Below are 72089 nucleotides of genomic sequence, written 5' to 3' on the forward strand. Positions count from 1 at the left end.
TGACCAACAGAAAATAATGAGCACCGAATCGAATAGAACATACACAATTGCACATTGGGTTAGTATAACGGCTTCGACAATGTAAATGACCGGGTGCAGCTTGTTGTACAGGTCGACGTCCAACGGATAAAGCAAAATGTTCAAGACGCTGTTCCTGTAAGTCACCGTGTCGCCCTCTGGATTTGTCACCGTATAATCAGTGATGAACAACGGATTGATCAACCAAATTATAAGTATTGAAAAGCACACTGTTGCGTATATGTTTGTAATTGTCACCGATTTTTTTTTGTAATATATCACGGTGTCCGTTCTGTAACGGCGGTAAGACAAGAAATCGTTGCGCATTATGTCGAAACATTTCCAAATCACGTGGGATTTCTGACTGACTCGGATGACGTTTAGAAAAGTATTAAAACCACCCACTAATAGCATCGAACAGTTTAGCCATTGGTTAAAGTCGTTGGTCCATCCAAAGAGACCGGTCACGCAGAAAATCAAAAATGTACCGTCGAATATTGTGGCTAAAATATAAGCCAACTGATAAATATTGTACCCGCCCAACGTAATTGAACCATCAGTTTCAGTTGGATTCAGCACTTGATATAGTCCAGTTATCTTTAACAATCTAACGTTGGTGATAAAAGATTTGTCTTCGCCTTTGTGGTTGGCCATTTTTTGGCGAAATCTAAAAAAAACAAAATATACAATTTTCGTATAGACGTTAATAAGCAAACAGATTAAAAACTATTCCATTGTAATTTTTAATGGCTGTAGCTCTATTGAAACATCTAACGTTTATTGTCGTTAAACATATTATACACTTAAGTCAATGTCCGAAATAATACAGTAATTAATTTGACAGAAATGCGGTTTTGTTGTGATAAAAACATCAAATTTTATATTGTTACTAATATATTAGTATTTTACGGATTTTATGACATGTGTTCTGTGTAAAGTTTACAGCCAGAGTAGGGCATTAAATAAAATGTTATTCGACTAAAAAAGATAATACTTGAACAAATATTATTTGAAAATTTTTCGCATGCAATTTTACAATTTTTTTTGTTTTAATGTATACGGCATTTGGATAAGTTGAGTATTTCATTACATTTTCCACAACTATTTAAATAAAAGACAAATGTTAAAAACCAAGAATGATTTCTACATTAATATAGACAAATTTTTTAAAATTATATTTTATAAGTTAGATACTTACTTTACTACTTTATCAGAACACTTTACATGCACTAGAATTGGAGAGATTTCCAAAATTGATCACTTTGAATTTCAACTTTTGTATGGATATGCAACGAGCAACGATGTTATAATGTGGTTGACAAGCATAGAATGAAGAAAGGTTGAATGATTGGCATAACCGACAATACGAGTAGGAGCAAGAAAGGTAATTAAGTGTTCGTGATGAATAAGAAATGTGGTATAAAAAAAAAAAAAATTTGAAAAGTGCATTGTTAAATTATGAGTTTTAAACTGGTAGGCGTGGTGGGATCATATTTTAGCATCGGACAAGCGGTTCTCACGTTTATGATGATTATAGTTTGTAAAATTGGTTCTAAAGGTCACATAAAAAATTCACGTTTGTGAAAACGCAATATAAGATTAATTATTAAAGGAAAATTACTAAATAAATAGTTTAAGTAGCCCGGTAAATCGATGAACTAGAAACCAAAAATCATTACACACCTGGGTATTATAAGTTTAGCTAAGGTCGTGACTAACGTTATATACAATTTTGCATGTGAATTTGAAGGTCTTGTAATATTATTATAATATAAACCATGTTGTATTATATTCTTCCTAACACACTAAATTATGCACAAACAAAAATTAATAACAAATTATTGGGCGTATTATATTTTATGATTAACTTTATTTTCATTATACAGATACCACTTAAACCCCGCGCACAATGTTTGTTAAGGTCTTTTTCGTGTATTTTCATGACTTCGCCGAATGTCATCGACAGTTCAACCACATTTCACATTAGAAATGAGATTAGTAACTACAGATCTATATCTAAAATTTCAATAGTTCCAAAATATTTTCAAAATTGTTAAATTATTATATAACTGAGCCACAGTCCAATTGCGCCTATATTTTAAAATTAAATTAAATTTTGTGATCTTAATTTTTTTATATATAAAATTCAAAATATAAACTATTGTTCTCCAGTCGACGATCTTTGAGTTTATCAAAACCGTTTTCAAGTCCAACTGTACGCACCTCTTTAGACAGTGGCGTCTTACTTTCATACTCGAAGAAGCAGAATTCAAGAACTCAAATCTGGTTTATAACATCATTGTTTACTATTTCAGCAAAATTTTCCCATTTTGGTTACTCTAAATATGTGATGTAAGTCATTGAAGGACTCTCACGGAAGCCGAACTAGGTACCTATTAGGTATAATTTGGCGACCTTGCATCAAAATCTTTTAAAATCTAGTTGTCTGTAAAGCTTAACCAATATCCAAGACTGACGTCTGCCAATTACCTCCAATAAATAGAAAAATGTAATATATTGCAAAATTATTTCAATACAAAAAGCATCGTCTGCCAGTCCAGAAATGCAAAAAAAAAACTGTTTTTTTTTATTAAAACTATGTTTTTAACTGTTATTTACAATAATTTAAAAATCATATTTTACACATGTCAAAACAAAACCGTTTGTTTCAAACACTTTGCAATTCCGTCTGCCGCGGGCTTGACCCAAATCAGGAAATGTCATGTAATCGATTAATCCTTGAAGAAAAAAATAAACAAATTGTCTCGTCGTACCAATAATTCGTTATTGTATTGTTGTCACAAAATTATTGTTGAGGACCGCTTGCGTGGAAGAACACTTCAATCTGTTGACGGTTTTCCGCGGGCAAAAAACCGTTTCGAATAAAAAACGACAGTTGAGCGTTTATTTTTTCACGCGAACAACGTAGTGATGACGTGGTTCGACCAGAACGTTTTGTACTATACTTGCAAAGCATTTGGGTTGTTACCTTTATCGGGTAATCAGGAAATATTTATCTTTTGCCTATTCGGCCGCGGTGTGGGCGATGTTGATGATTAATAATTTTCAAATAAACTCGGTGGTGTACCAAAAGAGTCAAACCAACTCGATACAATTAAAACTATGGTTGAAGGTCGGTCGTTAGTCGCTAGCTAGTCATTTTTTTTTTTTAAATTCATAATATTTATTTTGGTTATTTCGTTTTTACAGTTGGTACATTTCGAATTGTGTGTAAAAAATTTCGCTTCAATCGCCACTCTGTTGGTTTCGGCGTACAGGAATTGGTCGTTTTTTGAACTTCTAGATAAATTCGAAAAGTTTGACCAGTTCTTCCACGGAACACATGTTTCGTCGTCGCACAACCAACGAATTCAAATTTATTACATCACGTGTATTGCTTTCATGGGCGTTTATCAGTATTTGTATATCTTAAACCTAAGTGGCAGCCATATTCTTTGGCCGCTCCAATGCTCTTTGACAATGTTGGCCGCAGTTTATTACGTTGTGTTCGTGAGGATGACGAGGGAACGCTACGAAATGGTCAACGACATGCTTAAAAATTGTAAGTGAAGCCTTTTACCTTGCAGTAGGTTCAACACGTGGAACATTCGAACACTTTAAACATAAAAAATATTTAAGTGGTTGACGTTGTTTGTTACCAAAATTTCCGGTGACTTTTGAAAATTTTTAACTTTAATCTTACATTTGACAATGAAGGACTAGAGTGTTGGAAATGGTCTTAAAATGTTAGCCGTGGTCCGATTAATAGGTTTCCAAGCAAAAAGAAGATAGTTGTTTATTTTTCACCATTTTTTTTTTATAAAAGTTTAATGTAGTGTTAATAACACTACACTACACCTTTCCTCCTATCCCAAACTTGAAACTTCAATAATTTCGAAAATAGCTACCCAAAACTTGTTTTCGACCAGTAAAAATGTTTAATATATTATTCTCAATCGAAATAAATAATAAAATGTATGTTTACCATTTGGAGGTAAAAAAAAGTGTGAGCAATTGAGATAAAATTCAATTATTAATTAAACCCAATTAGATATTGATTGGTTCACGATAAAATGATCACATTGTACATAATATACAACATATATAATAGCTTGTGGATATTTTTTAGTGTATATCAAATATAACACTAAAATCAAATTGATTTTATCGTTTCGTTTTTAACTAATTTATTGATAAACGACAATATATTTTAAAATAAAACATGTTCTTCCAATAGATTTGGACAACACCGGAACGAATGCTGAATTTTTATATCCAAGGAAGCTGATCGCCTATTTAACAAGCTGCGATACTTGGCGAAGGAGGTGCAGTCCTATTACGCTACTCAAATTTTTTTTTTAGTCGTAGAAACCGCTACAATATTAATAACCAATGTGACGACAGTGTCATTTCATATCGTCTACTTGAACAAACATCCCATTCAATTTCACTTCACGATAGTCACCTATTGCTTGTTTCGGCTGATATTTTTAGTATTTGTCGTCAAAGAGACTCACGACACTGCGGAAATAGTAAGTAGTTTGCTGACACTATCTTAATCAAGTGTTTTCATTTATATTAAACGTATTAACAAGAACATAAGTTTGGTGCTTTTTCTCGATATGGTGAAATTAATATTCTAAGACTTTTTGGAATCGATTCAAAATCAGGCGATACGGATAATAGTTATATTATAGCTTATATAGTTTAACGTCGGCGAAGCCAGTGATTTATATGTATTCATGTTTACTTAGTATAAAATAAAACTCTGAAAAGAGAATATAAAGTAATAATATTGTGTCTCGATAATTAATAATTAATATCAAAAGCCTACTACAAAGGAAACCCTCCAAACAAATTGTCAAAGTCACGCAAATTCGCTGTATTGAATATTTACTCTATCAAATTAAAAAAAAATATATATCTTATATTTAACTGTAGTATCCTAAAATGTTTTAATATGGTAAATATGTATGTTGAAGTATTTGATTTTTTGCAGACCAAACACACAGTTTTTACTGTTCACAACGCAGTGATGAAGTCAACCAACATAGTAATTTCAAAAGAAGTATGCAAGTATAATAAATTGTTTAATGTTCATTTAAACGGATTGTTTTAAAAAAATGTTCATTATTTAGCTGAACGTAATCATACTTAACTGCTGGAACCAACCAGTTGTATTTGACGTGCACGGGTTATTCGACATGGACTATCACCTTATTCATTCCGTAAGTGTTTTACATTGAAATTGTTATCTATATTTAGTTTTCCATTGTTATTATTAGGTTAAGCAGTATTTTTCGTTTTATCTTCGATGCAAAGCAGAGAAGGTATTGGGTTTACTATGATGTGGGCTTTTTTTGTGTCTGTATACACTGTAACCTTCTTAATACCCGACTAATTCCTTCGAGTAGCAACTCTATAAACCACAAATTTTATCTAGTTGGTACATGGGGTATGAACTCACAGAACTCATATGTATCCATAACATATACATATTTAAAAATTTCTGTAAACCTGTGACCTCCCCGTCCCCACTATGCCCCGACCTCACTGTACTGTTTTTCAAAATTTGTTTTGCAGTTCTTGTTCTATACGAGCTATAAAGTCAATGCATCAACACTCTATTAAAAATACTATATTATTTTACAGTAATTTATATTATTACTTTTAACACTAGCACTTAATGACAATCAATATCACTTTTTGGATTTTGTATTTGAGCTAATTGTTGGGAGAGAAGAACATAATTAGATAGCAAGTTCGTGACTTTAATGCGAAAATTCTGTTACAATATTATATTAATGATAAGCACGCTAAAGTTAATATAAAATGTGTTATATTTATTTCAGATTCTTACAGCAGTTTCTACTTATGTAGTTATTTGTGTACAAATACAATTAGCTATTATTGAACATATCACTAAAACGAATTTGCAATAAGTGCATCATAAATAAGCTAAAACAAATCTCTTATATTCTTAAATATTTTAACAGAACCCATGTAGCTCTCAAGGTTAATCAACGAATAAATTTAATAAACTGTTCAACTATAATTAAAATTTTCAAATATATACAACTCATAGATAATATAGATGACCAACGAAAAGCATCTAATTTTTAATAATATAAATAATAATTGTCAGTACCTAGATAGAATCACTACTTTTGTAAGCATTACATTTGTACTTATATTTTTTTATTTTTTTATAAACTACTTTAAACAATTTATGTTATAATTACATGCTTGGTTAATTATTTACAAATACCAGTTTGAGATTGCCTCATAGTTTCATAGTGAACATAAATAGATTTCTAATAACTTACTTTACATCATTTGACAATTTTGAGCATTTTCATGATGGTTTTAAGAGGTGGTATTTAATTTAGTTCAATATGTTTTGACCTTAACTGATAGTATGATTTAATCATATGGCATATTTGGGCATGAAGTTTTGAATGAGTGTTAAATATTGCCTCTTAAACAGTTTTGGATAGTGTTGAAATTGTTTTAAAATAATAGAAAATAATTTGAGTAATTATAATATTGTTCTGGTATGATAGAGTGTATACTAACACATGTCTAGATATTATTTATATACTATAACATTCATTTTCACTATGTGTACGCCACGGTTTTTGTTTAAAAATATGTTAACAACTCAAACTTAAGGTGTTAAGTTGTATGAATATGTACTGTAATACGTATAGATAAATGTTATTTGATTATTTGAAATTGTAAAAATAAGATTCACTAGCTAAAAAATAAAGGTTTTAGGAAGTGTATACTATTTGTAATTGAACCTGTTCAATTATAGTTTATAACCTGTATGCAGGATGACTATATATTCAAGAGTATTTGAATATATCACAAAAATATTTCTAAAAGTAGGTTTTGAAATAGTATATATTAATCAATATACTTAAAGTTTTATATTTTTTTTGTTGCTAAAAACAATCAACAAAGAAAAAATAATTTTTTTAAATTTTTGGCTAGCTACAATAACAGCCAGCACGAACAACAATAGGTAAGATGTTTAAATATTAATTTATCAATGGAATTGTAATCAACAGCAGATAGCAGTCATTCATTTGTTAACATACATATTATTTTTTAATAACAAATTTAATTTTTGTAACATGTTGAGTATGATGACAAAACTTTTTGTTCGAACATCAAAGACTGTAATATTTTTTTTAACATCATACTAGTATGCATACGGATTACAGATTTTTTTAAATGTAATAACTTTTTTCTTTAAATTACCCATTATGTATTATAGGTACTTGGCCGTTATTGTGACACGCAAATTATAAATAACATTTCAAACAATTGGATACAATTTAGCCAGAATTATGTAACAGCCTTGTTGTGTTTGTCAGCGTTATTAAACAACAATTTATAAGAAATATTTTTTTTTTTTTAGTACAGTTTTTCAGTTTTTTAAAAAGTTAATTTTTCACTTGCACTGACGTGCGTGCATACTAAAATAATACACGGCGAACGTGTTAAATACTGATTTGTAATTATTGGAAAAACATTTAAATACTATTATCATAATTTTGGACTGCTAAAATCACTTTCTCAATTAACTCACAAATATTAAATGACTATTCCCAAAAATAAATCCATACATTAAAACTTCTTAATGTGAACCACAAAGTTATTAAATTATTAAGAAATAATACTAAGTTCTGAATGTGTTAAAACTTTCATGAATTGGAATATCATATCGAAATTCATCCATATAATAAGTTTAAAAAATACCCGAATAAAAACAAAAGTACTATGTAATTATAAATTACATAATTACATAATTATTGACATTCTACAATATCTTTATCAATTTAGTATGTTTGTTTGATATTATTAAACCAAATAGTGATAACTGATAAGGATAAAATGTCAACCAATAAAAAAAGTACATTATTTCAGTATTATTGGTGGCATACTATGCTGCCCGTGTAATTGATTCTATTTCTTCATGTGAATCAATGTCTATTCTGATTTTATCTATCCTGTTGTATTATCTATGATAACTTTACTATGTGGGAACCTATGACCGAATGCCCAGTGTATGAAAAATTGCTTATACAAATTGCCCAACAGTGAATATTTTATCTCACAATAGCACCTACATAAGGGTCGATCAGCAGCGCGCTGAACGTTTACACGGTACCCGGCCGACCCACAATATTCAGATGTATGTAGTTAAGTAACTACTCATCCAAAATAAAAGTTAAAAATAAAAATTCAAATTTAAGAGTGTACCTGTTTTAATATACTCTAGCTCTTGATAAAAAAAAACATATCAGCCCATTATAAAATCCATAGTTGCTTTCAAAATAACTAATTTGGGAGTTGGTGAAAAACAAAAAAAATTGTAAAAAATTGAGATCACGTTTTATAAAAACATTATGCAAAAAAAAATAAATCAATTATTAATTAAACCCAGTGAGATATTGACTGGTTCATGATAAAATAATCACCCTGTATATAAATAATTTACATAAACAGCATTTTTAGTTTTAGGTGTAGCCAATTCTTGTAAACTTTATCCGTTCATTGATCATATATTTTATTTTGTCCAACTCTGCTTATACGTACCAATGATCTTATGTTCTTATTTTTTCTAAATCCCATACAATCTACAAGTGTAGATTTTGAAGTAATTTGGGTACCTACACAAACATGGAGTTTAATAGTACATTAAATGTGAGTTGGTGTATAGACCATTTATTTATGTAATATTATAATTTAACCATTTTTTAATTAGAAATCACGTAAGTATGGTAATTGAAATGGTATAAAATCGAGACTAGATAACGTTAAGAACTTTTTGTAAAAAAATACAAAATGCAATACACTAAAAATGAAATTACAGATATTTGTCATAGCTTAACATAAGATAATATACAGGTGGATCGGACAGTTTTGAGGAAATTCAGTTTTACGATTGAAATTGCTCGACGTTTTTATTCTAAGCTACACACAAAGAATATGGAAATTAAAAAAAAGATTAAATTATCCGGGAAATTATGGACCAATAATTTGGCAGCAGTTTTTTTAAAAAAAATTTTCTAATCGATCGTTATGTTTATGCCGGCTACAAATATGGTAAAAATGGTTGCTATCCGCTCGCCATCAATACAGAAGTTATGAATGTTTAGAATGGAAATGTGTTCAGTGTTTACCTGTATTGTAACACTGTTTGATCAGACCACGGTCGTCGTATACTGTACGAAATCGATCGCAAAAAGGTTCCTTTTTACAGTTGAATATTTAGCGTTATAGCGGTATTCGACCGTCTAAAGAGTTCAAGTGCAGTTGAATTTTCCAAACTGATAAAACCGATCAGACTTTGGCTAGAGCAGGACAATGCGTGCGGCCGTGTATCAGTCAATAGTCATAATATATTTTGTGTGTGCGTTGGGTTGTAGGCAACGCTTATCCGCCAGTATCTATAAGCTTTGTATCGCAATTGGCCGAGACAAACAATTCTGAAGATGATTTTTCGGCGTCGTTGTCCACCATCAGCCTACCGTAGCTCTTTCTATCCGATTTCTTGATGTCATTTGATTTAGACGTCGACGGTTGTGATGTGTCCAATAATTGTGATATATGATTATATATACTGGCGCATAAGCATTTTGATCATAGTCCAACACACACAAAATGTGTCATGACTATTGACTGATACACATCAGTGCGCATTTTTCTGCTGTAGCCAAAATCTAATCGGTTTTATCAGTCTGAAAATTTCAATTGCGCTTAAACTCTATAGACGTTCGAATACCGCTATAACGCTAAATATTCTATTGTAAAAAAGAACCTTTTTAACCTGTAATTTCATACAGTATATGCTCGTGACCTGCTTCTTTAATCAAACAATGATATAGTATAGGTTAGTAGTAATATAACAATTCTGTACTGATGGCGAGCGGATAGCAACAATTTTGCTTATTTGCAGTCGGCATAAACATTACGATCGATTAGAAAACAAACTGAAAAAAAATGCTGTACAAAAATTGGCCCGTAACTTCCTCAAAAATTTACCACTTGGGTATAAAATATATTACTATAGAAACATTTTACAATAAAGTTGTATACACTCTGAAACGAAATTTAATCGATTTTTTACAAGTAAACGGCAACTACGACAGGTCAACGCTTAAGTTTTCTCTATTCTATGAGTTCACACCGATTAAACAGAATTTACTGTACAAATCTGTTTCTCTGTTGCTGCAAAGTGGGTTCGACCTTACACGGTTGATGAGGCTATAATAATATTTTGTGGTTCTATTGAAAAACCGGACATTTTGACAGACGATCCAAAGTTAGTCGAGTTCGGCCAACGAATCAACGAAATAATCTATAACATTAAGACCATTGGTAAATAGCGAGACGCAAATGACACGGAGACAACGTCCTTGGTGATTGCCCAAATTTATGACTTTCGTGCGTTCTTGGAGATCTTCAATGGAACAACCAAAGTCACAAACAAAGTAACGGCCTTGATAAGTTGTACGGATAGAACGGATTCAGATTTGGATCTACTTAAAAAATTGCAATTTGATCCAGAAGAAACGGTAAACGGTATGAATCAATTACTTGTTGACTTTGCCATGGCCTTTTTGCAAGATCTCAAAGTAAACTGTTGGCAAAAATGGATTGATGGCGTCAACGGAGAATTTATAGGGTCATTAGGAAATATCAGTGAAGCCATAGAACCAGACAAAACTAAAGCGGCGGCACTTATGGCACTGCGTGTCAATGAATCAACTCCTGTTTGGCTAAACCCCATAAATTCGATTTATTCAACGTATTAAATTACATTTTACAGACGAATATCCAATATAATAATAACAGTAATCACACAAATATATAATAACTGATACAAAAATATAATTATAGATTATAACAACAACAAAGGTAATATAAATCACATAAATAGGAAATTATCAGTTAATTTATTGCCAAGAGACATTAAAATATTTATTGGATGGTTTGACGTGTAACTATGAAGGACATTAGATGTATAAAATAATTGGCTGTATGTAGCAAACGTGTTAATTTGCTTTTTGCTGTCACGCTGCTATCTTATAAGAGATTAGAGATGAGGGGTGAGAGTGGGGATGGGGATAGGGGGTGGGAATGGAGGAATCGGAATTATTTTACTCAGCCCTGGCAAACTAAATCTCGAGCAACGCCGGGTCCGGACAGCTTGTTATAATATAAAAGACATCGTAACATAATTTTTTGGGGTCGCCGATTCTGAATTCGCAAACATTTTGTCATTAAGAAAAAAGTCAAAAACTGAAATTTTTAAATGGAAATAGTCTTTCTACATAACATAGTAGGGTAGTCAATGAACTCGAATCTCTTAATAGAATATTGAAATTGGACCATCCTATGAAGTCGAAATTTTGTCTGGCTATTCGGTCTAAAATAAATAAAAATGGCGTTTAATCATAGAAAAAATAGTAGTGTAACGATTCTGTACGGCTAGTCGGCTAGGATAGACAAAGCGGCCGTCCATAACAATAGATGAATCCCAGCGAAAGTTACCCAAGTAATTTTAAAGTTTCCCTTATTAATTTAATATGTGGCCCGGACATTTTAACAGGGTGGTCACGCTGTTCAATAATCTAACTCTCAGTTGCAGGCTACAAATGTGTTCATTCTGACTATGGTGAAAGCAAGTAAAACCATGATCTCAATATATATATATGTATAAGTATATTGTACACTCTGACTTGGATTCCATTGGCAGGTAATCCGATAAAGTAGCGGAGTTGAGGGGACGCACACAATAAAACAAATAAAATTATAATAATTAGATAAGGCACAATAGAGGTACTGATGAGGGCAGATAAGGTAGGTATTAATTTAGTATGTAAAATATTAGAAAGTTATTTTAAGAAATCGACTCGACCTAGGTTTGGGATATAAATATGTTTGTACGTTTTGATATATATTGTTTTATTTCGTTATAACTTGATTTATAAACACTGTGTTATTGATTTAAAATTTGAATATACATTTTGCAACCGACAATTATAATTATTAAGCTGCATTCATAAAATGCAATAGCACACTATATTCGAACGGCAAAAATTGTTTAAAATCGGTCAAATAGAATTTGAAGTTCCTAACGGCTTCTCTTATGAAGTCGTCGGTAGACAGTTGGTCTTCGTTAACATTAAAACTGAGCCAGCCGATTTCGTTTGTATGTACACCGTTTAAAAGGTTTAGGATGTCATTGGCCTTTGCCTTCACTTTTGCTGAAATGGCTTTTATTTCGTCGATGCTGAGTGTTTTTGCAAACTCTAATTCCGCTAAAGTATTCACAAGGAAATCATCTTTAAACGCCGTCAACGTCAATGCGTCTAGGATAATGTTGACTATAAGATATTTGATTTCACTCCGAGTACGTTCATCAAATGTGAATAGCTGTTTTTCATAAACATAAAGTATGACCGATAGGTAACAATAAATTCTAGCATCGATAATCTCGACCAACAATTGCTGGTGTTCGAAGCGACCGTACGGTTTCAAAATCCAACTGCGATTTTCCACAAATACTTTGGTAGCGGCCACCTCGACTCCGTGCCGTCGTTTCGCCTCACTCCAGTCGACATTAACTTCTGTTATTGGTCTGAACAATATTTGTTCTCCGTCGTCCCAAAATCGTTTGAGGTATAAAAATTCTACCGTGACAAAATCACTGTTGTGTAAAACCCATTTGGCAATGAGTAGATCGTGCATCATGGTATTAAACATAGTAGGGGTTTTCGAAATTAAATCGGGCAATGGAATCGGAAGAAGGTATTTTTCAATCACACAATTTGCGATGAAATTCGAAACACCGTTTTGCAGTTCGTTATCTATTATTGGGTTTTTACGGAAAATAGTCTTATTGGCATTGTATTGGCGGATGGCAATGATTTTCAACAAATATATCCAAAGCCATTTTCCAGTTTGTAAATTTTCAGCACGTAATATTTCAAGAAGAATTTTGGCTTCCAATTCAAGACGTTTCATGGTTTTCTCATCATGAACGAATGGCTCTGCGTTATTTAACTTTTTTATTAAGTTCTCCATGTACAGTAAGTTTGATTTTGCCATAACACAAAAACTACATTGGAAGTCCTTAGCTCTTTTCTCTAATTTAGACCGGCTGATTAATTTTGGTTGATATTTTTTGATATCGCCAAATGACGGTGATGTCAGATTTTTCACGTCTGAATTTTCTATACAAATTGGATTTTTGTTGAATGATCTCAATATATTCACGGCACGTACATAGTACTCATTAGACGTTTGAAAGTAATATCGTAAAGGAAAAATCTAAAAAAAAAATATATATATTTAAAAAAAAACCCAAATTTGAGTTTTCGTTCAATAACTAATAATAATAACTGTTATTAAACTGTTTGAAAACAAAATTGTAACTTGGTCAGCCTCGAAACAATCTATGATTTATTCAACAATTATTTTGCTTAGAATAAAATAAACCCAATTCCAATGTGATTCTAGCTAGGTATTAAATATCTCAATTTAGATATTGAATTTACTGGGCTTAATTAATTATTTTATTTTATTTTGTATAGAGTTTTTATAGAAATGATCTCAGTTTTCCACTAATTTGTATGTTTCTAGTTTCTACCCTCTCCTAAACTAATTGTTATTTTATTAACTTTTGAAACCTAAATGGTAACGCGTACATTTCATTAACATTTTTAAATTGAGAACAACGTACTTGGTCGATAACCAGTTTTAGATACATTTTTTAAAATTTATTGAAGTTTCAAGTTTAGGGTAGGAGGAAAGGTTAAGTGTAGTATTATTTTTTTCTGCCCGCACTTCCCATCCCGTCTTAGGTAGGACATAGGTAGGAGGTTGAAACATAACAATTTGTGGAAAATTGAGATCACATTATATAAAAACAATATGAAAAAAAAATTAAATTATTTATCAAACCCAGTGAGATATAGAGTCGTCCACGATAAGAAAATCATCCTGTATTTCTGAAAATGTAATACTATGGCTACAAGCTAATAGAATCATCTCATTTGTACGAATAAGATATTTACGATTCTATGTTGTAATGGAATTTATCAAAATAACATAATATATTTGTACATCTATTTAGAAGCAGTTTTTAGTTACTATAAAATATTTTTACTAAAGGAACAAATTGTGTAAAATGTACTCCTTGTTGAACAACTGCTAAACAACCGCAAAATATTAGATGGAAATTATTTCACAGAAAAATCATAGTAAAAAATGCTTACCTGACTTTTAGCTGCCGATACGATTGTATTTAAATTTGACGTTACAGCGAAACAACATAACAGAAAAGGCCAAATATTGAAAATCATTGTTATTTTTTATATGCTTACGTGTACTACAAAAAAACAAGAATGTTCGGTATAATATGGTGTAACTACTACTAATTTATAATACTCGCAAGACGTTGGACGGTAGCTAAAGTATATTCTGTTAAATTATTGTAAAAAAACATAAGTAAATCATTTTTATTTCTCAATATTTGTATGAACAAATAATAGTTTTCGGTTCGTCAACGTGAATTGTTCGTACTCGAAAAATATTTTGTTTAAATAATATTTTGTACAAATATCTTCGCTTCGACATCTGGTAAATCAAATATTAAAAGCCATATTTTAAAGTTGGAAAATATGTTCATACATTGTTTGTTTTTCTAGATTTCGGAGGCAAACGAGTGAATTTTTTTAAAAAGTTTAACACAGTTTAATACGTCTCATATATGTCTACAAAATAAACGCGTTATTGTAAAAACAATACTATATCGGCAGTGTTGGACAAAACCGTTATCTAGATAAGAAGTTTTAGAAAAACGAATAAAATATGATTTCAAATTAAGTTATCTATATCGTATGGATAATTTTTTTATTCGAATCTATAAAATATTTTAACTTCGATGCAAAGAACAGATTCTATTGGTTTCACCATGATGTGGGCTTTTTCTTTGACTGTATACATTGTAGCTTTTTTAATACTGGACTAACTCCTTCGAGTAGCAAGTCTATAAATCACAAATTTTATCTGGATGGTAATTTTGGGGGGTAAAAATTAAAAAAATGTACTTAAAATTCACTTATGAATACTTATTCGGTATGCCCGCACACGCCAAATGTATCAAATTTAAATTATACTCTTTCCCATCCCCCTAGAAGGTGTACAAATTTTTTATTTTTTCAGCCGTAGTTTTAAGACCTTTAAGTTGAAAATTTGTCAATAGTTAGAACTCATATGTACTCATATAATATAAAACAAAAAAAAATTTTAAGACTACAGATTTACTCCAATTGCCGGAAAACTGTGTTTTTCACAGATTTCGTATATTTTAACATAATATACACCTTAAATCTTAAAAGTAATTTGTCAAATCATTACGAAATTGTTATGTACACCTATTCAGAATAATACTTTTAAGTTTTGATACTCAAGTACCATTTTTAGATCTTAATTTTTTTTTAGCTTCGATGAGGAGCTGAGAAGTTATTGTTTTTACAATGATGTATTTTTTTTTTTTTTTTTGTGTCTGGATCCACGATATCTCGTAAACCCCTAAACCGATTTCTTTGTGTAGCAACTCTATAGATCAGAAATCATACCTGGAAGGTACTTTATTGGGCCAAAAACTAAAAAAAGTCACCCCTCCCCAATCAACATCGAGAAAAACACCCGAAAAATTCACAAATTTTTCAACTTAAAATTACGATGCTCTATAATTTTTTTAAAAATAGTCGAAAATGTTCCAAATTTATATGAATTGTTCTTCGAACATAGTACTATCGTTGAACATTAACAAACCAAAAAAAATATCATAATCCCTTTCCCTTAGAAGAGATAGAATTTTTTTCTTTATCTCACTTTTTCAAGCAAAGTTTTAGAAATTTAGATCTGAAAATTAGGTAGAATCCGAAGGTAGATCTAAAATGGAACATATACAATTTACTCAAAAATCTGTAATAAAATTTTTTTTTTATTAAGGAAAATCCCAAAAATAGGGTAAATTTACACTTTGGCCGTAGTCAGTTTCTAGGTTGCTATGTGCCATTGAATCAACAGTCAACGGGTAATGAAAATATTTTTATTATATTATTAATAACGATATACGGGGGGTAACTATGACAGTACATTTTTATAGACAGACGATCGACCCTTATCGTATCCACCCTGCTTAGGACTAAATATTAAATTTTAAGTACACTATTGTTGGTCCCACGATATCTTCTAAGCCGCTATAACTGGTTTGGACATACTATCCACAGATTCGCATCGAAGCGTTTATTTAAAAGTGATTTTATCACTTCTGGTTATAATAATATCTGTAGAACTGTGACATCTCCGTCCTCAATATTTTTAAACTCTTATCACTTTTAATTTTAACAATTCCTCTAGACCTGTTTACTGTGACCTCTCCGTCCACTCTATGCTTTGATTCCATTATGCCTATACTCTACTGTGCAAGTCGTCTCGGATAAAATCATTTTCAATTAACGCTTTGATTCTTATTTGTTAATATAGCACCTCAATTTAATACTTTATAACTTTGCTGGTTTACACTGTGCTAATACTAACTACTGATTTGCATCGAAGCCTTTATTCAAAGGTAATTTTAACTTTAATACAAAACTGACGTTTTTTTTTTTTGTCTATATACAACTTTAAAACCGCTGGATTGGTGTACTTGATCAGCAAGTCAATCAATCAGTAACAATTGTATCTAGTTTGGGCTTTGGGTAGAGGGTGTAAAAGTTGAATAAGTTTACTTCATCAATCTTAAACTTAGAAACAACCCCTTCTCAACAAAAATTGATTGCAAATCTTTTCAATTTTTTTGCTACGAATTCGTGAAAAATTGTCTGACCGAATGTATTTTTATCAAAAACTTGTTAAGCATGCCTCTATTCGAAATTATTTTCAGACTAAAAAAATATCCCACTTCTTCCCCATAAGTTTATTTATACTGTGCTGGTTTTGGTCGTGCTTGATTTCGACTGTGGTGGTTTGGACTATGCTGGTTTATGATGTACTGAATTGTTTCATATTAGCTAATTGGTTAATTAAGAAGGTACATACGTTTTAAAGTAATATACTTAGTTGTCTTTTGTTTGTTATTTATTTATTTTTTTTTTTTTATACATATGCTTGTTTTTGTAATACCATCACAGCAGATATTCTTTTAATATTTAGTTTCAGGCTATAGTTTTGTAATTTGTTTTTTTTTATATTTAGGTCATATCTGTGTATATATTGGGGTTGATCGTCTGTCTGTAATAATTTATAAGCCACTGCTGTTGAAATAGTTGACTAAGATTTTTAAAGAACTGGCTATTGTAACTGGGTCGCAGCAGATGTTCTTTTAATATTTACTTTGATGCTGTACTATAGATCCGAATTCATACGCAGATGGTATTTTGTTTATTTTTTTTATTGTTTCAATAAAAAAAATATATGTGTAAACCATGTATCAATTACATTTATCTTATAAAATGTTACGCATAAAATAATAATTGATATCTGGACACATAGTAAGATGTACGATTTAATAGTACAAGTATGTTATAAAATTATTTATCTACACTAAGACGAGGTACACAAAGCACATATTATGTCATAGTGAATCATCTTTTCATGCAATGCACATAGACATGTGGATTCTCTCAATTTGAGTTAAATCTTCTGTTTACACAAAAGTTAATGATATAATTTATTATATTATACATAGTGTTTTTCCACAAATATTGTTGTATAGTGTTATTATTATTGTTTAACTTAGCCTGTAGATATCATATTATACTTTTTTGTTTTAACATTTAATTTTTTTTTTCTGAAGATTACCTCCATTGCATTATTTATGATTAATGTTAATATGGTGCGTACACGCTAAATTCACAAACAATAACTTTTACAATTTTATGATTTGTTGTTTATCGAAAACAAGTGTTTTTGTTTCGATGCGTAGCCGATTATAGGCCGTCACATAATTATTATATGACAATTTCAGTGGTTTTTTTTCACACTGGCTTTGACAAATTGTTCGCTTTTACTTGATTTTCTTCTTTGATCATGGTGCCTTTCACTACAGGGTGATTCATAAGACACTCATTTTTTCGGAATTTATTGACATTTTGAACAATATTTTTTGGTACACATTGTACTATATTTTTCAATATTTTGAACATTTTTATCACCAATCTTTATAAGACACAATTGGCGATTTTCGGTTTTTTTAAATGGCAACGTATATTTTTAATTTCATCAATTTTTAGACAAAAAATAAAAAAATATCTTAGCGTTTGAATTTTTATTTATTTGTTCATTTCTTATGACTTCATAAAGATTTGATTTTTTGACTGTACTTCTTAATATTCCCAATCATTACTAATCATTACTACATAATTAGACATAATAAATAACCACGCATGTACGGGGTAATATTAGTATGTGTTTGAAAGACGAAAGGTAGACTGACTTTACACTTTAGCCTGGGTTCAGTATCCACAATTTATGATTATAGTTATCACAGATGACAATATTGTATATACACAAACTAAGCATTATAGGTAAGTATAATTCATTAATCTTATAAACATTTGTATTTATTTTTAAAAATAATAACATAATATACAGATATATTATTATACGCATGCGACTTATAAAATCTTAAAAACTTGTGGCTTGAAAAAACCCGTAAAATTTAAATCTCCAAAAATGGGTTTCATTACAAAATAATTGACAAATTTAGATACTAACTTGTGCACTTTTAAGCAATTAATTTTTTTTAAATTCTGCTATTTTTAAATAACCTTAGTAAAACATATCCATTAAAATAGTTCAATAGTGTGGTTAATACATCAATTTTTAACGTTAAACAATGAAATATTAAACAATGTTTTTCTTCTATAAGATTAGTCTTATTATTTTAGAATCTATTATGCTATTGATTTTCCACATATTAAATAAAAGATAATTAGTGAAAATAATATTAAAAATAAATCTAAGAAAATACTGATTATAAAATAATCTCAGCTGTTCTGAATTAACTTTCTGTTTTAAAATTTTTGAATTTAACATATTTTATTGGCTTTATAGTTACTTTTATTATAACACAGTATGTCTAATACGTTATAAAAATAGTAAGTAAGTACTAATAAAAGGTTAAGAAATGTATAAATTATTTATTTAATAGCTATTAATAAAATATAACATTCATTTTCTGTTAGTAAGAAATTAGCTATGAATTTATTTTTAGTTTCTTACCATTCCTTACTCTTAATTCAAAATAAATAGTACCATCCATTTAATACATAACCAACAAACATTTAGACATTTATCTCTGGCTTACATAATTTCATCCTCAATTTGTAATGTAAAAAACGTCGGACCCTCGATTTTATAATTGTTTATTTATTTCTGCATGTATTTCTTATTAACTACCTCATTGTTCAATGGTTAATCAGATATTCCTAAAATCTAACAAGGCCCGACAAGGATAAAAAAATAACAAACACAATTAATAGATTGAGAAAACTCTAAAATTTATTTTCAATCATAATACCAAACCATATGTTTTATTTTCAGGGAATACAAGTGATATAACAGTAAAGTATGTAATAAAATAGATAATTGATATTTATACATTTTGGTTAGCACAAAAAGAAATAAAATATTATTATTTTTCGAATTTGGTTAAACGACTGAAGCCGGTGCCTCCAAATATACACAACGAAATTCCTACAGCATAAAAGAGTCATAAATGTTAAATATATGTATATATTTATTTATATTATACTAACATTGCGTACTGAACTGCGAACGCCAGTTATACGAATGTACTGTATCGGCCTGGCTTTAAAGTGCAACAACTGCCAAGATCGTGTCACCTCCTTAGATTTGTCCACAATCGTTTCCCAATGTTCATTATCGACAGATACTTGAATAGTATAACTATAAGCTTGTGCATCGCCGCCCCAAAGTAGCATCCTGTCAATTTTGGCAATAATAATATTGTCTTAGTTTAATAATCAATACAATTTATGAATAACAGGATAATTCGGCCAAGTTAAACCTTTATTTTTCATGTGAATAAACGAATGATGAAAAGCATTATAATTATTTGTTAATCAATATTAATGCAATAATATAGTTAAAAAAAAAAAGAATAAAATTCATAATTATGCAAGTTCCTAAGATTTTTCAAATTAAAATTATGATCAAAATCATTTTAATTTTGTTTTTATCATTTTTGTTAATGTTGTCCATTTACATCACCATTGATAATTTATTTAATGAAATACAGTCAATTTTTAAATTAAAGCATAAACAAGAATGCATATTATGTTGACTAGTCTATTTTTAAACCAATGAAATAATGCCAATTGGGGAAATTTGTGTTCATACATTCTAAGAAACTCATTCCAGCGACTGGAAATAATAAAAAAAATGTCAAAAGAATTCTTATGAGAACCTGGTCAGATTAGTGAATAGATTGCTATTAAACTTGCAAAATATTTATGCTATTACCTCATTGATCCAAGTATATATGGCTGTGCAAGATGAACCACTATACAACCACCCGATTCCAGCCGATGCCACGTGTATTCGTTATGTCTAGACAAGCTTTCATAGTAGTAATCTAATAGCGAATAATCTCTTACACTATTTTCACCTTTGATTACAGATGCATTCATATATCTTTTAGCGACATTTAACACGTGTTTCGGAGCTTGATTAAAATCAATAAATTAGAAAAATGTATACAAGGTCATTTATCGTGAACCACCCAATATATCATAGGTTTGAATAAGAAATTTAATATATTTTATTACATGATGTTTTTATACGATATGATCTCATTTTTTTTTTTACATTTTTTGTTGTTTTCCCCGCTCCCAACTTAGTTTTTTTGATAGCAACTTTTTAAATTGGGAATAATGAACTAAAAATGTTGACTGGTTGAGAACCAGTTTTAAACAACTATTATTAAAGTCATAAAAGTTGAAAAGTTAGGATAGGAGGCGAAGTGCGGGCACTTAAAAACGATACAACAGTCCACCTTTCCTGAGGCCCTAAATTTGAAACTTAACGCATACATTTCATTAAAATGTTAATGAAATGTATGCGTTAAGTTTCAAAATTTGATGTAAAAAAACTCTGTTGGGTGTGATGCCAGTGTATATAATATTTTGAAACAAAAAATGATATCTCTTATTCAACTCTATCAGATATTGAGTGGTCACGATAAAATAATTATTTTGTAGTATATACCTACATAATATATTATCATTTTTTATTATTCTAAAAATAAGATACTTAATTTTATATGTTACCGACTAATCCATTTATGATATCCACCTTGTGATTTAGGCTTGTATTGTAATTGACATCCCTAATGTTAAAAAGCTCATTAGCAGTACTTTTGGTTCCAACAAAACGTATATACCGAACTATGAGGGGGTGAAACCACAATTGTTGAGTTGATCGACAATTATAATTTGAATGATCTATTAAAGTATTCCAATGTTGTTGATCCATTGAAACTTCAATGTAATAAGAGTAAAACCTATAGTATTAAACAAATAGAAATACTTGTAGAGTAGTGATTTGTAAAAAAGTATAGAAAATTACATTTTAAGAAAACATTTTTTAGAAATGTGGTCAAATATTGAATACAATTTATCAACAACTATTTCTTAATAAACAATAATTTTTCAAATATTAATAAATTTGTTTGCTCTACTTTTAATTAAAATACATTTTAGTCGAATAAAATTGTTATACATAAGTTAAAACAATTATAAATCAAATTTTTACAAATTTTTCAAAAACATTTTTTATTAAATTTAATGACAATTTTAATTTAAAATATTTTTATTTTAGAAACATACTTTGGATTCGTGCCATCTCCATCCGACAACATTAATTCAATATAATTTATAAAAGATGGATTTTGCAACATTATCATTCTAGTACCCCCGGCAAGGCTATCGATGGGTGGAAAACACTGACACCAACCAATTAGATTCAGATTTTGTCCTAAAAAACAAAACAATTAAAACCAACATTATTTGCGAATTACAGATTGATGTTTACAGCAAGCATACTTAGCTGTCCTCGAAATTGAGGCTTATCTGATGACGTCTTGTTTCTACATTGCACGGCATCTGCAATTTTACTACCCAGTGTTTTCCTAGCCTCAAAAAGTTCTTCATCACTCATTAACGGATATCTGACGGCGGATAAAACTTTGTTTTGAGTATCAGGATTCAGGTCGTATTGGTTCTCATTGATCCAGCGAAAAACCGCGCGGAATATATCAATTTCGTTTGCATAAAACGAGTCACGAATGAGAATTTCATAGAGATCTTCCTGAAAATAAAAATTGTGTCTAAACTTTTCACCTGAATTAAACAATACATTTTTTTTATTAAAACAAAGTCATTACGGATGACAATGAGAGAAAATCTTCAGACTGCAATACTCTCAAAGCGTTGTTTTCTATAAAGTTAAGAGATTCGACTTCTTGCTGCGTGCATTGGTAAAGTCGAGTCATATTAAAGTACGAACAAACATTGTCTACTTCAATGTCTTTTTTCAAATACTCGTTTAGTGACGTATTTAAGGTTAAAACATGAAATAAATCTGAAATCCTTATTAGTTCCAAAACCTCTTCAACCTAAATAATAAAAAATAAATAATGTGATTAATAATTTAGTTTATTAGATCAAACACCTACATCGGCCAAACAATCACACAACCGTAAAAAATTATATTGTGTCGTTTAATAACCACTAAGCTACGTCAATTATTTGTTACCTTTAGACCAGTGAAATTTATATGACCAGTATAAATATATTCAAGCAGTATTTTAAATATGGAGACTAGGACTTCATTAATTTCCATCATATCCTGATAAGTTTCTTTATGGCCTCCATAAAATGCTCTCCTAAGAATAATACACAATATTACTACAAACATTAAATTATAAAGTAAAACGATACCCTTTATACGGGTAAGCTAAACAAATGTAAAACAATTATTTTTAATTTGTATAAACGTCCCTCGGCATATACCATTTAGTTTCACAAGATGGGTGCTACGTTAAAAATAAGTGAGAGTAATTAAAAATATTGTGGTCTCGTTTTTGGTTACATCGAACCAGAAAAACTGGTCATAATAATTATACGGTTTGAACCCGGTATGACGTGGAATGTCACACTTACAAGTAAATAAAGATTTAATTTATGTCCAACATTCAGGCCTGATATTCAAAAACTTAAGCTATACAAAAAATAATAAATAAATAATAAAACACATAGTTTTCACCCGCCCAACAAGAATGGCTTAAGGAAATATAATTAATTATATAAATAAAATACCTAAAATATTCGCTGCGCGAGGCTAATACAATACGATGGACGGGCAATTTTTCTCCCTCTACAACCAAAATAACATCTGAAAACCTTAAAAAAATATTAAAATTTTTTAATAATACACATACAAATTTATTAAGTAGCAATAAAATATGTTTAATTTCACATAATGACATTTTACTAAGAAAATAGTTTTATAATTATTATATTTCGATCTTATCTCAGTGACATATAGTCACTAGTTTAAAATGGGAAATATTATAAATAATGTATAATTTAATCTAGCAAAAAATATAAAGACCAGAAAAAGGGTAGTAGATGATCATACATTTTGAAAAGTCAGATAAATATATATGTTTTTAAGAACCAACATCATATTTCGTCACTTTTAGTTCTACCTAGTTTAAATCAAATACGAATTATTGTACTAAAATTGACAAAATGGGACAAACAAACGGCTAAATAGATAAACTTGCAAATTTTGAAAATATTAAAGTTAATAAGTCTAAATTCAATAACGGTTACCTGTTGCTTAGGTATAGGTTGCTTATGTCACTGACCAAGAATTGAGTATGGTCGATTACATTCTTTTTTTGTAATTTAATGTTATTTACCAAATACTCGCGTAGTGAATATGTTAAGTTTGAAAAACCAAATAAATCCGAAATTCTAAGTAATTCGGTAACATCTATACCCTAGGAAATAAAGAATAAAAACACATGATTTAATTTAATAGATCAAACAAACACTATCAGTCTAACGATCACACAACCCTAATGAAAATTATATTGTGCAGTTTAATAACCGCTAAGCTACGTCGATTTTTCGTTACCTTTAGATCACTTAATTTCATTCGACCAGTATAAAAGTATTCAAGAAATATTTTAAATATGGTTAATGGGGCTTCATTAATTTCCAATACGACTCGACCAGGTTTTTTAGGGATTCCATTAAATGACTTCCTAAAAATTATACACAATATTAGTAGAAACACTAAATTATGGAGTAAAACTTAGGGGTAAGCTAAACAATTGTACTTATATCATTTTTGAAATGATGAAACAGTTTTTTTGTTAGTGTCCAAATAAATAAAACAATTATTTTCAATTTTATAAACGACTATCGGCAAATACCATTTAGTCGCGTCAATAGTAAGTGGAAGTAATTAAAAAAATAGGGGTCTCATTTTAAGCCACATCGAACCAAAATGTCCAATGGTCATTCTACTGGGCGAGCCCGATGATCCGGTTTGACGTGGAATGCCCCGTATACAGGTAGATAAAGATTTAATTTATATCCAACTTTCAGGCCTTATGTTCAAAACTAGAGGCACAAAAAAAACAGTTTTCACCCACCTAAGAAAGAAAAGCCTTAGGAATTATACTTAATGATAAGAATAAAATACCTAAAATATTCGCTGCGTGAAGCTAATATAATACGATGGGCGGACAATTGTTTTCCTTTTACAACCAAATCGACATCTGAAAGCCTGAAATAATGATTAAAATTGTTTAATAATGAACATACAAATATAATAAGTATCAATCAATTATGTGTAATTTCTAATATCATTTTTTGATCTTATCTCAGTGACTTAAATTCACTAGTTTAAAATGGAAAATAATGTAATTAATCGTAATTAATAATTTAGGGTAGAAAAAAGATATAGACAATAAAAGGGGGAGAAAATGAACTTATTTTTTTGACCGGTTAGTCAAATATTGCTAAACAATACTTTAGTTTACCTAATAATTTTTCGCCACTTTGTGTACTACCTAATTTAAAGCAAAGAAGAATTATTACACCAATTGGTGAATAAGGACACATTAACGTTTTACTTTTCCTATCTTATTACATTATTACATTTTAAAGTCAACGTATTAGAAAAACATTTTTGACTATGGTATTAAAATACTGTAAACAAGATAAACTTGTGAAATTATTAAAATAATAATAATAGGTGTAAATTTAATACCACGTACCCGTCGCTTAAATCAACATCTGAAAAACTTAAAAAAGTAATACAATTTGTTAATAATAAACATACAAATATAATAAGTATCGATAAATTATGTGTAGTTTCTAATTAATTTTTCGATCTTATCTCAGTGACTTAAATTCACTAGTTTAAATAGAAAATAATATAAGTAATGAATAATTTGGAGTAGAAAGAAGTTAAAGGCAGCAAATGGGTAGATGATGAACCAGTTTATTTTAACCTGTCAGAAAAATATATATTTTTAAATAATATCTATATCATATTTTGCCACTTTGAGTACTACCTAAATTAAATCAAATCATAATTATTATACCAAAATTGTCAAAACCGAAACACTAACGGCCTATTTTTCCTATCTTATTACACGTGTAACACGTTATAATGTTAACATAGTAGAAGGCATTTAAGCTTTGGTATTCAAAAACTGTAAACAAGGTAAACTAAATTTTTAAAATAATTAAGTTACTAGGTTCAAATTCAATACCGCATACCTTTCGCTTAGATAGAGGTTGCTTATGTCGCTGACCAATTGTTCGGTATGATCGATTTTCTTCTCAGTTGGCGCTTAAAAAAAAAAAACAGCTGATTTTTTTGGATGAGTTTGTATGCTTTATTTATTTAGGTAGCATCCTCCCACTATATTTTACATTTTTTAAAATAACTAAAATTAAAACATTTTAGTTAACATTAATATAAGACAGGTATTCAGAAATATTTTTTCATTTATCTAGTAAATAAAAACTCTGTAAACTTTTAAAATAGTAATCTTAAACTGTAACGTAAATAATAAACAATAGTCTTAGTCCTTTTAAAAATCTGTATTTTCTATTTAATTTAAATTTCTTTAAGATTTAATAACATATTTATCATCAAATAGTTTACATCCTCCCAGTTCTATCTCTAAGGGAATATGCTTAATGATAAACATGCCTCACTGAAATATCCAGTACATGGGTGTTACTTTACTTATTAAAAAATATAGCCTATTTTAGACTATGAATTTTTCTTACAGTGCTGGTTTTTTTTAATTAGATTTTTCGTGTAGTACCTTTTTCTGAATAATACTTTTTTTTTTGTGTTTGCTTCTACTTAAGAGGTTCAATGATGTATCAGTTATTTAGTTTTTATCCGAGAAGCCAGTACATTGGGGTCAAGGCATAATGGGATCAAAGCATAATGAAGACTGGGAGATCAAGGGTTTTAGGAATTATTACAACTGAAGTGATAAAATAATTTTTAAATAAACGTTTTGATGCTAATTTGTTTATTTATCAGTTTATTCTGTGCTTCGTTTGGACTTTACTGGTTTGAAAATAGTAACTACTGATTTGAATCGAAGTGTTTATTTGGAAGTGATTTTATCACTTTCAGTTGTAATAATTCCTGTAAACACGTGACATGTGTGGATGGGATGCCTCTATACCCCTATCCCACTGTACTATTTTTTTTTACATTCATATATATGTGACTCATTTTTTAAATCAATATACATTCACCGACTAAGTTGTTTTCTTACAACAAAACGGAATAAAGCTAATTTTTAAACTTTTTATTAAATTTATGTTTGTAGACTATTTTATTTTAGTAACGTGTAGACAAAATTCATACAATCAATGTTTAATAATATATTTGTGTCTAAAGAAAATTATAGAAAAATAATTTGTTTGTTATTATTCAATTACTCGACCATCTCCCACTAATAAAATATTATTGACATTTTCATGTCTTTGCTCTGGCACATAACCGAAAAAAGCGTTATGAAAAATGCGTAACGAAGGGGGTGGGAGATAGGGGTGGAGTATAGAAGTTGGGAGATAGAGGTGTAATATAGAGGTTGGGAGATAGAGGTGGAATATAGAGGTTGGGAGATAGGGGGTTTGATGTAGCGCGTGAGAGATAATGGGTGGGAGATAGGGGTAGGAGATATGGGGATGGAAGATGGGGGTAGGAGATAGGGGTGAAAGATAGGGGTGGAAGATAGGGGTGGAAGATAGGGGTAGGAGATAAGGGTAAGAGATAACAGATATGTTGTACGTTCAACGAACAAATTAGAACTAAATGATAATTTCAAAATAAAGTAAGGGACCAAATTCTCTATGAACTGTTTTAAGCCAGCTATTAAACACTACAATATTAGCCAAAAACTTGATGTTTTAACATACTAGCTTGTTACTGCTTCTTAATATACTATATCAATATCTATAATTCCACCACTACTCTAAATTTATTCTGTACTTCAACGAGACATGAAAATGCTCTTTCGTGGTTGCAGACTCGGCTGAAAAACTTTTATCTTTACCTATCACAAATGGTGATAAATGTATTGAATGTGTGTATGTGTATTTAGCAGTAAACTACTGTCATGGTTATTGCGCTTGGACCAATGACAACGTGGGGATATGGTTAGGCTGATACGAGAAGTTTGGGGCAACGATGATATGTCCACGTGAAATATATGTATGAGCTTAATTTGGGAGGGGGTAGGAACATCAAAATTTGTGAAAAATTAAGATCACATTATATCAAAGCATTTTGGAAAAAAAAAATTCAATTAATAATTAAATCCAGTAAGATATTGAGTGGTTCACGATAAGTAGATCCACCTGTATATGTTATATTATTTATTATAATATATGTATATATCATAACAAATGAAATAATAATTGATACCAATATGATAGTAATATTAACAAAAGCTAGCTGGCTGTTACACGTGGGCCAATGACAGTGCAGGGATTTGGTTGGGCTGAGACGGCAAGTGCGGGACAATGAAATGAGTATTCCACCTATTGTTTTTAGACATTTTCAACATAAATTTGTTATTGGGCTGGTTACAAACAAAAATTTAAGTAGACAATTTTGCGTGGATAAAAGAGCGGTCCAGTATACTTGTTTATCAAAGTGTATGTATTACTACTTTTGATTCAACAACAAAAAAACCTTAGTCGCGATAAGTTTCATAATTATGTACATAACTTATGAAATTATTTTGATGTTTATATAATATTATATGTACCTGCAGTTGACCATAAAATAATACAGGCTATGAAATAAATCAGCATAGTGTTATAATACATGTTAATATAATATAAAACGTTGAACACTTTACAAAAAAATATAAAGAAATTTTGTTTAACAGGTATTGTAAACCAACTTGAATACGTAGTTCTATTACAATAACGTACAGTTTTCTTCTACGCTTAACGGGATATATTATAAACGAGTCATTTTGTTTACATATAGTGTAGAGATATTTGTAAAAGCGCACATATTGTGTATTGTTAAACGTTAAACACATATCTGAAGCTGACGTCAGTGTTCTTGTTCATATGCACGATTGAAAACACCCAAGGGCCTCTTAAACACATAAAGGTATAGTAAATAAGTAAAAAAATTGTATTCCCGTGAATTGTTCAAATAACGAAAAAAAGGCCTCTCAGTCTATGTACAATTTATGTGGTAAAACGAAAGCAGAAAACAATTTTGCACGTATATTGTTCAAATAACGATATGTTTTCATTTAAACTAAAAAAATGTGAAGGTAACCTATGTACGAGTTTATAAAAAAATGGGTTTCTATAGAAAATACACAGGTGTAGAGGCCTTTTAATAATTTCAAGGTGGATTTTGTTCGATTACTTTAAACACGGCCCATGTATCAGTTCACAAAAAAGTAGAAAATGATTTATATAATTGGTTTGATTTTTGCAAAATAAGAGCCGTTTAAATTGCGAAAAAATAGAATCAAATAAATAAAACTGTACTGATTGGAAATGTTTTAGAGATCGAGGTCTGCCTGGAATTAGCGTCATCAATATATTTTATGTCAAACATTCACTTCCATACCTAATTCATTTCTTTATTTTTTTTTGTTGTATTTTATGCCATAATACAATTTAGTACATAGCAAATAATAAAGTTTTAATCTAATATATAAAATCGTAAGGGCTTATCGCGGTACACTATATTTGAACTTGGAAAAGAAAATAATCTAAACCAGATGTCACGAGTCTGTCTGATAGCAACGCGCGCGCATTTGTCAATTATGGCCTATCGGCTATCGGTCATTCGTGTTTGACAGTTGACACGCTATATTAATTGAAATGTTTATTTTCTATTAATTTGTTAAATAATATTAACGTATATATAATATATTCGCCTTTTTCCGTTTTATCGTGTACGGTGTTTGAGATCTATCATGTTTAAGTGTGAAGAAGTGACGGTGCCGTCGTCCGTATATACTGATAAGAGATTCCGTTGTTATATATATGTCAATTTTGTTTACCTGTAAAGTTGCATACAAATCTCTTATCTAATTAAACATGAGTGTTTAAATGACCCTAGCATTTAAGAGATTCGTTTCAAATTAATAATGACAGTACTTCTTTTTGATTTCGTAAAAGTCTTATCAATGTTGGTGTATTTTATACACTTCATTTTATAGTAAGTAAGATTTTTGCTCCAGTTGTTGTATTATTGATAGCATAAAACATTTATGGCGGGCTGCGACTTGCATAAACGTTCAGTAAAGATTTAATGATCCCATTTGTTATATGAACATAATATATTCAGTGGCGTTTAAACACAATTTAGTTGCCTGTGAATGGTCCATTAATACTTAATAAACTATTAAAATGATAAACTTTTTATGCAACTTGGCATCCTACTTTTAAAATTTAAATAATGTAAACAATAGCTCTATAATTATCAGTAAAAGGATTCTCAAGAACACTTGGTGTGTAGCAATTACCAATTGACACTTTCTTTTTTATATTTAACACAATAATAAAGCAATTGTCACTATAAGTATGATTCAACTTTAAACATCTCTGTAGCTATAATAGGTGAAAATTTGATATTTTGTTCGGATTCAGAGTTTTTTACAAAGTATTATTATTGTCTCTTTTTATAAACATTCAATTAGTATAAGAAAAACGTTAAGTGACTTATGGTTATATATATATATATATATATATATATATATATAAAGTTTTATACAATTTTACATTTATGTATGTATACTATATAATGCTTGATGTTTTAAAAACGAAATTTCATGATATTATTTTTTTATTACATAAATAACATAGTTAAAAAAAAAAAAATTCAGTTTTGTTTTAATTTAAATGGAGTTTAAGTATTAAATTCAAATACTTTTTATTTGAATTAATTTTTTACAAAGTAATAGTTTACTTAGTAATAGTAGAATACCTACATATTTAGTAACAAAAAATAAATACCAATTTATTCATTATCATATGGATGTGGACAATAACTTTTTAAATAAATAGGTAATACTTACATTTATGTTTAAAAAATATGTACTTCTAACAAGTTATTTTTAAAATAGTTAAATAATATATCTGTAGCACTAAATTAAAATTGCCAATAACAGAACGATAGATTTTTATTAGTACTGCAGCTAATTTGTGTGTTACACTATTATGTTGTATTTTAAAATACAACACATACATTTGATAACTTTATCATTATATAATATAGAGATGAAATATTTATTAGTATTCTTTTTGCCAGTTGTCTAAGATCATTATTACTTATTACCTATATAAATGTATATGATCACTATCAAGTACTCATCTGTTTGGGGTTTTTTAAAATTATTTTTTGACTTAATTCGTTGTTTTAATATTTTAACTTTGGAAAATTCAGACATTGTAGGTGGTCTATGCGGAAATCAACAATTCATGCTAAAAAAAAGCTAATAATTGTCATTAAAGTTGAAACTGTAGTTTGTTTTATAATATTCTTTGAAATTAATTCAAATATATATTTTACTTTTTTCAGTCATATATCTGATTTCACTTTTCAGATAAATTTTTTTTAGGAAGTATTATTTTAAATTATTTACCTATCTAAAAGTAACATTTATACATGGATTAATTAAAAAATGTTTATTGTTGTTAATAATCACATTGAGATTTGTGATTCGTGACTGGTTATTTGCAATTGTAATGTAAAACTCATGGAAGAATACCGTTACAAACATATTTATCTTCCATTTGCCGCCGAGTGTTGCCAAGCTTTAAATAATAGTTTCAGCCAATAAGAAATCGCCAACAACAAAATAGTCATAAGAGCAAAAAAAACACGTCTCCAAATTACTATACAAACAAGAACAAGAAGTGTCTTCTATTCAACAAACACCGGTTGTCTAGATTATTTATCGGTCCGATCAAATTTTGTACGTTTATTCCGGTTATAATTCAATCAAGTGTATGCCACACGTTTACTTAAATTAATATTTTTGAAATTGTTACATCTTCATAATGAAGCTCATACACGGACTAGTAGTATTTTCAGGATTTTTATTAAATTCTCTATTAGCTGATTCCGTTGTTGATCTTTCCGACTCAGATTTTGAATCTTCTGTAGCACAATATGACACATCTTTGGTCATGTTTTATGCCCCATGGTAAGAAACCTTACACGTCTCATTTATGCTTGTTCGACATTTTTTATACCTATGTTATTTTTTCTCTTAGGTGTGGTCATTGTAAGAAACTCAAACCCGAGTTCGAAATAGCAGCTAAAAGTTTACTGAAAGAAGATCCTCCAGTTACATTAGCTAAGGTAAAACAAGTTCTTTTGATTCTAAAACCTAACTTTTTTTTGAAAGTATTAATTTGATGAAAAAACATTTGTTTACTTGCTATAGATTATCGTCTAATTTCTGTGTGCAAGTGACTTTTTATTTTATGTCTCCTCTTCACATATTATATCACTACAAGTACTATTACTCTTAAAAAAACCAGTACAGTGGGGTCGGTGCATAGTGGGGACGGAGCATAGTTGGGTCGGGGCATATTGGGGACGGGGAGGTCACAGGTTTACAGGAATTTTTAAATCTGAAAGTGATAAATCACTTTCGAAAAAACGCTTCGATGCAAATCGGTAGTTAGTATTTTCAAGCCAGTACAGTCCAAACCAAGCACAGTGTAAACCAGCAAAGTTAGAAAGTTTTAAATGAAGGTTCTGTATTTACAAATGAGCATCAAAGCGTTAATTTGAAAGTGATTTTATCCGAGAGGACTAGTACAGTAGAGTATTGGCATAATGTAATCAAAGCAATGAGGAAACGGAGAGGTCACAGGTCTACTAGAATTATTATAAATAAAAGTGATAAAATTGAATTAAATCGCTTTCAAATAAACGCTTTGATGCTCATTTGTAAAAACAGAACCTTCATTTAAAACTAACTTTGCTGGTTTATACTGTGCTTGGTTTGGACTGTACTGGCTTGAAAATACTAACTACCGATTTGCATCGAAGCGTTTTTTCGAAAGTGATTTTATCACTTTCAGATTTAAAAATTCCTGTGAACCTGTGACCTCCCCGTCCCCAATATGCCCCGACCCAACTATGATCCGTCCCCACTATGCACCGACCCCACTGTACTGGTTTTTTTTTTTTTTTTGCAAAAACTTAGTGCAACAAATAACATTTTTCCCCTATAATATATTTTATCACTACATAGTTATTACACATCTCAATTTTTGTCATTTTTTAATAATTTTTATAATTTGGGGTTAAAAGTCTTCTTTTTTTAAACAACACCTGATCACTATAAGGTGCATGGCTTTTTCTTGTCAAGTAAGTTTTGCTCACCAAAATAGCTGAAACTTAAATAATCATCTGTTAAAAAGTAAATCTTAACTAAAAAATAAATTGTTCCAGTAGATAAAAAAAAAGTGTGTCGACATGATTAAAATTTAAATATTATACTTCATAATTTTCTAGAGAAAATTTTTTTTAAATAACCCCTCTATTTAAATAACATTCTTAATCATTATTATAAGCCAGAAAGAACGGAAGATTTACATTGCTTAACTACTTAACATTTTTTATATCATATTTTTCCTAGGCAGTTGTTGTAATATAAATTATTTAATTTTTATTAAAAATAATAGATAGGCTATAATTATGTATCAATCCAATCAGGACCATTTAGTGAGAGAATTTCACAAATTTATTAACAGTTTATATATTTTTGTTGTTATGAAAAATGAGAAAACCTTGATAAACTAAACTATACTTGTTGTATCGTTATCACTTATCAGGTTCAGCTCATTCAAAGTGTCTTTGTGTCGATTATAGCTTTTCTGCATAAAGTTAATTTTTGTAAAAGTGTCGCTTACACCAATTAGCCTTCAAACAGTTAAACTACTAAAATTCAAACCAATGTATAAACATGTCTTCCTACCAAGTATAGATTGGTTATATTGGCACCAGTTCTGACAAATCAATTTATTCAAAATTTAAAATGATCTGGTTTTTATCTTAATTCATATTATATCAAATTTTCATGATTTCAACCTCTCAATTGTGTCCAAATGACATGAAAAAAATACTGGCAAATCGTAACAGTGAATGTACAAATTCATGTATAACATGTTCAATGACATGACTTACAATAATCATTGTTACAGTGTAGTTGTTTACCAGCATTTATTTAAAATCATTTAGAGACTATTGGGAGGTGGAGACCATAAACATTTGAAATAGACCAAAATAAGGGGCACTTTATTAGATAAACATATATCTAATAGTCTATATATGACAAAACACTACTAAATTGGTTAGAACAACTGAAATTTTAGGTGATGTATAATAAATTACACTTAATAGAATATTATATAAACATATAAGTATAACATTGGATTACTCTTTCTGTAGGTGGATTGTACTGAAGCTGGAAAAGAAACTTGCAACAAATTTGGCGTCTCTGGATATCCTACACTTAAAATATTCCGAAATGGAGAAATGTCTAAAGAGTATAGTGGTCCCAGAGATGCCGGTAAAAAAACTATTATATACCATGTCTTAGTATTTATAAGAAAATTATTAGTATATTTAAAAGATATTAATATACATTTTTATGATGCTATCAGAGCCGTAGTGAGTTGGAGGGCAAATACCCGGTGAGTCGCTTTTGTTCCAGAACATAAGTGTGACAATATGTGACATAATAGTCATGTCTTGATGTTTTAATAAATCAAAAAAGCAATTTTGCAGTAATCATGGGCCATCTTTAAAATGTCTTACCTGACATTCCCAGTCTGGCCTAGGATGATAATAACTTTATTTATTTTTAATTTTCGAAATTATGGGAGTACATAAAGTGTGTTGCATCTTTTCCGCTTTAGATTTTTTCTCTTTTTTACTTTTCATCTTAAAAATTTAGTATTCATTGAATGGGCTATTATTTAACCAATAACCTTTGTACTTAATTCTTGAAAATTCCAAAAAAAAATAATTTGTGTTATTTCTTTTCTGGTCAATTTAAGAACATTAAAATAATGACGTAGGAAGTTATTATAATTATTTTTTTAATAATCATTATTTATTTTATTTATAGATGGTATTGTTAAGTACATGAAATCACAAGTAGGACCAAGCTCAAGGACTCTTGCCCCATTGGAATCAGTCGAGCTGTTGAAATCTAAGGATGATGTTGTTGTTATTGGACTGTTCTAAACTGAAACTGATCTCAAAGGAAAATTCATACAATTAGCTAACAAGTTACGTAAAAAGGTCAACTTCGGGCACACCACATCTGAATCAGTGTTGGATAAATTCAACTACAAGTAAGTAAAAAAAAACGGAAACTATTTCTAAAAATAACATAATATTTTGTATTTTATTTAAAAGTATCTAAATAATTTAAGAATTTTGAAGATGATTTTATTGTTTACGATGGGGAAGAATCAGCATCTGCATTGGAATCGTGGATTACTTCCCACTAGTAAATAATGCATAAATTAATACAAATTAATTATACAAATCAGTTATTAATTTTTTTTTTTATTAGAAATAACAATCTGTACAAAATAAGTGTACAATAAGTTTTTTTTTGTTGACATTTTTAATTACATAGCATCAGTAACTATTTAAACTATTTTGAATTTATTGTTTAGTTCTAGTTTGATCGTTGTAAATACAACACATAATTTAAAATAATAGCGTCACGCTTTTTTTGTAACACTTTTTTCGGTTATGTGCTAGAGCTAATTACCACCCCCAACCCCATTCCCACGTGAATAGTAAAAAATAATTAGTTAAGCATATAATAAAATGCATAGGGGACCTCTCGGGGTATATTTATAGGTAATATGGAGAAAGATAGCAGACCTATGTATGGGGAGATTTATGTTAATTAGCTTTTGATCTTATAAAATAAGATTGTATGAACTTTAACGGTGTTCGATACTTCGGTATTTTTGGCATGTTCGGTGTTTAAAATTTTATTGATCTTTCTTATTTATTTCTCAGTATTAACTTTTAATCCTATCCTCGCGCGTTTCCTGGTTGGACGACTTCGTTAGTAATAAATTATCCTAAATCTTTTAATCTTTTTACTCCTATTCTAAAACAATACGGTGTTCGTGGATTCCATGCAACCGTGGTCTAATATATGTGACTATTCAAATTTCTATTCCTTATATTGTGGGTCGTATAGCAACTTGTTATATTAACTACACCGAGGAGCACATATTGAGAGTGTGTTAGACCCTTTTATATTTTTCATATTAAAATAATTAATTTATTATTGAAAATCTTAATTTAATTATTGTATAAAGACTCCTTTTAACGGTGCTCGTACATAAGGGTATTAAACCGTGCTCGAGGAGTGTTTTCATTTAAATTACGGTGTTCGTGTGTTACACATACAACCGTATTTGTAGCAGTTATTAATTGATGTATATATTTTATTTCTTTATTACATTATCTTACTTATTATTTATTAAAAGGAAAATTGCATAAAATATTAATAAAAGAATCATTGTATTTATTTAAATATAAAACTGAGTCTTATATTATTCTTTATCGATAGAGTAAAAATTAAGACATAAAGAAAACAATCAAAGAAGGGATCGTTTCAAACCCCAAATTCATTCCCACCCCTAACCCCATACCTCTTATCTCTAATCTCTTAGCTCTTCCCCTATCCCCTTTTCCTATTTCTTGCCATACCCCTATCTCCTATTTTTTATCTCTAATCTCTTATCTCTTATTAGATAAGAGCGTAACGCTTTTTTCGGTCATGTGCCAGAGTTAATTCCCTACTATCACCAATAGAACTCCAAAATTATTTTAAAGTATATCGTATTTTGTATAATTACTCAAATTATCAAAACTATAATGTATTTATTTGTGGTCATTTATGTAATGATTTCTTGCAATTTATGAATCAACAACTATAAGTTTATCAGGTTTTTCTGGTCAGGTGGCACTGCTGACAGCTTTCCTGTTCACACATTATGTCATTGTATCGTTGTCATCAGACTTGCTGATTATACATATTGTATAATCAGATTTTGTATCACATTTTGTATAGATTGTAAACAAAGAAAATATATTTTTAATAAAAAAAATAAAAAGTTTATCAGGTAACACGACAGAGTTTTCAACGAATTTTTTCCCAACACTTACTGTAGCAGAGGACTCAGAAATAGCGTTATTTTCTCCGCTCACCGGAAAATCATTGAATCATAAATATGTTATAAGCTATAGCATTACGGTCCGTATAACCGCCATTATTTTTTAACATGTACCTATTTGTTTTATCGCTGGTGGTCATTTTAAACATATTTGTCCGTAACGTAACGCTGGATGTCACACTCAGAGGCGGTGGTGAGAAGAGGAGGAGATTAAAAAATATGAAATTAAAGATAAAAATTAAGATAATGTATGAGATATAAGGCATTAGAGATAAAAAATACGAGTCTTAATAATAGAGATATTTATTTCTGGTTTACATCATTTCATCTTTAATATGTAGTGCCGGACACTCGATTTTATAATATTGTTTATTTATTTATTCATGGTTTTTTTGTTGCCTACCGTATTATGCAATAGTTATTCAGAAATTGTTAAAATCTAACAAGGCTCGACGAGGACAAAAAAAAAGAATAAAAACAATTAACAGATTGCGAAAACTTTAATATTTATTTTCAACCATAAAATCAACCGATATGTTTCATCTTAAGTGAATACAAGTGATATAACAGTAAAATATATATTAATATAGGTACTTGATATCTATAAATTTAATTAAGCGAAAAAGAACCAAAACAATTATTATTTTTGGAATTTGGTTAAACGGCTGGAGCTTGAGCCGGTGCCTCCAAGTATACACAACGAAATTCCTACAGAATAAAATAATCATAAAAGTATTTTCAAAAAATACATATATTAACTGAACTAACATTGCCTGCTAAACTGCGAACGCCAGTTATACGAATGTACTGTATCGGCCTGGCTTCAAATTTCAACAACTGCCAAGATCGTGTCAGCTCCTTAGATTTGTCCACAATCGTTTTCCAATGTTCATTATCGACAGATACTTGAATAGTATAACTATAAACTTGTGCATCGCCACCCCAAAGTAGCATCCTGTCAATTTTGGCAATAATAATATTGTCTTAGTTTAATAATCAATACAATTTATGAATAACAGGATAATTCGGCCAAGTTAAACCTTTGTTTTTTATGTGAATAAACGAATGATGAAAAACATCATATAATTATTTGGTAATCAATATTAATGCAAAAATATAGTTTAAAAAAAAAAAGAACAAAATACATAATTATCCAAGTTTCTAAGATTTTTCCAATTAAAATTAGGATCAAAATCATTTTAATATTGTGTTTGTCGTTTTTGTTAATGTTGTCCATTTACATTACCATTGATAATTTATTTAATGAAATACAGACAATTTTTAAATTAAAGAAGAAAACAAGAATGCATATGATGTTGACTAGTCTATTTAGAATCAATGAAATAATGCCAATTGGGGAAATTTGTGTTAAAACATTCTAAAAAATAAATTGTCAATATAAGTCTTGTATTGGCTTGGTCAGCATAGTGAATAGATTGCTATTAAATGAACTTTAATTATATTTAGAACAATAATTACTAGTTCAATTTTTATATTTCTTTTTAATACGTTTTTTTATATTTCAAGCCCATTATTTTATAAACACGATTTTCAAAAATTTAAAATTTTGAACCACAAAATAATATTAACGTGTTATTATTGTGTACGAAATTTAAAAAGCGAATTTAACCTATTTACACTATAAAATATAGTTTGTATAAGACATCTCAAAAGTAAATTTTTTAAATCAGTTACATTGAATTACAATTATTTATTTTCGGGGTGACTTCTAATATAAAAGAACAATGACGATTATTTTAAATATTTTGGGCAATATTTTAATACCAGAATTTTCGTTTTAATACTTTTTCTCATACCTTATGTGCATAATTTTCTTTATCTCACACGCGTTTACCCAATAAGTCAAAATATGCAAAAGTATGCAATATAAGTTTATTGATTTAAAATATAATCTTTGTGAATCGAATTTATACCGTATTTTCAGGTATAAATCTGGTTTTACCATAAAAATTAGCAAACTTATTAACTGTAGCTATGAAGGAATCTTACAGGTTATGAATATGAAATCTTTAAATACTAGGCGAGTTAATTGTTATTTCATTTTTCTTTTAACTAACTAATAATTTCATTGATTGTCCCGAGTTATTATGTTTAATACATTTTAAATGTCCTTCTAGACTAAACCGAGCCAAGGAATTATTTTATATTGGTAATATTAAATCTAAATAATCTTTATATATATATATATATATATATGTATATAAAGATTATTTTTACAATTGAGCTCACGAGGCCCACGTTGGTTATGAATAATAATATTTAGGCTGACAAAACTGCACGAATTCATGTCACTGCGGCATTGTAAGTGTAATAAACTGTAAGATAAATTATACATTTGTAACACGTTCACTGTCCTGATGTTAAATTAAATAAAAAATTATCAGTCCTATGATCCATATATGGGTCACGTTAAATCTATTTAAGTAGTCCATGATCCACATGTGGTTCATTTCAAACATTTTTTTCTCTGGATATTTATTTGTATGGACTATATTCTATGAAACTCATAATAACACAATTGGACAGGTGAGATGATAGGGACTTAATTAATTAATTAATTAATTAGGGACTTATCTAAAAATAAATCATGAACCACATAGGGGTCATCGGACAGTGAACGTGGTAAGATAAGAAATTGATTTTTTATTTGCTAAATTATATTAAAAAACCAAGACTGAATAAAATTAACATATCTGTAATTAACTTGTAAATAATAGAAATGTAACATATTGCTGTATATAGTGATGTATTTATAGCAAGTCACCTAGAGCGATAAAGTTTGTTTGATGACTTCCCACTGGAAGCAATCTGTCTCCAATTACATATTTTGGTTAAAAAATAGTTTATTAGTATATTCATTCATTTTATGTGACACTAATTTACTTTTTTACACTTAATCCAATAGTTTACATTTTTTTTCTTCTATTTTGTGTTTTATCATTTTATTCACTTTATTACTTATAAAAACTTAATCGTAAACCACTAGAAAGATGTCAATAAACTCAAAATAAAAACAAATATGTATAAAATAAAATATATAATTTCATAATAGTATCTTTAATCCACGGCAAGCTCGCAACAAATACAATTATGCATATAGCTGGCATTTAGTTTAAACGCATGGATTTTGAGCCTATGTTTCTGTCATCGTAATATCTGTATCGTTGTTCTTCTGAAAAATTGAAATTAATTTCCATCCTTATGATAGTGAACAAATATATATTAGAGTATTTGTTACCGCACGATTATCTTCAACGACGTTGGAATCTCATATTACATGAGCAGGAGCCTCCAAGTATACACAACGAAAATCCTACAGCATAAAGGAGTTATATTAAAAGTAGAAAAACACTTACATTAGTTTAATTAACACCCATTAATTTTACTCACATCGCCAGCTGAACTGCGAACGCCAGTAATACGAATGCACAGCATCGGCCTGGCTTCAAATTACAACACCTGCCAAGATCGTGTCAGCTCCTTAGATTTGTCTACAATCGTTTCTCAATACTCATTGTTGACAGATGATTCGATAGTGTAACCATAGACTTGGCGATCGCCTCCCCAAAGCAGCATCCTGTCAAATATAGCAATAATTTTGTTAATATTATCCATTTACATGGCCATTTCTAAATGTATTAATGAACTACAGATTGAACAAAAATACATATTATATTGTATCGTTATGTCTAAGTAGAACACATGCGGTAATAAAAATTGAGGGAATGGGTTTTGTTACGTCCTAAAAAATGTATTTAAAACAAGAATCTTATCAAAAAGACAAAACATTTAATTAAGCATGATTCTGATGAATTGTACGAGTTGGAGACGGGCTCTGCGATGAAAATATGAAACAATACTTGCAGAGTTTGATTGAAAAAGTTTAAAAGAAATTATGTATAGACCGTTCATGAATTGTCAAAAGAAGGAGCATCCTATCAACTATGGCAATAATATTACTGTCTTAGTTTAATAATCAATAAAAGTCATGAAAAACAGATAATTCGGCCAAGTTAAATCTTTGTTTTATATGTAAATAAACGAATGATAAAAAAAATTATAATTACATTAAAATGATATCATTCCAACGATAGGAAATGTTTAAAAAAAATTCAAAAGAAGGCTTATATGTTGGTCAGGTCAGCATAGCGAATAGATTGTTACAAAAAATTGCAAATTATTTATACTATTACCTCATTGAACTAAGTATATACGGTTGTACAAGGTGAACCACTATGGAACCCGTGCCCAGCCAATGCCATGTGTATTTGTCATTCCTAGACGAGCATTCATAGTAGTCATCTAATAGCGATCTACCTTTTACACTATTTTCACCATTGATTACAGATCCACACATACCGCTCGAAGCGACATTATACTCGTCATTCAACACGTACTTAGGAGCTTGATTGAAATTAAACAAATATTAATTTACATGTATTAACATTATTCGTTTTTCAAAAAATATACTACTTCAATTGTTTTCTTACCGACTAAGCCATTTTTGATTTCCACCATGGACGTTTCATTTTTATTGTAATTGACAAGCCTAATTTTAAAAAGCGCATTAGCAGTACTTTTGGTTCCAACAAAGCGTATATAACGAACTACGCGTTGATGAATCCACAGTCGTTGAATTGATCGACAATTATACTTCGAGTGATCTACAACAAGTGTCCATTCGCTCTCATCCATTGAAACTTCAATGTAATACGAATAAAACCTTAAGTATCACAATACAATTCGTATAACTTGTAGAGTAGTGATTTGTAAAATAGTATAGAAAAAACTAAATAATGGGAACAGAGTTATTGAATAATGAAAATAAGTTATCGACAACTAATACTTAATAAACAATGATTTTACAATATTTGATACATTTGTTCGCTATACTTGTAATTAAATCAAATGCTCATAAATTAAAACAGTTAAACATTCAATTATTATTCATTGTTAATTAGTTACGAATGTTTTGAATAAATATTCAAATACATTTTGTTTACATGTAACGGGAATTTTAGTTTAAAATATTTATAAATTCAAAACATACTTTGGATTCATAGCACTTCCATCCGATAACATAAGTTCAATATAGTTTATAATTGATGGTTCTTCTAATTTTGTCATACGAGTACCGCCGTCAAAATGATCGATAACGGGAGGAAAACACCGAGACCTAAGAATAAGACTCGCTTGGGGTTCTAAATGATGGAATAATCGAAAACAACATAATATTAGCGAATTACTAATTGATGTGTACAGCGAGCATACTTAGTTGTCCACGAAATTGAAGTTTATCTGGTGACAACGTGTTTCTAAATTGTATGGCGTAAGGAATTGCACTACCCAATTGTGAATTTCGAGCCTCGGACAGTTCTTCATCACTCTTTAACGGATACCTGACGGTGGATAAAACTCTGATTTTAGTATCAGGATCCACGTCGATTTGATTCTCATTGATCCAGCGACAAACCGTACGGAATATAACTAATTCGTTAGCATAAAACGAGTCACATTTTAGGATTTCATGAATAGCTTCCTAAGAGCAAAAATTGTTCCTCGACTTTTCAATTAACATTAGCAATATCATTTTTTTATTTCCAAAAAAAAAGTCATTACCGATGACAAAGAAAGAAAATCATCTGGTTGCAACACATCCAAAGCATGGTCATCAATAAAGTTGATTGATTCGTCTTCAAGATCCTTGTATTGATAAAGCCGTGTCATATCAAGAAACGAACATACATTGTGTACTTTTATTTTTTTTTTTTCAAATACTCGCCTAGCAAGTGTTTTAAGTTGAAGAAGCTAAATAAATCCGAAACACGACTTAGTTCGAAAATCTCACCACCCTAAAAAATAAATAATGTAATTAATATTTTTTTATTAACCTGTTTTTCTATAATACAAATAATTTAAATTAATAGATCAAACACATACTATCGGCCAAACGATCACACAACCTTATTAAAAATAATATTATGTCGTTTTATAGCCGCTAAGCTACGTCGATTATTCGTTACCTCTAGATCACTTAAATTTATTCGACCAGAATAAATATATTCAAGAAGTATTTTAAATGTGGTTACTGGGACTTCATTAATGTTCATCACAGACTGATTGGATTCCATAAGGCCTCCATAAAATTCTTTCCTAAGAATAATACACAATATAAGGTACTAAAAACATTAAAACCATGGCCTTTTGAGGGGTAAACTAGACAATTGTACTCATATCGTTTTTGGTATGATGAAATTATTTGTTTTGAGTATCCAAATATGTAAAACGATTCTCTTCAAAGTTATAAATGACCATCGGCATATTCCATTTAGTTTCACGATACTTAGGCATGTAGCATCGCTAAAAATAAGCGCAAGTAACTAAACATATTGGGGTCTCAAATTAGTGACCTAAATGTGACCGTCAAACCATCGAAATCCAATGGTTGTATAAATTCTACGGGGTGAGTCCGATGACCCGGTTTGACATGGAATGCCTCATATAGATGAAGATTCAATTTATGTCCAACATTCAGACCTGGATGTTCAAAAACTAGAGCTATAATAAAAAAATGTTTAGTAAAACAAATAATTTTCACCCGGCTAAGAAGAACGGCTTAAAGAAATATGCTTAATATTAAGAATTAAATACCAAAAATATTCACTGCGTGAGGCTAATACAATACGATGAACGGCCAATTGTTCCCCTTCTACAACCAAAACAACATCTGAAAATCTGAAATAAGTATTAAAAATGTTTAATAATACACTTACGAATTTATAAGGTAACAATAAATTATGAATAATTTCACATGATGACAGTTTACTAAAAAAAACATCTCACAACGTTTGGAACTTATCTCAGTGACTTTTAGTCATTATTTTAAATGGAAAACAATATAAGTGTATACGAAAACCACAAAAAAAAAAAATTGATCGAAGGACAAGCCAAAATCAAGGAGGGAAAGGAACACCAACTATCCGATAACACATACGCTAAACGCATACACAAAAGGCAATGAATAAATTATTATTTAGGGTAGAAAAAAGATAAAACAAGAAAAGGGGAAAAGATAAACATATGTTTTGACCGGTAAGACAAATATATATTTTTAAATAATACCTATATCACATTTTGCCACTTTGGGAACTAGCTAATTTAAATAAAATAAGAATTAGTACACCAAAATTGGTTCTACGTACAAATCACATTATAATGTTAACATAGTACACATACATTTTTTGGCTATGGTATAAAAAACTGTAAACAAGACAAACTTGCTAAATTTTGAAAATAATAACGTTAATAGGTCCAAATTTAATAACGGTTACCTGCCGCTGAGATATAGGTTGCTTATGTCATTGACCAAGAATTGAGTATGGTCGATTTTCTCCATTTGGTGTACTTTTCTACTGTTTTTTTCGAAATACTAGTGTAGTGAAATTTTTAAGTTTAATAAACCACATAAATCCGAAATACGTATTAGATCTCATACCGCATTACCCTAAAAATTAAAGAATAAATAATGTGATTAATATTTTTTTACTAACCCGTTTTTCGGATGAACAAATAGATTAATTTAATAGATCAAACAAATACTATTGGCCGAACGATCACACAACCCTACTGAAAATAATTATATTGTGCCGTTTAATAACTGCTAAGCTACGTCGATTATTCGTTACCTCTAGATCACTTAAATCCATTTGACCGGTATAAATATATTCAAGTAGTATTTTAAATGTGGTTAATGGGGCTTCATTAGTTTTCAACAAGGTCCGAACAGGTTTTTTTAGAAATTCCATAAAATGGCTTTCTAAAAATATTACATAATATTAGTAGAAACACTAAATTATGGAGTAAAACTTAGGGGTAGGCTAAACAATTGTACTCATATCATTTTTGAAATGATGAAACCATTTTTTTTTTAGTGTCCAAATAAATAAAACATTTATTTTCAATTTTATAAACGACTATCGGCAAATACCATTTAGTCGCGTCAATAGTAAGTGGAAGTAGTTAAAAAAATAGGGGTCTCATTTTAAGCCTCATCGAACCAGAATGTCCAATGGTTATTCTACGGGGTGAGCCCTATCATCCGGTTTGACGTGGAATGCCTTGTATACAGGTAGATAAAGATTGAATTTATATCCAACTTTCAGACCTTATGTTCAAAACTAGAGGTACAAAAAAAAAACAGTTTTTACCGCCCAAGAAGCCTTAGGAATTATACTTAAAGATAAGAATAAAATACCTAAAATATTCGCTGCGTGAAGCTAATATAATACGATGGGCGGACAATTGTTTTCCTTTTACAACCAAATCAACATTTGAAAGACTGAAAATTTATTAAAATTGTTTATAAATGAATATACAAATATAATAAGTATCGATCAATTATGCGTAATTTCTAATTAATTTTTCGATCTCATCTCGGTGACTTAAATTCACTAGTTTTAAATAGAAAATAATGTGAGTAATGAAACATTTTGAGTAGAAAAAAGATTTAAGCTATACAAGAGGGTGAAATATGAACCTATTTATTTTGACCGGTCAGTCGAATATATTTTTAAATAATAATTATATCACATTTTGCCACTTTGAGTACTACCTAGTTTAAATAAAATAAGAATTACTTCACCAATTTAAGAAATTGGACATACTAATGCTTTATTTTTCCTATCTTATTCCATGTATAACACATTATAATGTTAACGTAGTAGAATACATTTTTGGCTATGGTTAATAGGTCCAAATGTAATACAGCATACCTGTTGCTTAGATAGAGGTTGCTTATGTCGCTGACCAAGAGTTGAGTATGATCGATTTCATCTATACTGTGCGCTTTAAATAAAAAAAAACAAAACAATTGATTTTTTAGACAAGTTTTTATGATTTATTCAAGTAGCATTGACCCATCTAATTTTACATTTTTTTTATGCTTTTGTTTATTATAATAAATTAAAAAAAAAAAATTATGATAGTTTTTTCACGCGTAACTGAATGCAATAATAGCTGTAATAACTGTTAAAGCCGCTAACGTTTAGCCAGAAATAATAAAAACCTTACCTTCTTGCTTACACTATAGACTTTGTATAGAAGGTTCAACTAAAAATTTGAATGTCTACAACTAAAATTTTAGAAAATAGCAACGTTCGCGTTTGTTGTCACAAAAATACTTTGCTATTGCACAAACAATAGACATCGACAACAAAACGCACAAGTGGATAATAATATATTTTACAAAAGCTAGTTGGCTGTTGCGCTTGGGCCAACGACAGTGCGGAGATTTAGTTTGGCTGAGACGGGAAGTGCGGTACAATGATGGTCGGTCGTAAATGGCCGCGCAAAATAAATATATGAATTCAAAGATTGTATGACTTTTGGCTAACCAACAAAAATACCAGTGAAGTTCTTGGATTACATGTTATAATAAACGAGCAAACGACAAAATACAATTTAACGTAAATTGTTATTTGCTAATTAATAGGTCATCTCACTAGGAATTAGTGTTCAGACGTATGAAAGTTATGATTAATTTACTAACATTTATAACATGAGTCATGTCCCTCGTACATCATACAAATGAAAATGTACAGTTTAATGCACGGTAAAAATGAAATATAATACAAACAACAACAATATCATAGCACAATAACACAAATTTAAAACATACCAAGTAGGCTAAATTCTCTAGTAAATTAAGCGATTGCTAAATGAAACATTTTATGAATCACACGGTTTCAACAATAATTATTAGCGTCACAGTGAAGAACAAAGTGTTTTGGCTAAACAACAAAAATGCCAGTAATATTGTTATACTTCTTGCACCACCCTCATATAATAAGTGAGCAAACGACAAAATACAATAATTTAACCTATGTTGTTATTTGCTAGTTAATAGGTACTTTCGTGAAAGTGATGTTGATTTTTTTATTAATTTTTATATTTTGAGTCGTGTTCCTCGTACATCACACAACTAAAAATTTACACTATATTGCACAATAATAATTGAATTAGTCGCATGGAAAAGAATAAAAAAAGGCGAAAAAACTGTTGTACTAAATAGGAACTTCAAAATAAAAATGTTAAAGTAAAACTTTTACTAATCATTTAATGGTCTAAGCAAAAATGATAAATTACTTGGTAGTTAATTGTTTTTTGTTATTATGCATCGTCCGCTGCAGATAAGTGTTATATCATAAAATATATACAATAGCCCGCAGAGTTTTTAGTATTCTCCAAAGTGGTTTTAACTTTCAAAAGTTAAACGGTAACATACATATTGAAATCATTTTCCAAAAATGGAATTTGTTTTAAAAGTCGATAAAACTCTGAAGCTTACCAAAAAGCCGATACAAATGGGAGTATTTTGTGTATAGTATAAAATCGTATTATTTTAAATGTTTCAAAGTAAACGAGTATTTTTATAAATATTGCATTATTTTATTTCTTTACTAAATGTTTTAATTTTATTTTCGGTGCCTTTTTATGCCATGAAAAAAAAATATATAATTCGTTGTTTTTATAATTTTATTTATTTAAAATAAATTGTTAAAATTGTTAATGAATATTTTTCAAAATCAGAATCATTTTTTTGCAAAACGGTTTAATAGTAAATCATTAGTATATTTTATAATTAATGATAAATATACACAATGTTTTGTTCGATTTATTTGATACTTTAGGGATTACAATTATTACAAATTAAAGTTCGTGTCTTCTCATTTTATGTACCGTTTCGGATATACAGAGCTGCTACAGGCTACTCGAATAAAAAATACAAACAATTTTGCATTCCCCGTGGGGGGTGGAAAATAGGTGTAATTTTAATTTGAGATTGTTGACGTACAGGGGCATACCAAATAAATCCGACCCTTTTTTCCACATCAAGGAATTGGTTCAGTGTTAAAAAAGTTACAGTGTATACAGACACAAAGAAAGCTCACATCGTTGTAATGCCAATAGCTCGCTGCTCCGCATCGAAGTTAATATTTAACTACTAACTATTACTGGAAAGCTTATCTGCTAGTAGTCTCCAAGTCATTTATATACATTGTTAACATATTCGCTTATTATATATTTTTATTTATGTACAAAAATGTTATTTAAAAAAAAAACTATTATTAAGTGATTGGACATTTGCAAACCTGACGTCTATTGTATACATATTATGATACTTTTTAAAATTTTCTCATTTAAATCGTTTTCAAGTTATATCATTGTTTCGCTCGATTTCGGTTTTTTTGTTTTTGTGTGAGCACTCGTTATGTTAGCTTAGAAAATCGAAGGTCATACTTGTAATATATACATAAGTATAATTTCATTTTTTCAACAAAAAATTAGTGTTGGAAAAAAGCTTGAAAATAAAATGTTATACAAAATTTGAGATTCGGTTATTTTTAAAGGATCACGGACAAATTTGTTAATTTTTTGCAACTTTTGAAAATGGAAATCGTAATTAAATGGTATTGGTTAATCAAAAAAAAATTATAAAATCCGGATAAGAGTTTGTATTTAAATCGGTAATGGTACTAGTCATCAACCGTTAGCTGACAATATTTTAGTATCAGATATAGTATCATAGGATTTGTACTCACAGATGTCATTATATGTTTTTTTCAACTGCTTTATCATTTGACTATTTACATAAACAAAAAACATTACATTTATCATAAATCACGTGTACATTATACAGAAAACGACTATGTCCTACATAGTCAATTGTACTCGTTGTCTTTAAAATTGTATATCTGTCTTTTCGACTGTTGGTATTTAAAACATTTGGTATAACACATAAAACATAAATCATAATTATTTTGTTTAAATATAAAAACATCATATTGATAATAAGTTTAAAGCAAAAAAATAAAATAAATTACAAAATTTAGGTTTCGGTCAGATAGACCGCATCAGGTTGAATACCTTTATAAATGTGTCTTTAGTCTCTACTGGTGTGGCCAAGCAACAACCCGTTTTATTATAATCAAATGTTATCCTTTAATCTTTGGTCACACTGATTACATTTTTTGCCATTTGTCGTCATGGATTTTTGTATACATGCCGAGTGAGCTCAAGGTTAATAGATAATAAGAAAATAGTGGGCTGATACTATCTAGCCAGCGTCTTAAAACATTTTTTTTTTTTTTTTTTAAAACAAAAATTAGTGGATGTGAGCATCCTCAATCTGGCGCTGTAAGAAATTTAAATAATAATGAACATCAAAGAGTTACAATAATATGTATTTTTCTTATGTAGACACCTTAAACTAAGGAGCTTATTGAACGGTTTCTACCGTGAAACTTTCTTAGCTAAATTGGTTGTTTATAGAAAAAAGTTATTTATTTAAAATGCATAGACTATAAACGTTTTGATTATTTTTCACGGTTGATAATGATTATTCGAGTTCCAATATCAAACATTTTATTTTTATTAGGTAACATATTGTTTTCAAAACGATTTTGGATTTTTTTTTTTTACATGTCGTAACTACATTTCGTTTAACGTTTAACGCATAGTTATAACTTATAAGTATACAACTAGCGTTTTTAGTTTTAGCTAAAATCCCGCTGTTATACAGAAGCCATCGATGTATAGGTAAAATTTTCTTACACATTATAATATTGTAGTGTATTCTTTTACAGCGACTTTCGCATTGCAAACAAAATATGAAATACCCGTACACCGGTTGGTTACACAAGACCTATTAAGTCGGTAAAACAGAACAGTCATATTTACATAAACAACATTTTATAGTTTTAAGTTGTATTATTTTTATGATCTAAATCGCTGTGGCGCATACTTATCTGCAAAATAGACAAATGATACAAAAAAAAAAAAGGTGCATTATAATCTTACATTTTTAAGTTGAAACCAACATTAAGTATAATCAAATACCATAAAAAATAATTATGCACATACGCTTGAATGGAAAAGCTATTAGAATATTATGGGAACAGAACAGGGGCTAAGAATATTGAAAAAGAGAGAGCAGGACAATGAAAAAGAAGATGGAGAAAATCACATGTAGTAGATGCTTTGTGTAAGGTGCGCCACGACGAGGAATTAAGAGAAATGTTTGTAAGACCATGTTAATTGATTTAAGTCAATCGCATAACTATTCCACGTGGCTGAAAAAGGTGCCAACCTAAATTTTCCAGTAATAAAAAAACAGTTTGGTAGTCGGACGCTAGTAAATGTTGGAATTAAATTATTCCTAATTTATAAAGTTAATCGAATATACACGTTACCGTTTATACAACTTTAGTTCATACGGCATTAACATATAAGCGATGAGGTTATAATTTTTAAAAATATATTCAATTTGTCACAAATAATATATGAACAAGTTTAAGGGTATGTGTTGATTTATTATTTTGTTTTTTTATTACAATATATATTTCCAATTGTAACTAACTGAAATAATAATCAAAATATGGTAAATTAACTTATTCTCTACTCTGTGTATAGTATGGTTAACTCTAAAACCCATGAAGTACCAGCTCTGGCTGGCCTCTTCTAACAAGTCTACTGTATCAATATATCATTATATATTTGCCTACCATGTAATTTATCCTTTGTTCTTATTGTAATTACATTTATTACAGATTGTACAAATTCTAAATAAAAAAAAAAAAAAAAAACTCTAAAACCAATAATCATGCAGTATATTATCATTTCGAGATTGGTGGTGCTTAGCATTTCAGTGTGCGAAAGTAAGATCTTGATTATTGAAACCAATTATAGTAACCAACTATGCTACTAAAATGTTGACATAACGTGTGTAATTTACAGTACATAAGCAGTGTTAGTATTTTAATTAGACAATTTTTTTTTTTTGATATTTAAATAATTGATAAAAAGTGTACATTGCGAGAACTGAAATACAGAAATGCACAAATGCTAGACCATGAAATCAAGTGAACTCGCAAAGCATTACAAACTGAAACAAAAAGGCAAATACAAAGAAAAATAAAGCTGTATCTGTAAAAAAGTCAGAAAATAAAATTGTTCTTCGATTAATACAGCTAACAACTAATAGTCATACAAACCAAGCAACTATAATGTTTCTTCGTGAAATGAAAAATGTCCAATCGTTCCTCCCCCATCCAGGGGTCGGGAGATAGTGTAGTAAGCCCGGAAAGGGGTTTTACATACATAAAGTATATGAGAACAAACGTAGACTTTTATAAATAAAAACACTTTTGAAAAATAAGTTTAATTGTTTAATAAGCACTGAATAAAATACGTTATAACTGACTGGCTGAAGACTGACAATTGTACAGAGAAATAGATAAGCTTAAATAGTAATATGTAAATTAGTAAATTGTAACAAACAACATAAACTAGGTTTAGAACAAGAGAAACTAGTATTAACAACAAATAACAAAGTTGTTAATTACTCAGATTGCAAAATAGCTAGTCAAGGAAGTAATATGAGACCTGAAAGGTGTACGTCATAGTGACGTACATGATAAGTACATAAATATATAATAATATAATAATATAATAATATAATAGTATAATAAGTAAGCGTGTGCTTACTACAATAGTCAAACTATGGATTTTGACTATATCCCACCGGTTTTCGCTATTTTTTAGCAAATAAAAGTTGAAAATCGATAAAACGGCAAACTTTTTGGGGTTTTTCCGAGTTTCGTGGGTGAAGAAGTTGATTTATTCGACTTTTGACATATCATAGTACTAATCGCATGAAATTCCAAATCTAAAAATGATGCTACATGAGTAATTTGGTTATCAGGAAAAAAAGTTTTTGTGATTACAGACACAAAAAATAAAAACAAATCATTAGAGATCCCATATCTTCTCAGCTCCGCATCGAAGCTACAATGATTCAAAAGTCTAATATCTTCTAAGTTATCGACTGCGTCATAGTTGATCAATCATCAGTACAATAGTAACCACACGGTAGTTTGTTTTGAAAAACCATTTATCACTACTGTGTTGAAAGTAAACACATAATAGGTTTCATCCTAAAACGGGATTCATAGGCCATGTTTAAACTAACCGAACAAAATCCACCTTTATATTGTTAAAAGGCTTCAGTACATTTATATTTTCTCTTGAAAGCAACTTTTGTAAATTCGTACAGAGGTAACCTATTTTATAATGAAAACACGTTATTATTTGAACAAAACTAGAGCACATTATTTTTTTTTTTTACTTATTTGCACTTTAAGTAAACACAACGACTCGTTTATAACATATCCCTTTAAGTATGGAAAAAATTGTACGCCATTGTAATACAACTACATATTCAAGTTGGTTGACAATATCTATTGAAAAGGTTTTTTTTTTATAGTGTTTTGTTAAGTGTTCAAAATTTGATACTTCACAATATGTATTATACCACTAAACTGTATTTCTGTTTAACTTTTATTTTTTTATGGTCAACTCCAGGTAAACATTATATTTTATAAACATCTAAATAAATATATTCATTATAATTTGATTGCAGTAATCTCTAATCGATAAGTTGTGTACATACCTACCTATGGAACTTATCGCTAACTATGGTATTTTGTTGCTCAATAGTAACAAAATATAAGTGTCCACGAATTTTTTTTTATTAAGTATTAACATATATTAACATGTTGATAATATCTAATAACTATTGGTGAAATACTCATTTACCAAATGCAAAATTGAATGGGTACGGTATGGTTTCGTTCATCATGAGTGGTTAAAAAAGGCACTATATAAGAAAAAGAAAACTTTTTAGTAAAAAATTAAGTATAATAATATTACTGGCATTTTTGTTGTTTAGCCAAAACTCTTAGAATCTTTAAATTCATATATTTATGACCGACCATCGCTGTCCCGCACTTTCTGCCTCAGCCTAACCAAATCACCGCACTGTCATTGGCCCAAGCGCAACGCCTTGCTGTCTTTTGTAAATATCATTATCCGCTTATGCGTTTTTTTGTCGATGTCAAGACACAGTCTTCGGTTTTTTATATGATTGGTCGGCCCGATATTAATGAATACAAACGTCGTAGTCATTGTGTGTGATCTAAGATGGCCTATACGCCGTCGTTTAGCATGAGTTCAGTATTAATTGTTAGGCAACAATCGACATTATTATTAATACTGGTACCAAATATCATTTCAATTGTTATACTATATACAAATAATATATTATACATACTATATATTACATACATATAATATATTTAACATATTATAACAAATAATACAACGGATATATTCAGAGTGATTTTTTTATCATTAGTCACTCAATATTCTATTGGGTATAATAAGAAATTTTTTGTTTTTGATTTTTTTATAATTTGTAATTGTAGATTTTTCATAATTGCGTTGGTTGTATAATTATTTATCGTTAATCATTATATTCTGCATTACTTTGAACAACTGAGTAGCCTAGCTTATAAGTAGAAAAAATTGTTTTTTAGAGTCAAGCCAGACAATAAGTAAAATTGTCTTACGCATTCGTTTTTTGTTTGTGCAACAGCAAACTATTTTTATAACATCAAACACAAACGTTGTTTTTTACTGAAATTTTAGTTATAGACAGTCCACTTTTTAGTTGAACCTTGTATACAGGGTCTATCGTGTAGGTTTCGGGTAAAGCATCTTACAGTTAGTGGTCCCAGCCCATTCATCTATACTGGGTGCACGAAAAAAATACAAAGTTGATCCAATTAATATTATAGTTAATATAGGGACACAATACATATTTTATAGTTGGAATAACTAAATAAAGAGTTGGCCAAACTAAACATATAGTTGGCCGGGTTAAATGTATAGTTGTTAAAATACAAATTTAGTGTGTCCCTATTATGTTAAACATAATGTTAGTTGGACCAACTATGTATTTATCTCTGCGTGGTGTTATCTTTAAGCATATTCTTTTAAAAATAGAATTTGTGAGGATAAAAACTATTTGATGATAACTATTTTAAATCTTAAAGAATTTGGAATGAAATAGAATATGCAGATGAATATTTAAAAGGAATAAGACTTTTCTTTAATGTTCACGGTACAAATTAAGTTTTAAAAGTTGACAGAGCTTTTAGTTTACTAGATAAAAAATTGAATATTTTTGAATACCTGCCTTATAATAATGTTAACGAAAATGTTTTCTAAATTACATCAATTACCCTCAACTAGTCAAGTAAAACATAAATATAAACTTACCCTTATTATTAGGAGTTAATTTAAAAATTAAGATATTTTCAAGGTAAAATTATATTATACCCATTAAAAGTTTTTTTATTTTAGACTAAATATTAGCGGCGTTAACAGTTATTAGAACTATTAAGCTATTTAGTTATGCGTGATAAAACAATTTTAATATTTTTTTTTTTTTAAGTATATAATAAATAAAAGGTTAAAAAATGTAAAATCGGATGGGCGAATGCTACCCAAATGAGTAAATCATTCACACTCGTAAAAAAAATCAATTGTTTAATTTATTTCATTTAAAGCGCACAGTACAGATGAAATCGATAATACTAAACTCTTGGTCAGCGACATAAGCAACCTCAATCGAAGCAACAGGTATGCGGTATTGAATTTGGACGTCTTAACTTAAATAAATATTATTTAAAAATATTCGACCGACTGGTCAAAATAAATAAGTTCGTCTTCTGCCCCTTTCCTGGTTTATATCTTCTTTCTACTCTAAATTATTCATTACTTACATTTTTTTCCATTTATTATATTTATTCATATAATTTAGAAACACGTATTCACCAGATGAGCCTCAATTTGGCGGAAAGCTAAGTATGCTTGCTGTACACATAAATTTGTAATTCGCTAATTACTTTGGTTTCGATTATTTCATTTTTTAGAACCCGATGTGAATCTTGTTTTTGAGTCTAAGAGTTATCCGCCAATCCGTGGCTACGACGGCGGTACTTATATGTTAACATTGGATTATCCATTAATTATAAACTATATTGAATTACTGTTGAGGGATGGAATAGCCGCGAATCCAACGTATGTTTTGAATTTATAAATATTTTAAATTAAAATAGCCATTATTTATAAATAAAATGTATTTGGATAATTATTCAAAACATTCGTAACTAATTAACTGATTAACAATTTATTTTTATTTATGCATAACTATTTTATTTTATAAGCATTTCATTAAATTATAGGTAAACCAAACAATTAATCAATTATTGTAAAATTATTGTTTATTAAGAATTAGTTGCTTATAACTTGTTTTCAAATTTCAACATCTCTATTCCCATTATTTAATTTTCTATCGTTTTTTAAAAATCACCACTATACAAGTTATTCGCATTGTTTAATACTTTAGGTTTTATTCGTATTACATTGAAGTTTCAATGGATGGGGACGAATGGACGCTTGTTATAGATCATTCGAATTACAATTGTCGATCAATTCAACAACTGTGGATTAAACCACGTGTAATTCGGTATATACGCTTTAATGGAACCAACCATCAGCTTTTTAAAATAAGGGATGTCTCTTACAATACACGATAAATGCACAAGGTGGAAATCAAAAATGGATTAGTCGGTAAGAAAACCAAAGAAGTAACTAATTTTTTTAATAACAAAAATGCTTATATCTATATAAATACATATTTGTTTATTTTAATCTAGCTCCTAAGCACATGTATAATGTCGCTTCAAGTTGTATGAATGCATCTGTAATCGAAGGTACAAATAGTGTTAGTGATAGATCGCTATTAAAACACTACTATAACAACTCGTCTAGACTTGAAGAATACACATGGCATCCAGTGGGATCGGGTTCTATAGTGGTTCACCTTGTACAGCCGTATATACTTAGCTCAATAAGGTAATAGTATCAACATCTTGCAATTTGTATCAGAATCGTAATTCATCATCATACTGTAAAATTGTTTTTAAACTTTTACAAGCAACTCAAAAAAAAAAGAAAAGATTTAAGTTGGACATTGATTTTTATCTTATTAATTAACACACTAATTATACATTTCATATTTCGTCATACTAATTGCTTTTAACTCACGTTAAAGAATAGTTATCTTATAATTTGAGCATGCTTTAAGAAAGAATTGTTAAAACTTCACCGTTTAGGTTGTAACAAGGGGGTGGAAATTTTGAACTAATAATCAACGTTAAGATTAATCTATAATAAATGGAGACTTAAAATTTGAAGAATTGCTTCGTTATAATAAATCAACACTGTATTTCTACATAATTTATAACATTTTAATATTTTAATTGAAATATTCTAACGAAATAAGGAAATATTTCTAAATAATAAGGAATAAGAAATCATGTCTAATAATTCAAACTAATTAATTTCCTTTGCTTTTATAACATGTTCTCTCTTTCTAAATGTATACATTTATACTAAAATTTTATTTTTCTCGTTTTCTTTTAAGTACTTCTAAAAAAACGTTTTTTATTATAAAGATCAGACGGTTTACCGACTCTGGATAATGCTACGTATAATTGCTCACAGTGTCAATAGATATGGAGGCATATGGAGATAAGCAGGCACGCAATTCGTCAGCTGGCGTTGAGCGAGGTATAACTGTAAGCCTTTGCCCAAAATTAGTATAATAAATATATTAGTGTAGTAGTAGTAACTAAATTAGTTAGTATATTAAAATGTTATATTTATGTAGAGATACAGTGTTGATTGATTATAATGAAGCTATCCTTCAAATTTATAGTTTTTAGCTATTATAGTTTGGCCTAAACGTTATAATATTAAAATTAAATGCATAAAAACCTTCCGGATGAAATTGTCCATATGATAATGAAAAACGCATCAAAATCGACCGACTACTTTTTGAGTTTTGCAAGTACAAACATAAGCAGGCTAAATTTATACATATGTATAGATATTAAACTAAGATAATATTATAATTGCCATAATTGATAGGTTGCTGCTTTGGGGTGGCGATGGCCAAGCATACGGATACACTATTGAAGTCTCTGTCGATAATAAATATTGAGAAATGATAGTTAACAATTCTGAGGAACCAAAACGATCTTGGCAGTTGTTGCAATTTGAATCCAGACCGATGCAGTACATTCGTATAATTGGCGTTCACAGTACAGAATGCAAAGTTAGTTCAATTAATACATGTATTTTTTTTTTAACTTTAATGACTCTTCTATGCTGTAGGAATTTCGTTGTATATATTTGGAGGCACCGGCTCGAGATACAGTCGTTTAACCAAATTCAAAGTATAATTATATTTTCAGTTCTTTTTGCGCTTACCACGATGTATAGATGTCAAGTATCTATTTTATTATATATTTTACTGTTATATTATATGTATTCGCTTAAAATAAAACATTCCGTTTATGATTAAAAATAAATTTAAGAGTTTTTGCAATCTGTTAATTGTGTTTAGTCTGGTTTTGTCCTTGTCGAGACTTGTAAGATTATAGGAATTCCTGAATAATCATTACATAAAAAGGTAAGAAAAAAAACATGAAGAAATAAATAAACAACCATAATGACGAGTGTTCGGCGTTATATACTTAACAAATTGAGTATGCAATTATGTAAACCAGAAATAAATGTCTAAATATCAGTCGGATATGTATTAAGTGGAAGGTACTATTTATTTTGAATTGAGAGTAAGGAATAGTAAGAAACTAAAATTTAATCGTATATAATTTTTTACTAACAATTTGTGGGTTTGGTATAATGGTGTTATTAAAGATTTAAAAGGAATGTATGTAGAACATACAGCATAACTACATTTTGCTATAAAAGTTCCACTTTTTTATATATATCGAGTAAAAAATTATAAACAATATGACAAAAATCACCAAGTCAAATTATGCCAGCCAAAGGTGGAAAGAAAAAAAATTTGTTGTCAATATCAATTACCACAGGTCTGATTTGAAGCGGATTTCGTAACTTTGATACTGTAATACAAGTTCTTACAACTAAACGTAACACCGGGAATTGCATTATAATTAAGGATTGCGAAAACAGCCCCTTCCGCCTCCCCAAATAACACCGTAAAAATGACAGGAGAATACGGTGCCACTACAAGCAACTCCGCCATTTATACCTCTAAGATAGTCGACTTGGATACTCAGTCCTATCTTAGATACCACATACTGCGCCGTATTAACTTAAGGAAATACACCGCGGAAACAACCATTCACTTGCTGGAAGACATCGGGTATAACCATATAAACCCATTCTGGCTACGTAGGATAGTTTCCCAATTTTGTTTTTACAGATATTCAGTATCGGTGACAGCCGCGACTACGCCCTACTTACGTGGTCCCTATCCTGGACCGGAACAGACCAATCCCCCAGACGAACAGTCTATCCCAACCGTTGATATATTGAACTGGTGATAAAAGATAACTAATCAAAAAAAAAATTTTGTATGTAGTACATGAATGATTTAATGAATATTTTTAATTTCACGAAACATTTTGTTTCGAAAATAACATAGTGTTATTTTTTTTTATTAGCTGTGTTGTGTGATTATAATCAGAGTCATAATTGTGACTGTCGAGAGTGGGAAACAAGGCAAGTGCAAACAGACACTGCTGTTAAAACGTTTTATTATTCTGAGTAAAGGATTTGAATTAACGAAATCAACACTTACTTAAAGAAATTAAAGATAAAAAAAGTTTTAGTCGGTAGCTTTATTTGGCTTTAGGAATAAAACAGTTTGTCTTCAAACACACAAAACATTTATGAATCGTTTTAAAATATAAAATTAACAAGCTTCTAATAAAGTCACTTTAGCATTATAAATAACTGTGATAGTTCAGTTACTAATGAACAAATAAATATATTTACAACAGGACTGTTGGATAATTAAAATATAAAAATACAAAATAAGTAAAATAATAACAAATACGAGAAATATTGAACTTTATTTCAGGAAATCCTATTGCCAAACGAAAAATATTACTTTTCACGAAACTTGTGTTTTACATATTACAGTGAATAGAATTTAGATTATATAAAACAAAGAAAAAACGTCGTTGCCTTTTTTTCTACTGTGTTTTTCCCTAGTTACCGATTGCCACATCGATCAATTCACCAGGTCGTTTTTTGCTGACTACAAATATATTTATTTATTGTATTAACATAATAAATTATGTTACACCGTTTTTTCCATGACAGTAATCAAGTTGGCGGAATCCGTGTGAGATCAATTTGTTTTCACTATGCGCCTTCTATGTATGTGTATAATTCAGTGTCATCAGCAAATCCTTACACCTTTCCACCCTCTCTATATCACCGGAGTAAAACCAACCGGACCATTGGTCAAAATGGTCATCAAATATACTTTCCGAATGTTTCCAACCGAATACCATATCTTAGGCAACACAATTGAAAGTTACAATAGCAAATGGATAAGATAGTGAAGTTCGGGTGTAAAAAAAATATTTAGTTATAGGGACTCAAAACTTTATTATTGGCAACTAAAACTTTGCTACATACATAAAATTGATTTTTAAATCTTTATATTATATTCTTAATATTATATCGTATTATAGAGAAAATACAAAATAAAGTCCTTAAATGTATTTGCTTTATAATCAAAATAAATAAAGTCCACCATTCTGGGTATGGAAATATTCTTAGTATCTTAAAAATGGAATCCTTAAATTTACGCAGTCGCTGTATGCTGAACTTTTCTTTTTATGTTTCTTAATAATTAAATTGCCGATTCTTTTCGTCTTAATCTAATTAACTTTAAAGTGAATAACCGTAATGTTCAGACGAACAAATTATTTATTATTGTCCCTCAGAATTACATGTCAAAACCATCCAATAAAATATATTTTAATGTCTCTTGGCAATTAATTAGCTGAAAATTCACTATTTATGTGATTTATATTCCCTTTGTTGTTTCTATATTGTATTCAATTTTATTTTTATAATGTTTTCTTTATTTTGTATCAGTTATTAGAACAGTTATTAGAGTTATTATCAGTTATTAGAACAGTTATTAGAGTTATTATCAGTTATTAGAGAAATATATTATATATATATCTGTGGTATTACTGCTATTATTAGGCATATTGTATATTTTATATTGCACTTTTGTCGGTAAAATTAAATTGAAGGCCTTCTATAATATATCGAATTTACGGGCTTTGGCCAATCTGGATTTAATTCTTTGACACATAGTGCCATAAGTGCCAGCATTTTAGTTGTGTTTGCTTCTAAGGCTTTTTTGATATTTACTGATATACCTAAGACTTCTTCGTTAACGCCATCAATCCATTTTTGCCAATTGTTTACTTTGAGATCTTGCAAAAAGGCTGTGGTAAATTCACTAAATAATTGATTTGTGTTGTTTACCGCTGCTTTTTGATAGATTTCTTCAAGTGGATCCATATCTAAATCCATTCTGAACCAATCCGTATACTCCATCAAGGCCTTTAACTTTGTTTGTGATTTCGGTTGATCCACGTAGTCTAAATAGCGAGCGACAAATGATAGATTGAAAATCTCCAAGAACGCCCGAAATCCATGAATTTGTTTAATCGTTGTCTTCGTGTCGTGTGACTTTAGTTTTAATACATTCGCATTGACGAATGCGTGGGATAAAACAAAATGCTTGTACAAGTAACGAAAGAATGTATTATTAATACGTAATAATACCTCGTAGTTAAGTCGTTTGAGATTGTCGATATCTGTTTCGTATTTAAATCCGTCGGCGTATTGCCGCATGGTCATGTCAGCGTGGCCAACTGTAATTCCGGTGTTCTGTATTTTTGCGGCATCTTCGTTGTCGGATTTCATCAACGCCGTCCATTTCAATAATCCGGTGCATACAAAATGAGGTGGAGTGCTAGGCAACAATTGAGTGTTGGGCTTAATTCCGTGCAAGGCGCTATCACCAAGGACAAAAAGTTCATCCTCTGTTTTTTTCTTCACGTCTTGCAATTCACCAATGTTCTTAATGTTATAGATTATTTCTATAGATTCGTCGCCTATGATATCTTTAAACTTTTCTTTCATGTTGTTCTGTATGTTACGAATTCGTTGGCCGAATTCGACAAACTTGGGATCGTGCGACGAAACGTCTGGATCTTGAATAGGATCACAAAAAAATAAATACAGCCTCATCAACCGTGTAATGTCGAGTCGACTTTGGAGCAACAGAGCAACGGAATTGTTCAGTAAATGCTGTTTAATCGGTACGAACATACTGAATACACCATACTTGAACCACGCCTTGTAGTCGTCGTTGTTTACTTGTAAACAGTCGATTAAATGTCGTTTTAAAGTGTGTACGACTTTATTGTAAAATGTTTCTATGCTAAAATATTCTACACTCACGCCGTAATTAATCAAACGCACCCTTTCGTCCGTCTTGGCTAATTCTGACGTTGATATATCGGCGTCGTTGTCCACCACCAGTCCACCATAGCTATTTCTACCTGTTCTCATAATGCCATTTGATCTATTTGTTGACGATTGTGACGTGTCCACTTGCGATACAAAATTTATAGATTTTGGAAGATTAGCATCGGCTACAATCCAACACGCACAAAATATTGTGGCTATTGACTGAAACACGGTGGCGCGCATTGTTTTGCTGTTGTCAAAATATGATGGGTTTTTTTAGTTACAAAATGTCAACTGAACTTGATCGCTATAGACGATTCAATATGCTATAACGCTAAATATTTTATTGTAAAAAGGAACCTGTTTACGGTCGATTTCTTATGGTATATGACGGTCGTGGCCTGTTTTTTTGATCAAACAATAACGCAATGTAGGTAAACACTGAAAACATTTCCATTCTAAACATTCATAACTTCTGTACTGATGGACGAAGTATTTACTACTACTTCGGTGTTGCGTAAACACAAGTGCGAAAAAAACCGTATTTGCCAAACCATGTTATTTTATGACCTTTTATTTTATATTATATTCGATCGCACTGTGATAGATATTTGTTATAAAAGCTTTTTGCTAGAAAAATATAAAACCGTGGTTTTGTTTCATGTTATTGTAAAATTGTACGTTTTGCTTTTACTGCAATAGAAAGAAAAATTAAAAAGTAGAACAATAACGGGGGGTATGAGGTGTGTATTTTAATGATTTTCTTTTTCTTCTTGTGTCCGGTCATAGGAGGTTGTCACATCTAGATACTACTAAATCTCCCGCATGGATAAAATGTTCTGTCTCTTTCCCTATTGGTTAATTACATGTATAAACAATAATACAAATTGTAGCCAGACCTCTCTACCGGGGTAGGTCATTTTTTTGAATCCTCTGTATTATGGCATAACAGTGAAACTTGTCAATAGTGGTTTGCGTCATTATTTTGTGGCTAATTTCCTGGATTCAAAAGTGCACATAACGTGTGCTTTTTTCAATGTTTTGGGTGTTTCTTTTATCATAACTAATGTGGCAAAGAGCTATTTCATATCTCGTTTTAAAATAAGTGCGCGAGAGGATCGGTGTCGATTTCGATTCGATCCTTCCTAAACTCACTAAGAGCGATTTTAGTTTTTCTCAGTGTTAAGCATATGGGTATTCAATGTAAGAAAACGTGCTATTGCATCAACATCTTACCGTTTACGTCGTTTGCCGTTCGACTCCGACATTTTAGCGGCCAAATCATTATTAAAATTTTTTTCTAAGATATTTAAATTAGATATCGGTGCCGCAAAACCGTTTTGCACCACTAGCGAGTGTAAGGGAACCCAGTTTACGGACTAGTTTTTTTTTGTCATTACCCCATCCCCCGCATTTTGGTTTTAAATACCCCAACAAGTACGCCATCGTTCTAGGCACCTACCGTTCCTTTCAAGGGACCCCCCTAATTTTGAGCCGAGAGGTGTTAGGGCAGTCAAAAAAAGTCCGCCTACATTGGTACGCATCTCTTCAAAATTGCCATTGATTGCTTCGAGTCCAATACTTTTCCTCGGACATGGAAGAAAGTGGATTTGGTAGTGATAAAAAATGAGGCAGACAAGGACTCCAGTCTCCCGAAATGGTACAGGCAAATCAGTATACTCCCAGCGCTCTTCAAATCTATAGAGTATATAATTTGTAATCACATCAACGCTGAAATCGAACCGCACATAAGCGGCCTTCAATACGGCTTCAAAAAAGGGCACTTGACCTCTCACGCCGTAGAAGCCCTACATCATTGAACGAATGAATCAAGAGAAAAATACGTCCTCGTTGCGTTTTTCGAAATTGCAAGCTCCTTTGCCAACCTGAAATGGTCTACCCTACTGCCAGACATGAACAGGCTAGGCTGCTCTGCGAATATTAGGGAACTCGCTACAAGTTACCTAGTAAATCGCACAGTGACCATTACACTTGGTGGCGTGAGGAAAACAGCCACTCTTACGAAAGTATGTCTGCAAGGCTCGCTTTTTGGACCGGTTCTATGGTCAATTACCATGGAAGATCTTCTCCTTTCCACTGCGGTTTTGCTCAAAGGATCGTCGGTCACCGGCTTCAACATAAAATTTGGAGAAGGCAGGATAAGACATGTCGGTCACGCCAAATATCTTGGCATTACAGTAGCGACTGATCTCTTGTACAACCAGCACTTGGCTGAAATCAAGAGCAAAAACCTGCATTTCTTTACCAGGCTCAGAGCGACATACGGGCTACTGGCAGGAGCAATATGACGCTCCTCTATAACTGTGTCTTTCTGCCCAGAATCCTAAACGATATACAATTCTGGTACCCCGCTGCTGAGTCCAGACGCGGTAGTCAAATACTCTGCCAACTGCAAAGGAGAGCTTTGATTGGCCTAACGGGCGCTAATCGAACGCGGCCACCTCTGCTCCAGATCACCGCTTGAACTAATGGCAACATATCAAGCCGAAATTGAGGTATTAAGAAAACGTTTTTCTGCTGACGAGGACAGAGTTCTACGGGAACTATGGTTCACTCTCTGTGCCAGATGGCAAGCGAGATGGGACATCTGTGCATTTGGTAGATGGACATACAGATTTTTCCCGAACGTTGCCTGAAGATTATCTATACCGCTCTACCTGAGGCATCATGTCATGTCATTGCAAGGATGAGAGCCGAGGTACGGAGGAACTAAAGACATTTCATTTTATGAAAAATATGTAAAATAAATAAATAATAATACAAACATTATAATTTTCGTTTGCATAAACATTTTTTTTTATCCATGTTGCTGCAATTGTGATCTTAGGGCACCTAAATTTTTCTACATCCGATCATGAGTAATTGTACTATTTTATTTTTATATTCATTTAAAAACCTTTTGAAACTATGATTGTTATTCCTTTTCTAAATAATTGTATATTTACTTTTTCTCACGAAAACGTAGTAAAAACTCGTTTTAAGTTGTGTTATTTTGTGAAAAAGAAGAAAACCTATTTTAATGTGATGTATTGTATGCTTGTTCAAACATTTACCTATTAGTTATACACCAATGCATTAAGTAAGAAATATATCCAAAACAAAAGCAACGTCGACCTAGTTACATTGTTTTAAGTGTCTAAAATAAAAAAACATAAATAATGTCTATTTGGTAGCTTTATACCTTTTTCCCCAGCTTATTTTTCGAAATGTTACTAATGCTATAAATATTTGTTCAAACTTTGATATCGACTAATCCTTTTTTTATTGGTATTCACAATATACCTAATAAATATTTAAAAAACTTATCTAAATATTAATTTTTTTTTTTAGTATTTAGAACAGTTGTAATGAGTAGAACTATTTTTTCAAACGAATACAGACATTTTAAACGGGGGGCCAAATTTAGGTATGTGTTGGGTTAACAAATTTCATACTCTAAATTTTCGTTGTATGAAATGTGCTAATGTATTATAGTAAACCTGAAGGAACACAAATATTTTTTGTTGTGTCTTATTCACTTGAAATTCGTATCGATATGAAATAACATATGAATAATAATAATAATACACATAAGAATGCTTGAAAAGTGAATTTGCCAAACGTTCCAAGTGCCCAAGTATAAAATTGAACTTTATAATTTGATTTGTATTTCGCACGTTACAGGAAACAATTTTGTAAATTTGTCAAGTGAGGAATAGTTGCTTATAAAAAAGATAATCATATTTAACACTTAAAAATATTTTAAGTGTTTCCGGTAATGAAAAAAATACAAATCAAATTATAAAGCTCAATCTTTTTGCTTTGGCACTTAAAACGTTTGCCAAATTCACTCTTCGCTTAATAATGGTCTATGTGCTCAGATTTTCGTACTATTAATTCGTTAGCATATAAAAGACCTTGAAGTATTGTGTGTAACCACATAAAAATATTTTTCTTTGTTTTCAGTGTTGTTTTTTTTTCGTATCGATGTGAACAACAATAAATGAGTAATAGCCCACACAAAATACTTCTTTAAACTACTACACAACCACATCTAAAATTTTACAAATCTAAAACTTAGCACACGATAACGTGTTGTTAAACAATAAGAAATCATAATGATTTTAAATTTAAACTAAGGAAGATTAATTTTTGTACTCTGAATTACGCTTTTATAAATTTACCTCAGTCCAATGACAATCGGGCTGGCCAGTCAGGACATTTTTTTCCACAACCCTCACTATACATATTACACATAGTAAAATGATATTATTTTTTGGGCATCCATAGGTCGCGGTCACTTAAGCCTATCGGTGATGACTATTGTATGCTGTAATTAACAATTATTATTATTAACAAAATATAAAACATTTTTAATAACTAACTAATTAACCTTATCTTAAGCAATCATAACTTGTAAATTTAGTTTTAAGAAACATTAAAAACCGTTCAGTAATTTGTACACAGTTAAATAAGCTCAAACCAACCTTTTTGATTGTAATTCTACACAATAATTTTTAAAAGCGATTTTGCTTTCCCTTTTTTGGCGATGGAGGTGTTACGAATTAAAAATGTTGTCACCAGATCTATAGAATTAAAACTATACATTTCCATTTAAAGAATCAAAAGCGATACTTGTTTTACGTATAAGGGTTGACAAAAAAAAAAAAAAATATTCTAAATATTGAAAAATATGTATCTACAAGTATAGGGAAAAAAATTCTCAAAATATTTATATTTTCTGAGAAAATGAGTGTCTTACACCAGTTGAATCACCCTGTATAGACAATGTAACAAATTGATTAAAACAAGAAAAGGTTAGTCTAGTTGGGATGTACATAGTGTTGATTGGTGGTAATTGTGCGGAGGTCGGAGTACAAACGTCGCCACCTTGTATTCGTTTTCTTTTTAAAAATCGCATTGAACTATTAAGTTACGGAGGTGTTACAAATTTATCGATTTTATTAAGTCGGTTCAATGGTAAAAAATATGATACAAGTAATAGATGCATAAATAATCAATACACAAAATATATTATAGATAACGATTACACGGAATATAACTAAAACAGTATACCCGAATCTTAGGTATCTTAGGTGTTATTTTACATGTCTGACGTCGCAATACGTTTATATTTTATAAATAATTAAAATAACTTATTTCTAAAAATACATTTTTTTTTTAAATAAACGCTTTAGTGCTAATTTGTACACACTGCACTTCTCTTTAATGCTTTCTTACTGTGCTTGTTTTGGACTTTATTGGTTTGAAAATACTAACTACTGATTCGCATCGAAGCGTTTATTCGAAAGTGATTTTATCACTTATGTAGTTGTAATAATTCCTGTAAAATTGTGAGGTCCCAGTTCCCATTATGTCCCGGCCCTATTGTACTGTTTTTTTTTTTTTCTGTCATTATAACATTTTTAACTCATAACATCACTAGAATTTGGGTTTTTGGGTGTTTGTTATAGTAGCTTAGGAAATCGATGGTTATACTCGGATACTGACAATATTCTAGAATCAGATATTATACTCTCATAGGGTTTTTGTTCACAGATAGCATAATATGTTTAGTTTTACATTTTTAATAAATCCTGTGTTCAATATACAGAAAACAACTATGTGCTACACATAGTAACTCGTACAGGTTTTTTTAAAATTGTATTTTATCCTTGTCTTATCGACTGTTAGTATTGAAAATATTTCGTACAACACACAAATGATAATTATTTTATTTTACCGCGTGATAAAATAAGTTTCAACACAAAAGCAAAAAATTAAAATTGAGTACAAAATGAAGGTTTCGGTCAAATAGACCACATATACTGGACTCTGAAAACCTGTATAATTATCAACACTCTCTGTATCTTTAGTTGTTCGTGAAAAAATCGCCATTAAAAAAAGAAACCAACGATCACTGTGTGATTATGTTTTTTTCTGGTAAGTACATAGACTATGAAGGTTTTGAATTATTTTTTAAAGTTGATAATAATTATTCGATTTCCAATATTGGAAATTTTATTCTAGTTGGTAACACAGGGTCCGGCAGGTTAGGTTTTTTTATCCGTCCGTGTTTTTCGGAGCAATGTCTACAAATTACAAGTTATATTTTGTATTGTACTACTATAAGAAAAACCGTTTTATTTAAACTGTATTTTTACATAAGTTACAGCAAATGCCTATTTTGTACATTCGTGTTTTACCGTTTGTTGAAATGTTTAGAATTATTTTATTTGTTATTTAACCCCTCAACACATGTTGTAACTACATTGCAGTTAGCGTGTAATGCATAGTTATAAGTAAACAACTAGTATTTTGAATTTTAGTGTTATTATTATGTGGTTTTCGGTTTTTTCGACGGACGATAGGGTCGATAATTATATTTAATAGGAAGTAATAAGCTACCCGTGTTGAAATCCCAAATGAATATGGATCAAAATTTTAAATCTTCACAACGTCTTAATAAGTAGGAAAGCTAATGATGAAAATCAGAAATTCAAACGCTAACATTTTTTTAAAAATTTCGTCAACAGATTTGTAAAATTAAAAACATACGTTCCCATTTATATAACCAAATGCGATACTTGTTTTACACATAAGGGTTGAAGATGAAAATATTGTAAATATGGAAAAATGTAGTAAAATGTGTACCTAAAAGCTTAGGGAAAAAAAATTCTCAAAATATCCATATTTTCTGGGAAAATGAGTGTCTTATCCATAATGAATCATCCTGTATAAAAGCTATCGATGTATGGTGATTATTTTCCAACACGTTATACTATTGTACAGTATTTTTTTACAGTGACTTTCACATTGCATACAAAGTATAAAGTACACCATTTGGTTACACACGACCTTTTAGGTTTTGAACAGTCACATTTACAAAAACAACATTTTATAGTTTCAAGTTTTATAATCCAAATTATTACCGTGGTGCACACTATCCGAAAAATATACAAAAGATACGACACGATATTATAACATGGTTTTTTTTTCTAACGGTAAACCGAAAACAAGCTGTCTAATTTTCAATATTTTTTCGCCGTACCTTCAACAATTTATACAGGGTGATCACCATCCGCGAACCACTCAATATCTCATAGGATTTAATAAGAAATTCAATTTTTTTTTTCCTATAGTGTTTATACAATCATAACTTTTCACATTTTTGTTTTGTTTTAATTCCCTCCAAAATTAGTACTTTTGATAGCAACTTTTGAACTTAATTGATATCGCATACATTTCATCAACTTTTTTAATATAATAATCGAACTTTTTTGTTTCTATTATTTTATACATATAATGTGATCTAACTTTTTCACAAATATTTATGTTCCTAGCCCCTACCGAATACGTTTTTATGATGGCAACTTTTGATTTACAAACGGGACAATATGTTTTTTTTTTATGGTTCAAAACTAAAAAATCAAAAAGTTGGCCAAACAAATTTCTAATTAGCATAATTAATAATTAACTGAGTTATTAATATTTGAAGATTTTAAATTGGAGCGCTTCAATACATTAATTTCCGTTACCAACGACGACCGTTCGCCCTTTTTAGTTATTTAGCTGAACGTCCAAAAGTAGGTGATAAGGGAAATGGTACGTTATGTAGCTGTGGTCTAAACAAGTTGGGTATTAATTGTAAAATGGGTACTCAATAAATCTGTTATGTTTTGTATCTATGGAGTATAGTTTATACCAGCGTACACAAATGGGTGCCCAAAATAATTTTAGTTATTAGTAAGTACAATAATTTCGGGTGGTTAATACATCTTTGTAAAAGACAAAGCCGCTATTGATTTTTTTTTGATTTTTTTACTTTTCAATGTTAAGCATTTTTATAGGTACTCGTATATTCGAATCACACAATGTGGTATGGTATTTGTAAAAATTTTAAGAAATATATCATCTATTGTTTTTTAAACCCGTTAAATTTTTACACGTATAGTCTTCATATTTTTTGCGTTAAGTATAAAAACATATTTTTTTTTCATTATTTGAACAATACGAGTACATTTTTTTTTTTTTTACTTCTTTACACTTTATGTAAACACAGGGACTCGTTTACAATATAGCCTGGTAAGTGTAGAAAGAAATTGTACGCCATTGTAATAAAACTACATATTCGAGCTGGTTTACAATATCTATTGACAAGGTTTTTTTTATAGTGTTTTGTAAAGTGTTCAACATGTATTTTAACAATATGCTGCTTTATTTCTTAGCCTTTATTATTTTATGGTCAACTCCAGGTACATATTATATTTTATAAACATCTAAATAATTTACAAATTTATAATAATATATGAAAATGAAACGCTGTATACTGGTACGCTTTTTTGTCTACGCAAATTGTTGTTTGTAACCGGGCCAAAACACATTCATGTTAAAAATATCTAAAATCTATTGGTTAAATACTCATTTGCCAAATGCAACATTTTATATATGGTATGGGCTCGTTGATTATAAGTGATGATATTAAAAGGCACTAAAAAAGAAAAAAAAAACTTTAAGTAAATAAATATTTATAAAAATACTCATTTACTTTGAAACATTTAAAATTTTGTTATTTCTTTTCGGAAACATTTTAAATAATATTATTTTACACCACACACAAAATAAAAATCCCATTTGTAACTCATTGTAATCCCATTTTTATTTTATCGACTTTTAAAAAAAACAACATTTTTGAAAATTGTTTCAATAATATGTATGTTACCATTTAACTTTCGAAAGTTGATAACAAATTGGAGAATACTAAAAACTCTGCGGGCTTTTGTATATATATTATATAATAATATATACTAATCTGCAGCGGATGATATATAATAACAAAAAAAAAAACAATTAACTACTAAGTAATTTATCATTTTTGCTTAGATCATCGAAAGATTAGTAAAAGTTTTCTATTTTCTTTAACATTTTTATTTTGAAGTTCCTATTTAGTACAATAGTTTTTTCGCCTTTTTTATTCTTTTCCATGCGACTAATTCAATTATTATTGTGTAATATAGTGTAAATTTTTAGTTGTGTGATGTACGAGGAACACGACTCAAAATATAAAAATAAATAAATAAATCAACATCACTTTCACGAAAGTACCTATTAATTAGCAAATAACAACATAGGTTAAATTATTGTATTTTGTCGTTTGCTCATTTATTATATGAGGGTGGTGCAAGAAGTATAACAATATTACTGGCATTTTTGTTGTTTAGCCAAAACACTTTGTTCTTCACTATGACGCTAATAATTATTGTTGAAACCGTGTGATTCATAAAATGTTTCATTTAGCAATCGCTTAATTTACTAGAGAATTCAGCCTACTTGGTATGTTTTATATCTGTGTGTTATTGTGCTATGATATTGTTGTTTGTATTATATTTCATTTTTACCGTGCATTAAACTGTACATTTTCATTTGTATGATGTACGAGGGACATGACTCATGTTATAAATGTTAGTAAATTAATCATAACTTTCATACGTCTGAACACTAATTCCTAGTGAGATGACCTATTAATTAGCAAATAACAATTTACGTTAAGTTGTATTTTGTCGTTTGCTCGTTTATTATAACATGTAATCCAAGGACATCACTGGTATTTTTGTTGGTTAGCCAAAAGTCGTACAATTTTTAAATTGATACGTTTATTTCGCGTGGCCATTTATGATTGGCCATCGTCGCCCCACACTTGCCGTCTCGGCCTAACCAAATCCCCGCCTTGTCGTTGGCCCAAGCGCAACAGCCTTGCTAGCTTTTGTAAATATCATTATCCGCTTGTGCGTTTTGTCATCGACGTCGATACACAGTTTTTTTTTTTATCATGGTATCGCCCAAACTGAGAGGGGGACGCTTTGGCTTCGCTGTGTCCACACACAGTCACCGGTTTTTGACACGTTTCTTCTGGCTGATATCAGTAAATAATTAAATACAAACTGCAAACATCGTGGTCAGTGTTTGTTTGGCGGCAACCAACATAGTTATTAATATTTCCAATTAGTATTTTAATAATACATACACAAACACACATATCTTTATATATGTAAAATTTTCGTGTCACAGTGTTTGTAACAAAACTCCTCCGAAACGGCTTGACCGATTCTAATGAAATTTTGTGTGTATATTCAGTAGGTCTGAGAATAGGACTAAAACTATTTTTCATACCCCTAAGTGATAAGGGTAGTCCACCCCAAAAATATTTTTTTAAATTAAATTTATATGATTATCAATAGTATCAGTAGCTATCAATAGATCTACGATATCATTTTTCATACCACAGGGATACAGTGATCCGATCAGCTGATCGTGTGTCAATACACTAATACACGGACAACGCCGGGTCGGGACAGCTTGTATACCTATATAATCTTATCTAAATTTTCTACAAATTTTTATGTTAGTACCCCCCCCCTCTCAAATTAGTTTTAATCATAATTTTAAAAAAAAAACATATCCCATATGAAAATCAAAAGTTGCTATTAAAAAAAAACTAATTTGTGAAGGGGTAGGAACATAAAAATGTATGGAAAATTGATTATATAAAAACACTATGAAAAAAAAAATCCAATTATTACTCTGAAGCTGGATTACTTTGAACAACATGATATTTTAGTTTATAAGTAGAAAAAATGTGTTCTAGAGTCAGGCTAGACAGTAAGTAAAATTGTCTCGTATTATTATATATTGGTTTTTTGCTTAATGCAATATCATTTTTATAGCATCAATCACAAACGTTGTTATTTACTAAAATGTTTTTTTATATACAGTCCACTTTCGTGGATCTTTTGTTTAGGTTCCGGGTTAAGCCTCTTACAGTTAGCGGCTTCTGCTCATTCACTTAAACTGAGTGCA

General features: G+C 29.9%; 1 protein-coding gene and 1 long non-coding RNA gene across 2 annotated transcripts; one reads left to right on the forward strand and one right to left on the reverse strand.

Moving 5' to 3' along the window:
• Positions 1-23968: 23968 nt before the first annotated feature.
• LOC126841522 (BTB/POZ domain-containing protein 9-like) lies at positions 23969-26374 on the reverse strand. The gene is made up of 6 exons (XM_050578064.1): positions 26329-26374; positions 25938-26010; positions 25430-25456; positions 24853-24936; positions 24280-24409; positions 23969-24142 (listed from the first exon to the last, which is right to left on the reverse strand). The coding sequence occupies exons 1-6, from the start codon at positions 26372-26374 to the stop codon at positions 23969-23971; spliced, it is 534 nt and encodes a 177-aa protein (XP_050434021.1).
• A 5391-nt stretch (positions 26375-31765) lies between these two features.
• Positions 31766-34241, forward strand: LOC126841543 (uncharacterized). Its single transcript, XR_007686187.1, has 3 exons — positions 31766-31879; positions 31950-32037; positions 34141-34241. It is a non-coding gene; the product is annotated as an uncharacterized LOC126841543 (long non-coding RNA).
• The last annotated feature ends 37848 nt before the right edge of the window (positions 34242-72089 follow it).

Source organism: Adelges cooleyi, unplaced genomic scaffold (genome assembly GCF_023614345.1).
Source record: "Adelges cooleyi isolate 19-005CV unplaced genomic scaffold, UGA_ACOO_1.1 ACOO_flye_CR_arks_rails_tigmint_CR_PRNA_39, whole genome shotgun sequence".
NCBI classification, from domain to species: domain Eukaryota; kingdom Metazoa; phylum Arthropoda; class Insecta; order Hemiptera; family Adelgidae; genus Adelges; species Adelges cooleyi.

Coding starts and splice junctions, on each gene's coding strand:
- LOC126841522 (XM_050578064.1), bottom strand. CDS start 26,374: ATGTTTATCATTAAGCATATTCCCTTAGAGATAGAACTGGGAGGAT. Junction 25,457..25,937: donor AACCTCTATCTAAGCGAAAG/GTATGCGGTATT, acceptor TACTTTTTTAAG/TTTTTCAGATGTTGATTTAA. Junction 24,143..24,279: donor TGAAATTAAGTGATCTAAAG/GTAACGAAAAAT, acceptor TTTATTTCCTAG/GGTATAGATGTTACCGAATT.